Here is a 72089-nt window from a genome sequence, read left to right as displayed (position 1 = left end):
CAACAGGCTCCTGCAAGGGTCTATTTGAGCACATTCTACCAGAGCAGTGGGTTTGTCGGCGGCGTTGTGGCCAGGGATTCCCCTGTCAGACATTTGCTTTGCAGCAAACTGGGCAGTACCACACACCTTGGTGAAGCACTACTGTTTCGAGGGGCAGAGGCAAGGGTCAGAAGAGCCGTCCTACGATACCTGTTTCAGTAAGGTATGCCTTTCTCCCTTACCACCGCCAATACATGAAAGCAAACTGCTGTGTACTCTATTCAAAGCATGTGAATCCATCCATGAAAGATACAATTCTGGAGAATGGGTATGTTGCTTACCTGTAATTCCTGTTCTTTAGAATGGGCATCTTTCATGGAGTCACATGCCCCCACCATCCACCCCGTAGGGAGTAAGGCTATAATACACTAACTCTCATCTCTCCGGAGTTAGAATCTGAAGATGGCCTCCTGGGTGGGGCTAGATACTGAATGTCCCATTGGCTGGGGCAGAATACACCCAAAAGGACAATGATGGGCTACTAAAGTGAGCCTAAACAGCTTTACTATAAGCTATAATACTAAGGTTACAGAGAATTCCCAGCCTGTCGACAGGGAACATTCAAAGCATGTGAATCCATGAAAGATACAAATGCCGGAGAATGGATCTATGTGATCACTGCACCGCCCGTAATGTCGACTACGAAAATGCCAACTTCTTTTACGGCGTGGTGCAGTGATCACATCAATCACTTGTTCCCCACCTTACCCTACACGCTCACCCCCCAACGTACTTATGTTCTCAGAGGTACACATATGTGTGTGTGCCACCGACTCCCCTCTATCCCTGCAGCATCAGTTCCCACCCACTTACATGGGTCAGAGCTGGTGCCACAGGGTCCTTTAAAAAAAAAGAAATTATAATTCTTAAACTATCTTGTCCCCCGCTCTCCATCTAATGGGAGCGGGGGACACCCCTGACCCCCATGCCCTGAACAAGGGGAGCAGGGCCACCCCTACCACTCTGCTCCCCTTAGTCGGTGTAATGGGGCTCAGGATTTGTGTACTGCTCAAAGGCGCAGTATTGGTAATGTCACCATGATCATGCAACATTTTGGTACAATACCCTGGAGAACAGGAGGTACACATAAGCAACCTACTCCTTCTGTGCCTAACACTACCAACTATACAGGGATGATCTCTTTCTAGAGTAAAAAGTTCTTTATAGCGCCAACCAACAGAAGAGTTCCCAGTCTCTTGGATAATCAAAACTAGTAACAATGAAAGAAATATTCAAAAGTGTAGGACTCCAAGGATAGGCTTGTAATCCTTTCCCCTCGATTCCTGTTTGTAGTGTTCCCTGTAGATCGAACCGACAGAAAAGTTCCCAATCTTTCTGGTAATCAGAAGTGGCAAAAATAAAGAAATGTTCAATACTGTAGAACTCCAAGGTTAGGGTCGTACCCCTTTCCCTAGATTCCTTCTTAAAATGTTTCTCTCCTTTTGGGGCATCTCAGGCCTGTACTTGCTTATATAAATGTCAATGGGCAGTTCACAAGAATGTACATTTTATGCTTCTCCTATTTATCCCACAAACGTGGCACCCTCTTTTTGCCAAGTGTAGGATTAGGTTCAGTAGGTTATCTTTGCTTATTTTGGGTGCGAGTCCGCATTTTACACAGCATGCAGCTTATGGACCCTGCCCATTTCCAAACATCCACCATCCTCATCCTCTTTCTCTTAAGGGACAATAATAATAATAATAATTTTTTATTTTTTATTTTGTTAGTTGAAAATCAACTTTTCAAATATCAAACAAGAATTTAACAGCAAATATAAAATCATCAATTATCATAGGCACTCCATACATTTCATTTCAGGATCCCATAATACACATAACTAACAATACAATACAAAATACCCAATCAAAATAAAATAAAACATATAAAATTCCATATGTATACAAACAACCCTACAGAATTAAAAGATATACCAAAAGAAAATAAAAATGCAACATCCACAGCGGCCCTTAAATGGTGAATAAGATACCTCCAATTTCACATTAGGAATAGATTCACAATCAATGAATGAATAATTGAATGATCAAACAGAAATCTACAGTTGATGAAATACAGAATTTCTGGTATCAATGTTTATGACATATCAGGGACAATAATCACATACTTGGTGCAGTGTCTGCAACCATCATGTATTAATGGCACGTTAACAGCTTAAATGTAAAACAAAGAAACTCGAGCAAAGCTCGGAAATTCCTCCCTAGGCACTGGGAACATCTGATCTGGTGAAGTGTGGCTGGGGCATGAGTATTTTGTTTCCCGGTATATGGAATACGAGGAGATCACATGTACTGGTTTCCGGATCTACGGAATACGGCCCAATTCTAGGACGTATCTAACATGATCAAAATCAGGTTTGACTTTCTTTGGACCCGTTTATCAAAGGAGGAATTTCAGCCAATCACGTCATAGACATTTGTAAAGGAAACAAATACATGCGTAACAGACTCAGCTAGGCCGTATATACATGGATCTAACGAGTTGTGCACATTTTCCCATCTTACATGACCATGCCAAGTCTGGCATATGTCCACATCAATTTATTTTCCTTGTAATCTAGGTAGCACATTTTGCCTGATTGCCTTTTGACTTTTAAGTATTGCAGCAATTATATGTTCATCCACCGACGCTCAATAGTTATGGAGTAGGGCCTAACTTAAGTCATGTAGATGTCAAGGCATTCTGCAGTTTAATTTTTATGGTCAACCCTTCTTCCAGGACCCTCACTTGGCATACACATTTATTCCCATAATACTTCAATCCAGCACTGTCCCATCCACTGCATGAACCATCAGTGAATGTGTTGGCACTCCTGTGCTTTTCTTCATACCTGATGTCCTGCAAGCCATAAAATAAGGATGTCCGAATTATGTTTTTCGTTCAATTTTGCAACCTTATTGGAATTCACATATCCATTCAGTCCCCAGTTCTTTGTCAGCCATGTTTCCTCTAGGCGCAGGACTTCTTGTTCCATCAGGAAGCTCCCAATGTCTACTGCAGACCTTCCATGTTCCAGGAGATAGTCCTAGGTCGATTTGAAAAGATGCAGAACCTGCTGGAACTACAAGGGTATGGTAGGAGTGTGTGGAAGTGCTCTTTGCAAAAATAAACAAATTTGCGAAGAAACAAATTGGAAAATAGCACGCTAGTGCCCTCTTGGTGGCAGATGACTTAATTTTGAAGGGCGGGTACTGTTGCCGTTCTTTGGAAGCCTTACAAGGTATGAAATTAGATTTGTAGTTCCCAGTTTTCCTACAAATTCGCACAGTGCAACAGGAGAGGCATGCTGATAGAAGACTTCTGTGTGGTTGTCCACCTCGCACAAGCATATAGCATACCACTCAGCACAGAGGACCACATTCCCACTTACTTTGGCAGGGAGGTAAAATATGTGATAGACTAACATATGGTTGAAATAAATGAATCAAGGAATGTTTAGATGTCAAGACTGTGCAACGATTAGCTAGTGACCACACTTGCCTGAGGATGGATTGTAGAGAAACACTGAGGTGAGCTCATGAAGAGTGTGACTGTGTGGGTAGACAAGGGTGCTCATAGAACGTCGAGATTAGGACTTAGGTAGCCTAAGATGGGGGTTGGGCAGTATGGAAAAATCAGCTGCATCAGGCACTGTCTGTATTATAAGGTCGAGAGCGGGGGTGGGCCAACTAGACCAGAGATGAGAGCTGACTATTATTTAAATCATAGTCGCATATTTATTTTACAAATTCTATTTTTATACATAAAAAACAATTGGCAGTTGCATTTTCGCAAAGTTCAGCTCAATAAACCTAACAACACATCCCTCCATACAATCTTCATTCTTCACTTCCACATGCAATCATCATACTCTCATACATTAAGACAAACAAGTGATATGATACTGATACCACAATTGCAAATCCAACAAATGTCAATTTAGCACTCTATTATTTTACACTGTGACCCTCTGTCTGTATTCAGGGGTTTGGAAACATGTTTCGGTTGAGTTCTTTCTGCAAGGGTTAGCATTCCCTTGTTAGATAGTTCGTGGTCAACCTTCTTCAGGACGGAGTGAAATCGCCAGTTCTGCGTTGCCTCTGCATAACACAAAAGTTGGGTTGGTGTGGCTAAAGAGCTGTACTTCTAGGGATAAAAAATATAGAAAACTGTAATTACCCAGTTTGTCAAAAGTAAAACTCTTTACTTGGTAAAGGATACAGCTGTATTAATCAGCTATATAATGTCGGCTCACCTCCTCTGGAGTTCCAGCGGCTGGGGGACCGGTGTGTTGGGTGAATCCTGGTGTGTGTGCTCCAGCTTGTGGTGCCTCACGTTGTGTTGGATGTCCTGTGATTGAGAAAAGACGGCCACGACAACGAGCGTCCCAACAACAAGGGGTCTGAACCAGGCAGTGGTATTCAAACCAATGAACCTGGATACCCTCCCCATTTTTAATCTATCCTCGCACAATCTAAGCTTCACAGAGAATAATCTCCTTGCAAAAGGACTTTCTTACGTTCCCGTTACCAAGGCAGATCCATTTAATGTAGAATTAGAACTACAAAGGTTCTTTAGAAACATCAGACTGAAACACTTTTACGAAGTATACCTACCGAATCAAAATCAGAAGAGCTCGGAAGATCAAGTCTCTGACCCTGGAGAAATTAACATCACAGGACTAAAAATGAAATCTAACTTTACTCCACCTCCACATACTTGTCCCCCGGAAATTATCACATTTTTGAACCGGGTGACTAAACAAGTCCTCACCAGTCTCAAAAAGAAGAACTATCATGTAGATAATTTGACCAGAGACGAGAGAATCAGCCTCCAAAATCTGAGTAACCAAGAGAACCTCACTATAAAATCAGCCGATAAGGGCGGCGGGATCGTCCTGATGGATACCGTGAACTATGAAAAAGAATGCATCAGACTATTGAACGACACAAGATCCTACAAAAACTAGACCAAGACCCCACCGAAAGATTATAAGACGATTTCAAAAGCCTCATGGCCCATGCCTTATCAGAAGAATGGATTTGCCCAGAGGAAGCCATATTTCTAAATAAAAAACATCCCATGAAAGCAGCCTTTTACATACTGCCCAAGGTACATAAAAGCCTTGACAATCCACCAGGCAGACCTATTGTATTGGCAATAGACTCTCTACTCGAACCCCTGTCCATCTACAGCGAGTTTTCCTAAAACCATTTGTCCTCGCTATACCTTCCTATATCAAAGACACAACAGATATGATTAAAATCCTCCAGGACACAACTATAGAAACAGGAGACCTCCTAGTCACCATGGATGTCGAGGCGTTATATACATCTATCCCACAAATTGAATGTTTGGATGCTATAGCAGAAGTACTCGACACACGTAACAGACCACACAAACCACCGACCAGATTCATACTAGAATGTTCAAGGCTAGCTATGACAGAAAATGTCTTCCTCTTTAAAAACCAAATCTATTAACAACAGAAAGGGGTGAGCATGGGGGCAACATTTGCTCCCCATGTAGCCAACCTATACATGGCACAGTTTGAGCTAAGACACATCGCGGAAGTCCTGAAAGATCAGACACATGGACAACTCAAGATGTAGCGTCGCTACATTGATGACGTGTTTATTATCAGGCGAGGTGACAACACATCCCTACTCACCTTCCACAAGTGGCTCAACACGTGTGACACTAACATCAAGTTCACGATTGAATGGAGTCGAGACCAGGTACGTTTCCTGGACTTGCTGATTAAAAAACAAGGCAACAATTTAGCCACTTCACTCTATCGGAAAACCACAGATAAAACAACACTACTTCATTACTCCAGTTTCCACACTGAGAGCCTCAAATACAATCTACCATATGGGCAATTTTTAAGCATCAGAGAGGATTACAACACACATGCCACACAACTAAAAGAACGACTTGACACACAGGGTTAACCTAAACAATTGATCAAAAACAACTTAAAGAGAGCTGCCAATACCAACAGAGAACTGACCCTACTAAGCAAGGAAAAGAAATCGAATGAGAGACTAGTTTGTGTCACCACATACAACCCCATCAGTAATGAGATCAAAAAGATCATCAATCAGAACTGGGACCTGGCGAAAAGCCCAGGCACTCTGTCCAAAAAACCTATGTTTGCTTTCAAACGCAACTGCAATCTTAAACAAAAGTTAGTCCATACATACCAAGAAAAATCAAAAGAAACTACAATCATGAATCTTTGGGGACTTCCCCCGGTCATCAGACATTACAAATGCGGCAACTGCAGTGAATGCCCCATGACTGAGACTAAACACACCTTTCAATATGGGGCGAAGACATAGGGCCTCATTACACGGTAGGAGGTAACCATGCCGCTATTAGCGGCATGGCTACTCCCTTACCACATATCGGGTCCAGGTAGGTGGTATGGGGACTTACCGGGTCATTCCGACCCTGGAGGACCCGGTAAGTCCCCATTCCAAATACCATTCCCCATTCCCATTTGAGCCCCCGTAGGGCTCAATGGGAATGGGGAAGGAGCTAATAACGGTACCGCAATTTGCGGTACCGTTATTAGCTCTGAAGTCCCTCAGCGGGTCCCGTCCTTAACGCCTGGTCAGACCAGGCGTTAAGGACGGGACCCTCTGAGGGACCTCGATAGCACCAGTGACCTTACCGGTGCCGGTAATCCCTTAGCGCCTACCGTGTAATGAGGCCCATGGACAATGAAAAGTCACACCAATTGTCGGACAAAGAATGATGTCCATGTCACCTACTATATGTAGGCAAAACTACAAGAGAAGTCAGAGTGAGAATTGGTCAGCATTGCTCATGCATCAGGAATCACACACCAGATAAACCATTGGTGGAGCATTTCAACAAAAACAACCATAGAGACACCGAAATAAAATTGTTTGTATTACAAACCATAAATACAAAAATGAGAGGCGGAGACATGTGAGTTGCCTTACACCGCCTTGAACAAAAATGGATTTATTCTCTAGACACAGTATTACATCTCCTGAACATCTCAATAGAATGGAATGCACTAAATAGTAACCAACTTCATCCATGGAAGTCGTGTCTCACGACATGCCCCAAAAGCCAGAATCCATCGACCTATATTTGATGTAATTTTAACTTGGACTACGTCGCCCACAACCCTTTGCGGTTCAAGCTATACAGAATTATGCACAATTCTTCTTTGTAATCAAATCCCCGAGATCTGATTCTTTCACTCACACCCATGCGACCCGCTGGCACGCAATCACAGGTGAGTAAAACACGAACTGTCCTGATCCAACGGATCAAGACTCCCAAACGCATAAGAACTGGATGATATGACTGCAATGCCCACAATCCTGAGCGGCACGGTCACACGTACCAGCTTCTCATTAGGTGCCTGCTCTGATGTTGCCTTAGCAACTCCTACAGCAATGGCGTAGCGAGGAGACGCGGAAGACATGCCCGGACTCGGCTCCTGACCAGGAAATCATTGATTGTCTAACAGGTAACTCACGCTGCCGCCGAGCGAACACAGATGTGTTTGTAAGATCTCAATCTGGTAGAATAGTGTTATGACATACATCTATGTTATATTTACATTTTGCTAGACCGCGATGAGAAGAGAGGCTTTTCCATTACGTGCAGTGCACAAACCCAACACACGGCTACCGGATAGAAGCTACTCTATCTAATCTGCACTTAGCAACCTGCAGCGACCATCAATAGAAGACGGCCATTATATGTAAGCTATCCTTTGCCCTTGAACATACTCCATTATTGATTTATATACGCCCCTATGGGGGTTTTACGACATAAAGGTGACGCTTTGCTCCGTTATGTTTGTTTCCTCTTCTGCAGTTAAATGGGCAGCTATTCCTGTTTTTTGTTTGGCGACTTGGCCAATTAAGAATATGAAACAAGAGTGAGTGCCTTTCTTTATTTTACATAGCCATTCAACACACACTAGACAGTCTTCTGAGGCTCATGTCCTTTCTCAATCACAGGACATCCAACACGACGTGAGGCACCACAAGCTGGAGCACACACACCAGGATTCACCCCACCACACCGGTCCCCCAGCCCATGGAAGTCCAGAGGAGGTGAGCCGGCATTATATAGCTGATTAATACAGCTGTATCCTTTACCAAGTAAAGGGTTTTAAAATAAACAGAGATGACAAACTGGGTAATTACAGTTTTCTATATTTTTATCCCCAGAAGTATGGCTCTTTAGTCACACACCCCCTACTTTTGTGTTATGCAGAGGCAACGCAGAACTGGCGCTTGCACTCCGTCCTGAAGAAGGTTGACCACAAACTATCTAACAAGGGAATGCTAACCCTTGCAGAGAGAACTCAACCGAAACATGTTGACAACAGTTTTCCAAACTCCGGAAAACAGACAGAGGGTCACATTGTAAAATAATAGAGTGCTAAATTGACATTTGTTGGATTTGCAATTGTGCTATCAGTATCATATCACTTGTTTGTCTTAATGTATGAGAGTATGATGATTGCATGTGGAAGTTAAGAATGAAGTTTGTATGGAGAGATGTGTTGTTAGGTTTATTGAGCTGAACTTTTCGAAATGCAACTGCCAATTGTTTTTTATGTATACAAATTGAATTTGTAAAATAAATATGCGACTATGATTTAAATAATAGTCAGCTGTCATCTTTGGTATAGTTAGCCCACCCCCCCTCTCGACCTTACTGTTGAATTACCTGGAGGGCCATAGATGTTAATCAGGCTTCCCTTAAATCTTTTCTACTGTCTGTATTATGGGTGAAGAAGCAAGGGAGTTGAGGCGCATCAAAAACCAGTATCCTAGCAAATAAATTAATGATGGACTCATTGCTTCCACAAATGACAAAGCAAAATTATGGGGAGAAGAAAAAGAAAAGCTCATATGGCACACTACTTATTGGTTTGGTAAAGAACATGTAGAAGAAAAGCAATACACCAGATGGCTTTATCTCAAGCATTAACATGACCTTAGGAATAGTGAGTGCACAGCAGAATGCAGCTACAGGTGTCATGAAACATGCTTTCCGCCCATTTTGGGCTGCCTGGAAAGCCTGACGCTGCTTGGCGACAGCCATTTTTACTCCCAATATGGCCACCACCACTGCTGGCTTACGCTACTGTAGCGGTCTAGCCTTTCGGGTGCTCCCAGCGTGTCACCATTTGAGCACCGATTAGCAGAGCTACTGCGCGTCTCAACACTCGGTTGTTAAGCCTTTGCTTCTCCTGTGCTCAGCGCTTACCTTCTGCCCGGTTCTTCCGGAACTGCCACTTCCTTGTTCCTTGTCTTCTGCTCTTCCCTGGCTGTGCTGCTCCTTTCTGGCCTCGCTGCTCCTTCCTGGCCGCGCTGCTCCTCTGTGCCACACTCTTCTCTCTAATTTTCCCTGCGTACCGCTCTGCCTGCATTTTTGCCTTGGAATACTTCCTCTTGCAGTTCTGTCCTGCTACGCTCTTACCTGGTCTTCGGCTGATACCCTGGAGTGAACTACTTCCTGGATCTACAACACTTGACTGAGCACTCTGGACTCCATACAGGTTTTTTCCCTTGGCAGGTATTGTTTGCCTGTTACTAGGTAGTTTCCCCGGTGCTAGCCTATCTGATCATTCAGAACCAGCAGGGTGGCGTCAGGGGCGGCTCGCCCCTTTCTGCATGAGACCCAAACCTCTAAAAAAAAGGACATGCTTCCATTAAAGAAGAAGACATCCATGAAACCTCAGGTGAGCCGAGATCTTACACTTGCACAACCTGACAGTGATCCATCACTTGCACATCCTGACAACAGGACACAGAAAGAAGTTTGCAAGTAGAGCATAGGAAGAAATGAAAAAAGCAGCAAGGGCCAAAGATCCAAAATGATTCTGGCAGTGTATCTCTAGAGGATGGAGCAATGATCATGAAGCAATGAAAGCTAAAATGTTCGAGGACGATTGAGTCACCAGAACCAACTGTGGAAACAGGTGAAACAGAAGGGAATGTATCTCAGTGAGATTTGATAACGAGTCATTGATGCAACCAATCTTTGGGTCATGTGATGAAGTCAAGACTCAGATTCCGTCCCAAGACCTGGAGGGCATTCTTCGGCCAGCAAAGCCAGCATGCCTGTGCATTGCCAAAGCCATGAGCTACCTTAGAGTTAACAAAGTGAAAGCTCTAAAGCCATCCGCCCAACCGTCAGTTGTATCCTCACCTTAGTGATGTGACCTGTGAACTAGGAGACTCAGAATACAGGATTAAATGTTTGCTCCACTGTGAATACAATAACGGTATAATACAACAGTGCTTAATTGACATGACTGCCTCACCTGACCTAGAGAGCTATCCCAACACCAGTGGGAACTAGGGAATAGACACTACAAAATTCCTCCCACTGGGAATTATTGCAAACAAGGCACTACCTTCAACACTTCTGCCCCAATCCTTTGGAATTCTATTCCGCTGGAATTGAGAATTATTGCATGCCTTTATAGCTTTAAAAAAGCTATTAAGACCTTAACTCCAAAGATTAGACTCCTTTTCTTGGATCTTCTGAATGACCCGGATTATCTGATGCTTACAGATCGGTGACTCTGACTCCGCGCTTTTATGTTTGTGCGTTCGGTCTCCTGTTATTCATGGGCACTGAGGCTTCTGTGTGTGCTCCACTAATAATAATAGTCACCGACAGAGTAAATATGGACAGTAATTCTCAAATGAAGTGTGCCTCTGAAAGGTTACACTGTTGCAATCCTGGATCGAAAAAAACAAATCACTAAATATATTGGTATCAGGTAATATTATCCCCACCAATAATATCGCCATATAGATGGTCGTGGGGTAAGGCCATAGGCGATATAATCGGTGGGGATAATTTATGGGGTAAATGCGTCTGGGGTTGCGGGGGTGTCCCCCGCTCCCTTTAAAGAAATATGAGGGTTGCTGGGGTGTCCACCACAGGTTCCATGGCTTAATATCTCTGCAGAAATATGGCAATATTTTTGTATGCCAATATTTTTGTACGGCGATATTTTTGCTGAGATATTAACACATGGAACCAATAAATCACAATATTGAACAATTAAATTGTTCCACTTTAATTTGATAGGTGTGTAAAGAGGTAAATCAAATACACAATACACATAGTAACTGAAAATGCAATATCAAGGAACTGCATTTTTTTTAAGTAAACCAAGACAATATTGTAATTGAAATCACATGCAAGAAATAAACTACACATTTAAATACAGAAATTACTAACATCAAACAGCTTCTCTAAAACAGTCCAGAAACTCCAAAACATTGCACAGAAGAACTCAATGTGCATGGAGTGAGAGAGCGGCCCCTAGCATTGCCCTACCAATAATTGACAGAGACAAGCTACCCCTATTGGCATAACTAAACAGAATAAGTATTGCCAAAGTGGAGATGAAACATTTGTATTGCATATTTGGTGAAGTATTATTCATATGTGGAGGTGTAGTGTACACTTTGGTGGCATACTACCCGGTTACTACTTCCTATATGCAGGTACAAGAGGAAACAATTAAATGTAGGGACAATATGGATTTTGGCAATACTTTTGTCAAGATGACTCCAGTGACCCTACGAAATGGAGAACGAATTTGCCTAATGGCATTCTGGACTGTTATAGGATATGCGGATGCAGTGTACAGTGGGTTCCTTCAGAGAAGTGCAAAGCATACATAGACTATGGTTAGTGGAAAGCAAAGAGAACAGAACTGTAGCTCCAGCTCGCTGGTCCCCACCCAAGGGCCAGGATCCCCGCAAACCATCATCCAACACCTATGAGCAGTGAGGTGGTCGGAAAAGCTGGAAACCCACAGAAGACAGCTGTCAGAAACTGTTGTCGATAGGATGGCATCCATGGCCGATTCCCGTCCACTTCCCAAATAGGGCCCAACCGGTCAAACAGACCGGTAATAACCTACCTGAAGAGCAGAGAGATAGTATGGACACTTGCAGGATCTAACAGGCAATAGGACAGAGTCAGGAAAGGAACAATCTACCTCCCATCAGCTCACAGCCCTCAAGTAATATAAATACCTTGTATGTTCCAGGAGAAGATGAAGCCAGGAATCCAAGAAAGGCATGGTGGAAACACCAATCCATCAGAGGCATAGCAGTACAAGTCAAGAACAGTATCCTAGTAAAGTTAGTGTAGAAGACGAGGACTTTAACGCGAAGGAGCGCAGGAGGTCACACAATCTGAAGGGCAAGATGTAGTAAGAACAGCACAAACTTGAATAACACAGAAGGAAACGTAGTCCAAAGTGGGTCTAGGCAGGTAAGGGGGTCGGTACACGCAGGTCGCAGTGACAGAACATGTTCCAAAGGCAGTCCCCAAGCAAGCAAGTTTCGGTACACACAGATTTCAGTGGCAGAACATAATCCAAGGCATTCCACAAACAGGCACAGGATTGGGACACAGGAAGTCAAGTTAGAGAGTTTCCCCATGGGAACAGGACAGGGAAGCTGACAAGGAAAACCACACTCTGCACTGAGAGGTGACTCAGAAGGGTGATACTAGCACAGGCAAGAAGAGAACTCAATCTGATACAGAACACAGAAGTAACGGAAAATGGCAGACACAGGGAAACAAGCTCAAATGCAGAGACATAGGTTGTTGAGCCCTGTGTTCCCCGCTACAGATCCCTAAATGGTTTTGGGTTGGTAGCTCCACCCCTTTGGGCAATGACGTGTTATGTGGCATGGTGGACATGTAATGCAGCCGCTCCTGGTCCTGGGAAATGTAGTTCCATTTCCCAGGTGCTACAAAAGCCGCCAACGTCCCCAGATCGGTCTCTGGGTCCTGTGAGGAAACTGAAGGCACCCTCCCGTCTACTCCCCTTGGATCTTCCTCTCAGGTGGCCAGGGAAAGGCCATCGCCCTTGGATCCGGACCCTGGGGGGTGGATATGCAAAGGAGGACCACCTGGGTAGAGGGACCTTGGGGAGTGGGCAGGGGATGTATTTGTCAGACCGAATCCCACCCTCCCCCTGTCTTCATAGGTTATTGTCAGTCTTTACCTATTTCACACACACCAACCCTCCCACAATCATTTCCCTTTAAGACTCGGACTTGGAGGAGGAAACTGGGAGTCAGGCACACTTCCATTCATTCACACCACTTTGGTACTGGGACAGGGAAGAGGACTGTGGAGGAATACCATTGGACTTGTCAGGTATGTCCCGCTAATAAATTCAAGTATAGTCAGGCAAAGGACTTACACCTGCAACCTGTTATGAAACGAGATACCAGCATGAGAGGAAAAAAACCCACCTGGAGAGACGGACGCAGCAGGCAGATATGGAGCAGGCTGCAGAGGGGCCGGTGAAAAGGACGCTGTATGTTGCACAAGGTCTAGAGAGATGCCGGGTCCTTCGCGGGCAACGAGAGGGTCGAGACACCTGAAATCCCCTGTGCTGCATGCCCACAACCAATGCTGTGGGGCACCGAGAGTTCCAGACTGCCGTGAGCTACTGCAGAAAGGTTCGAAGGCAGCAAGCGCTGTTCACCAAAACTCCTGAAGAGCTCAAGCAGAGCGATGAGAAGCCGAACAGAAGAAAGAAGAGGGCCCGGGATGAGCAGCCCTACACCGGTGAGTGTGAGAAAGGGAACACTCATACTGGGTGCAAACTGGTGGCTGGAAGGGGCATATGAAAGTGCCGAACAAACTGAAACTTATGATAAGTGTCTTTAGAGACCGAATTGAGGAATTGTGAATACCGAACAAAGCTGCAAAGTACTTTTAAGAATGCAACAAGAATTATTGAATACCGAACTGAAGAAAAGATATGAAAATTATACGAAATTACAGCACGAATGAAAGCAAAGTGTTGAACATTTATAAATGGAATGAAAGCAAAGTTATAGGCAGGGAAAAGCTGTGTTGGCAAGAGAGTCCAAAGAGAAGACATACATATAACAAAGTGCCAAGGATTATCGGTTGCGTGACCTGTAAGTGGTGGACCGTGTGGTCCGACAACTGCGCCTAGACCGAGTGACCCCTACTTGGAAAGAGCCAAGCAAAAGCCAAGATACAGAAGTTGTATTGTATAATAAGTGCTGAAGTGATTGAAGAAAAGACCAATCTTATTTAGAACATATGCTTGCCGACAACAAAGGCTTTACATATATTTGATAACAAAAGGAAAATCTCCATTACCATCACATACACATTTTAAAAGAAGATGCCATCACATTCCAGGTTCATCAACATAAAAATACTTACTTTAGAAACAGTGTGCCAACAGACAAATGTTTAAGTACACATATGATGAGATCATAAAACTTTATCTTGTGGAAGCTAAGATTCATAAAATATACATGAAAAAGAGATTCCCATGTTTCATTCCTATTTTCAAGGTTACTCGCATTAGCATATGCTTTCAAATATTTAACTCTTAGGGCATTAAGACTTTCACATCGACAAATGTTGTGTTCAGCAGATTCAATAGAAGGTGTACCACGTAGTCTACATAGCCTATTTTCTCTGACAATACCACATTTAGCACCTATTATTTCTAATGTGTCGCACATGTTAAATTTAAATAATAGGTACCGCCTAATTGCATTGCTGTCTGGAAAAACAGCTTGATATTTAGGTTTTCCAGTGGTATTACTCCAGTACTGCAGAAACATGCCACTATTAACTTTAGTAGAAAGGCTTATCATATCTCTTTCAAGACCTAAGTCATGAATGGCCATTTTCAATAGGTGTTTAATCTTAACATGGGAGGATTCTAACCACACATAGGCAGTTTCTTTTGCCCATTTAAAATACACAGCTTGCATAGCATCTAATACACCTAAATCATGATCATTTTCTATGGTGTTAAAACATTTCATCAACTCTACAATAAAAGTGTAGTTATTGAAAGTGCTCAGTTTTACAAATAGCATTGCTTTTTTATATTCTAAAATGTCGCTAATATGCATCAAGTGGCAATCAAATAAAAAATATTCATATGGAAGGGATTTAGGCATTCGAAATAAAATTCTTAATATTTTAGCTTCCAATTTGTTCATCTTCATTTTAAAGAGACCGTTTTGGAATTCTTTTGAACTTGGGGAAGAGGAAGCTGGAAAGCAAGCCAGGAGCTGGAAGAAGCTCAGAACTTTATTTTGAACACTGTTTCTTTTGATTGCTGACATTCCTACATATTGTATATCTTTAGTTGTGAGGGCAAGTACTGGTTTTGGACACAGACTGACTTTTAAGTTGAACCTAATGACCACTTTATTTAGAAAAGTGAATCTGTTGTCTGTGTCTTACTTCATAATGCCTCGAAGTGGGATGCGGCTCAAATTTGAAAAGTTAAGTGCCAGAGCATCAAACCCCTCAGTAGCCACCAAGGGGTCTTTTGGGTTTCACATTTCCAACAATAGGGGCAAGACTATTCCCCCAGGCGAAAGAGGACTGATGCCCACTGATTTGTTTCTAATTCCACCCCCAGATACTTATTTTAGATTGGCTCCTAAATCAGACAGGCATTGAGGTTCAGATTGATGTGCTAGCTGGGGTTATAGACCCAGACTTTCAGAGTGATGTTAAAGTGCTGTTAAAAAATCATGGAAAAGATCCCTTCCAAATCCACCGAGGGAATGACATTGTTCATGGGGTGCTTGAGTGGGCAATGCACCCTAGGATCAAAGAAGAGGCCAGGAAGCAGAGAACAGATAGGGGTACTCAGGGTTTCGGGGAGGTCGTATGATACACCCGACACCCCTCCAGAACCTGAGCCTAGAAAGAAACTGAAACCCTTCCCGACCAAGCCTTTGCCCAAAGGAATGACCCATTTTTGGCTGAAGCTTTTTTACAAGTAACATCAGAACAAGAGTGCTGTGAGAATACAATTTACATCAGAACAAGAGGGCCGTGAGAAAGGAGCGCCTTTATTATTTTTAAGACATGGGCTTAAATGTATCGGGGAGACACCACTTCAGAAGGCTTAGTAAAGACTCAGCTGATTGTCCCTAAGAGTCATAAGCAAGTGGTCCAAGAGATAGCTCACTCACAACTGACAGGAGGACATTTAGGACAAAGACGCAGGCCCAAATCACTTATAAGTTCTACTGCCCAAGAATAGATGCCGACATTAAAAACTTTGTCCAGGCCATTGAGACATGTCAAAAGAGTAGTACTCACACGCCACCAGCAGTCTCTTTAAATCTGTTGTCAATCATTGAAACCCATTCTCGATAATTGGCATGTCCATTGTGGGACCCCTAGAAACACTGAAATTAGGGAATAAGTACATTTTGGTAATTGTGGATTAGGCAACACGATACCCAGAGGCCTTTCCCCTGAGAGTAAATACCACCCATTAAATATTGAAACACCTGCTCCCTTTCTTTTCATGAGTTGGGTTTCCAAAGGAAATACTAACAGATCAAGGCTCTACATTTATTAGCAAACTCATGGGGGTTGTAAAACAACTATGGCATATTACCACTTTGAGTACTTCAGTGTATCACCCACAGACCGTTGGCCTTGTAGAAAGATTTAATAAGATATTGCTGATCATACTGCAGAAGTTAGTAGAACAAGGTGGCAGAAATTGGTATCAGATTATTGCATGGGCTTTACTTGCAGTCAGGAAGACACCTCAGGCTCCCACAGGATTTTCCCTATTCAAATAACTCTGTGGCCGGGAATCCCGGGATGTTCTAGATATGTTGGGGGAAACCTAGGAAGAAAGAGACAAAGCCCCAATACCACTATGCCAAACTGCCAATAGGCTTCAAGAGCGCATGACAGCAGTTAGATCTTTGGTACAAACCCATATGACCAAGGCACAAGAACAACAGAAAAACTCCTATAACAAAAACGTTTGTGTAAGGTCTTTTTCCGTAGGCCAAAAGGTATTAGTATTATTTCCCACTTCTGAGAACAAACTAATCTCTAAGTGGCATCGACCATATGAGGTGTTAGAACAAATAGGACCTTGTTTCCCAACCTGACTGCCGCCTAAAAACACAAGTCTACCACATTAATCTTTTAAAGGAGTGGAAGGAAAATCCTAATGCCACCTTTTTGTCCTGTTTATTACCGGAGGATTCAGATTACGCCTCCCTAATGCCACCTGAACTTAATAACAACCAAAAGTAAGATCTAGATGATCTTATAAGACAATTTCCTGATGTATTTAGAGAAGAGCCAGGAAGAGTGGAGCATATTTATCATCATATCCGCACTCCAGAACGTAAAGTGGTACATTTAAAACCTTACAGACTACATGAGTCCCATAAAGAAACCATTATTCAGGAAGTAAAGGAGATGCTTGAGGAAAATATTATTGAACCATCTACTAGCCCCTGGTCCTCCCCTATCGTGTTGGTGGCAAAGCCTGATGAGAGTTGGAGGTTTTGTATCACCTTTAGAAAGGTAAATATCTGCCTTTGTCGCTTACCCAATGCCACGTATTGACAATCTTATTGACCAGCTGGGTAATGCTGTCTATCTCTCTACTATAGATCTTACGAAAGGCTATTGGAAGGTTCCATTATACGGACCTGACAAAGAGAAAACTGTCTTTGCTACTCTTGTAGGTCTGTTTCAATTTAAAGTATTACCATTCAGTCTACATGGAGCTCCTGCAACATTTCAGAGATTAATGCACAAGATTCTACAACCTTACTCGAACGTTTGAAGAACCTATATAGATGATATTGTGTTACACAGTAAAACCTATGAAGATCATTTGTACCACCTCTACACAGTTATGCGAGTTCTAAGAAAAGCAACCGTAACTATGAATCACAGAAAATGCAAACGGGCTCATTCTGCAGTCAAATACCTAGGGTTTTTTATGGGTAATGGTACGGTTCAACCACAGCAAGAAAATGTTACAGCGGTTCTTGATACCCCAACACCGAAAACAAAAAAAGATCTGAAAAACGTTTTGGGGTTAATCGACTACTACCGCCGGTTTATCCCAAACTTGTCATACAAGAATTCACGACTCACTGACAAACTGAAGAATGCAGAGTCCCAAAAGGTCAGGTGGGATGAGCAGGATGAGATGTGTTATACCATTCTAAAACAGACCCTGTGTCAGAGCCCAGTTTTAAAAGTATCATATTTCTCCCAGGAATTTATTTTGCCGACTGTTGCTTCTTTTATGGGTTTAGGGGCTGTCCTTTCTTAAAACGATGATGGACTGGAACGCCATATATTATATATCAATAGGAAGCTATTTCCTAGGGAAAATAACTACTCAGTTATTGAGCTTCAGGCACTGGCAATCAAATGGGCTGTACTTCACTTTAAATGCTACCTGTTAGGCCTCAAATTTAGACTGATCACGGACCACTCTCCTTTAGTGTGGATTAGTCCAATACCAGAGTTATGCAGTGGTTCCTGGACCTTCAGCCATATTGTTTCACAGTGGAACACCAAAAGGGTGGAGATCAGGGTAATGTCGACTTTCTCTGCCTGTTTCCCTGTGAAACATCCATGTGCGACCCGCATAGTGGAAGGGTATGTGAGGAACTTGAAGGCATCGTTCCCTCGACTCCCCCTGGATCTTCCTCTCGGGTGGCCAGCGAAAGGCCATCACTCTTGGATCCCAACCCTGGGGGTGGATATGCGAGGGAGGATCACCTGGGTCGAGGTAGTGGGGAGAGGATGTCTTTGGGTGAGACATGGTATCCCCCTTTCCCTTGTCAGAATGAACCCTACCTGAGAGAGACTCCGTGGCCTGAGTGGGCCATGAGAGGGTCGAGACACCTGCAGTCCTCTGTGCCGTGCAGCCACAGTCTGAGCTGTGGGACACTGAGGGCACCAGACTGCCACGGGCCGCTGCCGCAAGATACGAAGGCAGCAAGTGTTGCTCACCGGAGCTACTGAAGAGTTCAAGCAGAGCAAGTAGAAGCTGAACAGAGAAAGAAGCCACTCAGGGCATGGCTGTACACCGATGAGTGTGAGAAAGGGAACACTTATACCGAAGCGTTCTAGGGGCTGGAAAGGGCATATGAAAGTGCTGAACAAACTGAAAATGAATTATGATAAGTGTGTTTGGAGAACGAATTGAGGAATTTTGAATACCGCACAAAGCTGAAAAGTACTTTTAAAAATGGAACAAGAATTATTGAAAAACGAATTGAAGGAAAGATATGAAAAGTATATGAAATTACAGCACGAATGACAGCAAATTACTGAGCACTTATGAACAGAATGGAAAAGCCAATGATAAGCATTAATGAATAAAGTGAAAGCAACGTGGTGGAAAAGGATGAACACCACAAAGTGGGTTGTGTGAAATACACATTGTGGCAAAGCCAAGAGACTACCAAGGAGAAACAGAATAAGTTTGCTCATGAAAATAGAGTCCTGGTCAGGTAATATCTCCTTTGGGAATCCTACCCGGGAAAATAAAGTGAGCAGGTGTTTCAGGATTTGTTGTGTGTGTTGGCTCTCAGAGGGAAGGCCTCAGGATATTGGGTAGCGTAGTCTACAATGACTAGAATGTCTTTATTACCCTATTTGGAAGTTTCCAGAGGTTCTACAATGTCCATACCAATCTGGGGACAACGGAACCTCAATTATTGGTAGCCGATTTAAGGGAACTGGTGGTGGTATGCGAGTGCTAGTTTTCTGCCAGATTTCACAAGCCTGAATGACATTTTTAATGTCAGCATGTATTCCGAGCCAGTAAAATATTATTTGGAGATTTGGACTGTCCCAGATGGCGCCCCATGAGATGTGAATGGGCTATCTGTAGGACCACCTGCTTGTCACTTTTAGGGACCACCAACTGTGTTTTACCAAGCCCTCTGAAGTGGTGTCTCCTCTATACATAAGTCCATGTTTCAAAAAGAAAAAAGGTCTCCCTTTCCCAAGACTGACTCCGATAGGACTTGTAAAAATGCTTCAGCTAACAAGGGGTAGTTTCTTTGGACAAGGGCTAAGTCTGGAACTGCCTTAGGTTCTTCCTCTTTCGCTTTTCAGGGTTCAGGGAAGGGAGGGCCATCAGATGTTTCATCTGCCCCTCCAAAGCCTTGAGTTCCTCCATCTGTTCTCTCCTTCCCAGATTCTTCCTTAACCCTTGAGCGATGTTATCCCCTTGATGAATGTGGAATGAGTCCTTCCAGGGTTTCTGTAACAACTCCTTAACATCACCTCTAAAGTCTGGCACCCTCATTACACGTTGTGCGGTAAAATCCGCAAATTACCGGCATGGCGCCCTTAACGTGTCTGCCCTCGTAGGAGTGCGCTAATAGCGTACCATTACGAGTACGCGGACACGAGCTTTGCGCCATGCCGGTAATGCCCCTCCAGCCTTGCCGCTAATCTCCCCCAAAAGTCACTTACCGCCTTCCACGACAGTGCAGATAGCAACTCCGCCTTGACGCATCGTGCAAATAGCGGCCACCGCTAATAGCGGTGACCGTTAAATACAGGAACCGGAAATAGTATCATCGCACAGGAACGGGAAAGAGCACGGCGGCCATCTTTAAAAACACAATCCATTGCCATCCTCTGCCCCCTGGACCTGTTCGTGTTACCTTGCTGCCTGAGACCCATTGCTACACTGTTACCATGCCCAAGGCATTAAAAAAAACAACAGACCGCCAGCGAAAGGAGAAGTTCTCCACCGAGGAGTTAGTGATGCTGACTCAAACCTTAGCGGACAATGCAGAAGTGGTCTTCGCAAATGACATGCGGCGGGAGACCCTCCTAAAGAAGAAAGCAATCTGGGCCGAAGTGGCAACAAAAGTGAGTGCTGTAGGCACCAGCACGCGCACTGTACGCGAGTGCAGAAAACGATGGGACGACCTGAGACTCCGGGTCAGGAGGATCCTGGCCGAGAACCACAAGACTGCCACCGCTGGAGGATCATGGTCACCGATCAAGCTGAAGGAGTGGGAGGAAACATGTGCAAACCTCATCGGGGTAGAATGTTATGAGGGAGTCGGGAGGATGGAGCACGGCGTGCCAGACACTTCTGATGGAGGTAAGTGCACTGATGCAAGCATGCAATGTGAATGTACAAGTCCCCACAAATGGCAGCCCTGGATCACTGCATGGATGGCCCGGCATCCACACATGCATCCCACCCTGCGCATGTCAGCGCCAGACCCCAACACACATACATGCATACATCAACAGAGCCAAGTGCCACACACAACACTGCATGGATGAGGCACTGAAATGACACCTCACCTGCTTCCTCCACAATGAAGTTCAAACGGCCCCAAATGAATTCATGATGTAGCCTGCATTGAGTACATGCGACCATAACCAATGACATCCCCCTTCTTGTCCCCGACAGGGTCGCATACAGACAGCGAGGGAGCATCCCAGGCACCCCCTGTGCAAAAGAAGAAAAGGCCACAGCCCAGCGAGGACGCACCAACAACATCAGGTGGAAAAAGGCCAAGGCCCCTATTGCAGCGTCCAAAACAACTCCTGCGCGCCACTGTCAGTGCCACGCAAAACCCTACTGCCCCGCCTCTGGAGGTCCACTCCCCCCCCAAATCACCGCCACCGAGGGTCCACCCTCAGCTGCTGCCAGTTCGGCAGGGGAGGCAGCATCCATTGCCCCATTGTCCGCCGTGGATGAGCCCACGGAACTCGATCTGCCTATGCACACCCCAGGCCCTGCTGTAACCCCCGAGCAATCACCCCTACACACACCTTGCTCGCACGTCACCATTCACGAGTCCATGGAGGCCTTCAGTTGCCCCCCAGAGGCGGCATCTGCACACCAGCCAGCATCAGGATGCGCAGCAGACACACCACCACAGGCTGCCACTTCCCCTGACCTGGCCAGTGTCATCCAGCGCCAGCAGGCTCTCACAGACCTCGTAGGTCAACATGTGGAGGAGGTTGCCCGTCTCAGGGCTGACCTCAGGGAGACATCCAGGCACTCCAGGGAGGGAATGGAGTTGTGCACAGACAGGCTGTGTGGGGAGCTGATATGCGTCCGGGAGGTGCTAACACGCATCGCAGATGCTATGGAGCGCCAATTTCCACCAGGACAGTCTGCCACCTCTTCAACCACCAGTTCGCGGCAGACAAGCCCAATCAGACGCTCTACACGCACCACCAGGCGCACCTCCAGCCAGCCCCCAAATGCTGGCCCTGGCAATGAACAATAGGGCGTGAATGTCCATTGACCTCTGTGCATGCCTGGACACATACATTGTTTGAGACTCATGAGGGACAGTTGTGGGGGGTGGGGGGAAGGGTGTGAAGGGACAGTTGTGGGGGGTGGGGGGAAGGGTGTGATGGGACAGTTGTGGGGGTGGTGGGGGGAAGGGTGTGATGGGACAGTTGTGGGGGGGAGGGTGTGATGGGACAGTTGTGGGGGGGAGGGTGTGATGGGACAGTTGTGGAGGGTGGGGGGAAGGGTGTGATGGGACAGTTGTGGGGGGTGGGGGGAAGGGTGTGATGGGACAGTTGTGGGGGGTGGGGGGAAGGGTGGCGGGATGGTTGGGGCCTTGCACATTTTCCTGTTTCTGTTCATTAATACACTGTTGTTTGAGCAAAACACAGGCCTTGACTCCTTCATTGTGTATGATCAATTTATTGACGGCAAGGTCCATTGTGAGCTAACAAACAGACACCAGTGCATCACCAGCCATATACAGGTGACAGTATGACTACATGTTACTCAGAATATTTGGTTGATCAAATGCTGTCTCACAGCACGTCCCTCCTGGCCATCCCCTCTTGCATGACCTGCATCCCCTTCACCTCCATCCTCATCCCCGTCATCATCCTCATCAGGTGTCTCCATTTCAACGTCAGGGAGCAGTGGCACATTCCGTCTCATACACATATTGTGCAGCATGACACATGCCGTGGTGATCTTTGCAACCTTCTCATGGCCATACAGGAGGGCGCCACCAGACCTGCTAATGCACCTAAACCGTGACTTCAGCAGTCCAAAAGTCTGCTCGATGACGAGGCGGGTACGGGTATGTGCATGATTGTATTCTTCTTCGTGCCTGTTCTGTGGGTTCCGTACAGGTGTGAGGAGCCACCTCTTCAGGGGATAGCCGGCATCACCTACATGGGAGGAGGAATGGGTTCCTGTTACTTTTTGACACATGTGTGGCCTGTTCATGTCACATACTTTGGCCTATCATTTTGATTCATGTACACATTCAACTGCATCAATGAATATGGTCTGTGTGACTGCTTTGTGCAAAGGTGAGCACAAGCATGCAAGTAGACATGCCCCATGGATGCCTCCAACAGTGACTGCCATGTCCTGGGTGAAGCCAGGTCATTGGTGTCCCTGTGGGCAGGCACATTTGGTACCACACTGGTGGTGTACTGTCCTTCCGACATTGCTGTTGCCATGCTGAGAGGCAACGCTTCAGTGGTGCCATGGGTTTGTGGTGCATTGCCATAGCTAGGGGGTATACCTTTGCATGCATCCAAGGGCACAATGCATTGTTGATGTTGTGCTGCAGGAATGCTGCATGACTATGTTGGCGGCATGGATGACATTTGTGTATTTCGTGGCGTGGAGTGTCGTACAATTTGGATGAGGATTGATGTTTGATGTCACCAGATTTGGGTTGTCAGCTGTGTCGTGTGGCATATACTTGCATGTCCGTTCATCCCAAGTACGTTGCTGCCCTCACAGATGCCCATTAGCGTACATCTGTACGTGCATTTGGGCGACGGACTACAGGCTACACCCAGTTGAGTATCTATCTACCCCCCACAATGCACACCCAGTTGGAGTATCTATCTACGCCCCCCCCGCAATGCACACCCAGTTGGAGTATCTATCTACCCCCCCCCAATGCACACCCAGTTGGAGTATCTATCTATCCCCCCCAATCACACTGCCATGTGCTTAGCATGGAACTCACCAAGTAGCCACGAATGTTGTCCCATTTGTCGCTCCATGTAGCGGGGGATAGTTGAGTTCCGCAGGACCATGGAATCATGGGTAGATCCTGGAAATCGGGCACAGCAATGTGTGATTATCTTGTTTGCGTCACATACCATTTGGACATTGATGGAGTGGAATTGCTTCCTATTTTGGTAGACTACTTCATTGTGATGTGGGACGACCAATTCCACATGTGTACAGTCGATGGCCCCAATGCAACTTGGGATGCCTGCCAGTGAATAGAAGCCAACTTTGGTGTTTGCAATCTCCTGGGCAGTCCGTGGCATGGATATGTGTTCGGGTGCATGCTTCAGGAGGGCATCGAGTACCTGGTTCAGTATGCGTGAGAATACTGGTTGGGAGATGCCATGCATCTGCCCCACTGTATGCTGGTAGGTTTCTGTGGCCAGGAAGTGGAGCACTGCCACCACCTTGAGTAGAGGGGGGATGGCAGTTCGGATATCTATGAGGCTCACAATGTCGTTGTGTATCATGTCCATGATGCTGGTGATGGTGTCCCGGTCCAGACGGTACAGGGTGTGTATCTGCTCAGGTGTTAGGTTAAATGGACTGGCTCTGATCCGGGGAATTGGTGGGTGCCTCTGTGGTATGATTAGGTGGCGTGGTGGTGCTTGCTGTGCCTGTCTGGCTCTCCTCCTGCCTCTCCTCTGTGCAGCCTGTTGTTGTAGCAGCAGCGCTGCAATCAGGTCCTCCAGGCCATGTAATGCTGCCAGTATTGGAACCATCTTGGTGTGGGAAGGGGTGTGGGAAGGGGTGTGGTGTGCTTCTTTTGAGCAGCCACAGTCTCCATTGCCTCCACCTGTGCTGATTTTGGCCACCTGTGGCAGGTGTTGACACTGCTTAGTTCTTTTAACGGGTGGTTCGCGATGGCGGTATTGCCGTCATGCTGGTAAGGGGTTTTGGGGTATTTACCATGGCGCTATTGCCGTGTGCACTGGCCTTGTGATGGTGTGCTATTAGCGGCATGTCGTTATTTACGGGTTGGCGGGTCGCGCGCACGCGGACTGACCGCTATTAGTGGCACCGTAATTAGCGGTGCTGCTAATGGCGGTGAGCCGGGTCGTAATCCGCATGGGCATTTAACGTTACCGGTATTCCATTACCGGTAACGTTAAATACCTACCGCCATCCGTATAATGAGGCCCTGGGACTATAACTCCCACTAATACATACATTCCAAACTTCCATGCAGACGGATTTGGGTGCTAGTCTGGTGTATGTATCAGGGGGTGGAATTAGTATCAAACCAGTGGGTATAAGTATTCTTTCGCCTGGAGGAATAGTCTTGTCCCTACTGCTACAGATATCAAACCCAGTAGAGCCCTTTGTGACTACTGAGGGATCTGATACTCTGGCATTTAGCTTTTCAAATGTTAGGGTCCCCCAACTTGTATCAGTAGAGTCGTATCCCACCTCTGCCACCATTTGTGAAGGCATCATTAAGCAAGACACAGACAACAGATTTAAAGTTCAAACATAACTGCTTTATTAACGCAAATGTCAGGATGGATGAAGGCTTAACTTGCCCTATACTAAGGTGGGGTTTCCCTACCGGAACGAAAAAGAGGAAAGTATGGGTCAGAAAGTTCAACTTAAAAGTCTGTCTGTGTGCAAAGCCTATCCTTGCCCTCACAACTAAAGCCAAATAATGGGTAGGTATGTCAGCAATAAAAGAAATGGTGATTGAAATAAAGTTCTGAGCTTCTTCCAGTGCCTAGCTTGCTTTTCTGCTCCACTTCCCCAAGTTCAAGAAGGTACCACAAAAAAGTCTTGGAATTATCTTTCCCAAGTTCACAACAGTTCCACACATCTTCAGGATTCCCTTCCCCACATTCAAGACAGTTCCACAAATCCTCTGGGCTCCTTTCCCCAAGTTCAAGACAGTTCCACAAATCCTGGGGTTTCTCTTCCCAAAGTTCAATATAGTTCCACAAATCCTCAGGGTTCCCTTCCCCAAGTTTAAGACAGTTCCACAAATCCCAGGGGTTCCCTTCCCCAAGTTCCAGACAACACAGTTCCAAAGAAAAGGGTATTGAGGTTCCCATACTCAAGACAACACTAAAGTTCATTGAATTCTCTGGTATCCCTTCCCCAAGGCTTCAACTTGCCAACTTATACTTAGTCCCTGTCTCTTAATGTTCAAAACAACTCCAGATCAACTTGACACTCCTTCGGGATTGGATTATCAGTTCAATCAGATTAATTATTCTTGGTTTACTTCAACAATGTCTTTTGCTTTCACAATTGAGGGTTCCCTGGTCTAGGCACAGTTGTCAGACCACACGGTCCACCCATCACAGGCGGCGCAACCAGGAACCCTAAGCTCTTTACCCCACACAGGTTCTCCTGTATTTGCTCCTGTGTGAAGGTTTCACCCTCACTTGGCTTCTCCTTGTCAGCCTCTTGGCTTTGCTACAATTTCTCACATATTCTTTGTCTGTTGCCACACTGTATTCATGCATACAGTTCACTTTGTGGTGGTTTTATTTCTTCCCCACCTTTCTGTCATGCTCTTTTGCAATCTTTGACACTTGCTCTCTTATCTTGTACGTTGCTTTCAAATGGGCAATTTCACATTCATCTGTCATCAGGTCGTAGCTTTGTCCATTAAGCTTTAATTCAGTTCAGTGTTTTAAGGAAGGCGTAGTATCAAAAGTAAGACAGACACAAGTGACCACAGTTTAAGGGTGTTTATTGAACTTCAATTGGGTATGAAAAACACATATCTAATCCTAAATCTAAAGATGTGAGCAAGCTACGACCATCAAATAATAATACACTGTCCTAGTGGTGTCTTGACAAAATAAAAGTACCTATACTAATAAACCTATTGCCAATCCTTACCTCTAAATACAAATAGTGTGGGAAATAATGTTATGTAAAACAAAAAGTGTTCATGAAATTATATGTCAGGATATTCAAGCCATTTGCTTCCCTTCCCCACGTTTTCAGCACGGGACAAGGGGGCCCACACTGGAGCTTAACACAGTCTCTGGCTACTCTAGCACAGCGGTGCAGTTCAAAACATCAACATCATGGCCGTCTGTACCAAAGTCTCCTTGCCATTCAAAGTCTCTTCTTCCTGAGGGCCTGATGCAACAACCAAACAATAAAGTTCCTTTCCTTTTCGTATTTCACATGTCCACAATTTTCTTAGGTGATTTACTATTCATCTCGGATCCACCTGTGCCAGGCTCAGATCCACTTTAACACAATATTCTTAGGATTTTCACGTGTCAAATTTCTCTGGTGATTAACGGTTCACCCCGGACCACCTCCGCCGAGCTCAGATCTACTTCGTCACAAAACCTTTAACCAGTCTCCCTATGACCGGACCAACTTTATCAACTTTTCCACAAATGTTCTTTACTGTATCAACATCGAAGACTTTCGATTATGCGCAGGGTTTTGCTTGACCCGTCGCAGGACCACTTTGATTCACAATCCTTTGCCACTCTTTCACTCTTGTCAACTCTCAGCTAGATACCTTAACGAGACACACACGCAGTGCCGGACCACTCTGTCAAAGGTATCGTATCTTGGTTTCACATGTGTTTCATACAATGTTCTTTCCAGTCCTCGCCATACAATGTTGCCATTTGCAACCTTGGCTTCCACACAGAGCGGTCTTGTATCGTCTCCCCAACACAACGGCTGTGTTGATTTCACTGGCACTGCTTTGTTGTTGAAGCCAAGTACAGTACCACGGCAGCTGGTGATTCTCCCCGCCTTGATTATTTGTTTTTATTTTTTTATTGTGAATTGGTTTAAATTAAACCTTACCCAAGAAGATAAAACATATTGCAAAAAATATACAAATAGATATTATACAAATATACAGATATCATAATAAATGAAGAAACTATTTAAAAATTACTCAATATTAAAGGTTAAATCATGCAATGTACCGACAGTCCAAATGATCCAGAACATCTGTTAGGAAGTTACATAGAGATAGCATCAGAGATGCATTTTCCCCCCACATCACCCTGGACCATAATAAGTCCCTTGAGACTAAAGAGTTGAAGCATTCCGGGTTTTTAAAGTACTTAGCTCTCTTTAAAACAAGAGCCGGGCATGCCAATAGCCAATGCTTCAGGGGTTCAATGGGATCACAACCAAAACAAAAGCGACATTTTACAGATTTATTTGGAGATTCGGATTGCCCTCCACAATGTTTGGTCCGTTCCTTATTGGGTAATTGATAGGTTTGAAGCGCATATAGAGAGAGAGTGCATTTTGGCAGAGGGAAAACAAATTAGGTACATTGAGAAATATTCCCCTTTACTCAAAAATGTTGCATACTCCGTAAATGAGGAATATAATTGAATGGAACCAAGCGTACATAACCAGTCATGACTAAAAGGTTTTAATTTTGCTCCCCCTGGACGATTTAATAGTTTTTCCTCAGTTGCCCAAATCATAGCAAGCAGATCTGTCATCCTTCCCACATAGTTATTGATGGAGGTGATATGTTTTCCCTTCATAAGACTATTCAACTCTGTGTAGAGTGAATTCTCTACTGGTCTAAGGAACTTTGATTAATCACGCAATTGTTTCCATTAATGTCTTGCTTGGAGTGAGGTTAGGGCCAACTCATGCTGAATAACCGAGTTAGGTATAGACGTAGCCAATGACAACACCTCTTTCCAGTGGTAGGCCTGTAGCTTATTCAAATAGTCACCCAGTTCCAGAAGTGAAAGATCCAAACCATACAAAAGCACAGGTTCGATTTTCAAAAGATAGTAACGAAGGACAGGTGGAATCGAATAAAATGCAAACTTTGTGTAGTAACCGTTTCATATGTGAGACAAATGGCTTGATTTTAACACTCAATGACTGTTGCCACATAGAAATGGAGGCTGAATTGGAAAGGTTGTACCCTAGATATCTGACAGACGGTACCTGTTCTATTTGTTCCCCTCCCGGAACCCACCTCATAGTTTTAGCCTGCCTTTGGGTAGTAAAGATGGCAATCTTCGATTTTTGAGCCGTTGGCCTTAAGATTATGCTCAAGCGCATATTGAAAAAAGATATCCAATTTGCAGTGCAGGCCAATCGGCATACAGTCAAAAAAATAAGATCATCAGCAAATGCAAGCCAATGAAGTCTAAGATTGCCCAACCTGGCCAGATATATGTCATTCTTACACCACAGGCTCTCAATATCACTCAAGTAAAGATTGAAAAAATTAGGAGCAAGGGTACGGCCTTGTTTCAGACCCACTTGGGTAGGAATTAGTCTAGAGAGGGCACCTTCCCTAGTTAGACAGATTCTGATGGAGGTGTTTCTGTCTAGAAGCGCAATGAGCTGAACTAGTTTAAGAGGAACTCCAAATTTAATCAGCTAGGCCCATAGTTTTTCTCGCAGTACACAATCGAAGGCAGCTGACATGCCATAACTGTTGCATTTAATGCAGTACTCATATTTTGTCTAAAACCTTCTTGGAACTTTCACAGAATAGGGGTCTAAGCGATAACCAAATTCAGATCTCTAAGATGAAGAATAGAGAAAACCTTACTAGCAGAGTCAGTGAGTGCAATTGGTCTAAAATTCTCCAGTAGGGTTGGACCACCCTTCTTACACACCGGAATAACTATGGATTGAGTCCAGGAAAGAGGAATACTATGGGTTGCAAATATGTGATCAGAAAGGGCCTTAAGATACGGTACCCAGAGATGTGTAGCCTCTTTTAGAATAAAAGGTGGAATACCGTCAGGGCCAAGGGCTCTAGAAGGTTTGAATCTGGTAAGTACCCATTCGATGTCTTCCACGTTCCACGTGCATAGACCAGCTATAATTGGTCTCATAGTAGGGTCTTGGATATCTGACAGAGGTCCTGGAAGGGTAAACTTGGCTGTACAAAAATCGACCCATCTATCCTCTGCAATTGAACATTCTTTCCCGTACGTATTTACTCCTACAGTAACATGTTTTAATTATCTTTGGTATGTAATACAATTAAACATGATTTGATCAAATTTCTATGATGTTGACAATATCATTTTGTAGCTTTCTGAAATTCGGTCAGACTCCGTCGTTTAGTAAATTCAATACACTTGAAGTTACAAGGGTTACCAGATTCCGTCTTCTCCCTTACATTCGTTAACACATCATGAGCAGAATCAATTTTATTTTGTTTAGAATATTTAGACCTACAGCTTCAATCCCTACAATTACTTACATGTCCCTATAAAGAGAATCTCTTGATCCCTTAGAAATGATATCCCTGGTTGGGCGCTGGTGCGTCGCCTATCAAGGTGAGGGGATAGTAGTGAGAGCTCGCCCGATCCTGGCTCACTACTTTCCTGATAATCTAAAAAATGAGATGTGGACTGTTTGGCAGTCAACAATCATATTTAATAGTGTTGCTGCCTCTTAGTGTGACTTATCATAAAAATTCCATAGACGGTCCACCATCTAGAGAGGTGTTTTTATTTCTGCTATGTATATAAAAGCAAGGATGTCCTACAACCAAGCTCACTTTTTTTGTTTTTGTGAGTCAAGTGGGTCAGGTCATCACCCTGAGCCAACCTATGTCAACCGGTTATAGCGGGGAAACTTGTTTGCCGCTTTCTTCAGGACTATAAAGAGTGCCCACTCCGGACACTCCACATGAATATAAAAAGACAGATCTTTCGGCTATCTTCCAATTTCTTTGTCTGGAGAGGGCATCTTCCACATTGTTGGGACGTCTCGTCAGTACACCCACTCCCTATAAGGGAAAACATACATATGTCAGGAACCTAAAGAGATAATGACTGCTTTTTTGTGTATGGCTATCACTCCATATATCTCTTACCGGAATTGGTCGCCTGTTAGAGTCAGGCGTTGGTCCGGTATCTTTACACGTGTTGGTAGAAGTCTTGAGTACCTATTGGATGAATGTCCAAAGGTCAGTCTCTACCTTAATCGTTGGTCATTCTATTAATCTAAGTATGATAGCACATTTGCGATTTTGCAACCACTTACCCTTCTTCCACGGCTTGTGTTGCCTCAGTATTAGGTGTGGTCTAATTTGGTTTGTTTCTCAAAATGCCACTCCTTCTGTCGCGGTCACTGGCTGCTGTCTGCCTTGTCTGCAACAATCAAGTGGTAAAGTTGGAGTAGGTTTCCAAGTTTGTAGTGAGACAATTTTGGATTTAAAATTTTTAAATTTGGAATCCAAAAGAGGGACTGTAGCCCCTCCTTTTTATCAGTTTCTCCACCTCTGGCAGCGCTAAATAAATGCAGTTCTATGGGCACAGGTGATATTACTGTGCTGTTTTACAGGCAAGTTAATTCTCACATCCTCAATTGAGGCACGCTAACATTATTTGTTTACATCACTGCGCGTGTTGTTACCGCTCGCAAGTGAATTTTGCGATTGTGTTACTTATATTCCACGATGTGGGTAATAAAGTGCAGGGGATAGGTTTTGCTCAATTACCTTTGATGCCTGGGATGCCGTATGGCAGCGCTAAATAAATGCAGTTCTATGAGCCCAGGTGGTATTACTGTGCTGTTTTATTGGCAAGTTAGTTCTCACATCCTCAATTGAGGCACGCTAGCATTGTTTGTTTACATAACCACATGTGTTGTTTCCACTCGTGAGTGGGTTTCGCGATTGTATAATTTATATCCCGCGATGTGGATAACAAAGTACAGGGGATGAGTTTTGCTCAATTACCTTGGATGCCCGGCGTGCCGTATGATCCGTCTCATTACTTCTCCGGAATAGTTCTCAGCCGCCATGTGGGAAGAACATCCTTTTTATGCATCCCTGCTTGGTCTAGGAGGTCCCTAGTCCCTTTCTAGTGTCGCTGCCCTTACAGCTCTTGATTCCACAGTTGTTTTACATAATGAGCCGTACCTCCTATTCCAAGCATATGTAGTTTCTACCCCAACTCATTTGTGCGGTAACTTGGGCCAGTGATTTTTCACCATTATTGTGAAAGCTGTTAGTACATAATGAATCATAAACCGCCATAATCTAAATATAATTATAATTATAATAGAGTTGTTGGATTATTTGTCGCTGTATTCTGATTTCTATGTGACATGTGTCATTTCAGTATGCCATATCTTTCTTCTTTCTTTTCTTTCTTCTTCTTGTCTTAGCCCAGTGCTCACACGCATATATATATCCTGCCGCACAGGCAACAAACGGCGTCAGCTAGTAGAAGCGGGGCGTCCGGTCGATATGCCAAAACCACTGTCATCCTGTTCATGTTTCCCATGAGTAAATTAACTCCTGCTGGTCACCGCTGCTTACAACACTGCTAGGGTTTGCCAACATATTCCTTCATTCAGGCCAATCCTATGGGTCTTGAGTCTAAATATCCACAGTTATTCCCATTTCTGCATCATTGCCCCTAAGTTCCCGCCTCTTTTTGGGGCCAATACTTTTTCCAATATTGTCCAGCTTGCGTCATTTTCCGAGTGTGATACGCTTCATCCTGATATTGGATCTGTGTTCCCCAATTCGTATCTTTATTGGTCTTGTTGTCCTCCCAATATAGATCTTATTGCAGGGGCATTTAATCATGTACACTACATTCAAGGTGTTGCAATTGGTCAGCACCCTCTGTTCCCATGGTGTATTTCACCCAATATCAATTGATGTTGTACGTTTCATAAATGGGCACGCTGTACATGAGCCGCATGGCATGTGGCCCATGGCGTTTGGCCTGTTCCACACTGTTGGTTGGTTTTCACTTGTTTCTTTTCCTTGTTTGTAGGTGTGTACAAGACTATCTCCAATGTTCCGTCTTCTCTTTATCACGAACATTGGGACAGTCAGTGTGCTCTCACCTACATTCAGGATATGCCATAGTTTCCTCACCGCCTTTTTAATGCGGTTCACTATGGGCGAGTGGCTAAATACCGCTGTAATCTGATTCTCATCTCTTTTCTTCTTGGGATGTTGTTCCAAAGTCACCTCTCGTGGGATATTTCGTGCCCTTTTTCTTGCATGTTTTATAATCCTTTCGGGATAGTTTCTTTCACACAGTTTTCTCACTAATCTGTCCGCTTGTGTATCCTATTCATTTCTAGTGGAACAGTTCCGCCGGAAGCGCAGGAACTGTCCAAAAGGTAAGTTCTCTTTTAGAGCGCATTGATGGAAGCTGTTATATTCCAGTAGTGAGTTGCGGTCGGTGGCTTTTTCATGGACTGTTTCAATTTTTGATCCATTCCTCAAGAGTTTTAAATCGAGAAAGGTTGCTGTTTCTTTACTGCTTTCAACTGATAATTTCAGAAAGGGATTTTGTATATTCAACCATTCTGTAAATTCCTGCAGATGTATTCGTTTCCCTCAAATAGCATCAAAACATCATCGATATAACGTCGCCAACTCAAGATGTTGCTTGAAAAGGGATTGGACTGATGATAAATAATCCGCTCTTCGAAGTCGGCTACGTAGAGATTTGCTATGGAGGGGCAAAAATTGCCCCATTGCTGTTCCCGAGACTTGTTCGAAAAATCTATCGTCAACCATGAAGTAGTTCTTGGTTAGAGCTAGTTCCGCCAACTGCATGATAAAGCAGATTGGTATCTCTATTTGAGGTCTTTTGGCCCATAGAATGTTCTCTATGATCTTCAGGGTTTCCCCTTGAGGTATTTTTGAATATAATGACTCTATGTCCATGGTCACAATATATACATTTTCATTAGGTAGTGTCAGGTTTCCCAAGTATGTTAGGACCACAGTAGTGTCTTTTGTATATGATCTCATTTTGGTCACTTCGTGCTTCAGAAAAAAATCCACAAACTGGGACAGTGGTTCTAATATAGAGCCAATTCCTGATACTATCGGGTGTCCTTGAGTTGACCAGTTGTTTCAAGGTGTTGCTTTTGGTCCTTTTAGAGTTGGCAATTTTGGAATCAAATTGATAAGTGACATTTTTTTTTGTATACACTTTCTGAGTGTCAAACAAACGTTTCATACAAATATCAGCAATTTTGGTGAATCTAGAAATCAAGTCGGCACTGGTAGGGACAAAATCCTTACACACTCCCACATCCTCCATCAATTCAGAGATTGAACGAATAAACCTATGGCAAAGTTTATTATGCCACTTAAATCTCCGGCCTCCTCCCCCCAAGGAGATACAAGATGCAGATAGAAAGGAATCGCGGGCCATGTGGTAAATCAAAGGAGAACATTTATGCCAAATGATCCCCAGCCTCTAAGTCAATTAGTTGACATGGTCCAGAGGTTGCTTTAATCATGGAAGACATATAGATATAGTCAATCTGTGAACGATGGAAACTCTATGTCATGTGTATGTGGGTAACTCATCCAAGGGTAAGTACTGTAACAAAAACAGTTTCCATTCTGGCAGAAAAGAATCCCAATCCTTTCCTGTTAAAGCTAATATTGGGAGAGTAAGTAACCCTTTTGGCCAGATTCGACCTTCTCCCATCTTCACAATTAGAATTAAAATCCCCACCCAGAATAATCGAATGGGAAAACCTGTCTATAAGCCAACCTTCAATCAAAGAAGTTAGAACCATATGTATAGACTTCATGGACTGTCTAACAGTCTTCCAGTTGTTAATCAAAATTAACTTAACATTAGTACAACTGGTTGAGATGGCAATTGCCAAAAGGGAATCACCTGAATGAATCAACTCTGATTTAAGTTGGAGAGAATTGTCAATTGTGATAGCCAATCCTCCACTTGGCTTGCCCCTGTCCGCACGGACAGCCTACCTAGTATATGTATGACAACCCTGAAGATCGAAGTGCGTAGTCATCATAGTCTCTTGCAACATAAGCACATTACATTCCCTCAAATATCCTATAAAAGTTTGCCCATCCACAAACAAGCCAAGATAGACCCTTAATCAGGCGAGGGTTAGGGTTGAGTCGATGCTTGCCGAAACCCCATCAAGGACTTTAGTGCCATCTCCACCCAGGACCAGTACTGTTGGATTCCATTGGGGATCATGAACAGAGTTCCCAATCACAGTATCTACTGGTTTTGGGTTCCCACCCTGGGGAGGTATGGACAAAAAAGACTTGGCATAATCTTTAGTTCTGATATAAAAATATTTGTTACCTAGGGATAGCAAATTGTTTCTCTGTTCCCATACCATTTTGGATGTAATTCCAGAATGGTAAAGACAAATCATGCAATTATTATTTACCAATGGTAAAGAGATCAAGTCAGTGTCGTCCAAATGTAAAGATCTCAAAAATGGAATCTGCTGAAAAATTCCCAAAATCTTAGCACAATTTATACATGTCTGGCTGTTACAATCAATGTTGCTCTCCCATCGTTTTTGATGTGAAGCTTTCTGAATCTGAGAGTTGTATAACCCGATTTGAGTTAAGTTCTTCAGTATCAATCTCATTGTTCAGGTGGGAGGATTGAGGGAGAATTTGATAATCCCCACTCTGGGCATTAGGTGGCCGCAAGGCGACAGGTTGAACCACGGCTTGAGGCCCACTGGCTTGAGCAATAGTAGTCAGCACCGTATTTGAGTCTTTTGGAAGTTGCAAAAATGTAGTGTTTTGTGGCCCCTTGAGTGTTTCAGAAGTCTCTGTATCCATATTGGGAAGACTATTGGGCATGATCAATTCCCTATGTGACCCCACTGCAGTTGGAAAACATGGGTCAGTACCAATCTCCACAGTGTTTATTACACTGTGATGGTCACCTTGAATTAGAGGGCAAATAGGTTAATTAATCCTGCCTCTTCCCTCCTCAGATTTCTCAGAGCAAACCACTGCAGCTTACAACCCCCCATCTGGGTTGTTGTGTGATCCCAAGTCAATGATGCTGTCGGTCACAGGCAGTTGACGAAAACATTTTAAGGAGGATCTCCTGTTTTTAGCAGCCGGCATATTTCTTTTTTTTGTTGTTGTTTGTTTTTGTATCCCTCTAGTGGTAAGCAGTCCTGAGCCTCGTTCGTCAAAAGGCTCTCGAGCTCCACTGGAGCATTTATTGGCACAGGCCTTAAATGGTTTCTGAGAATACGTTCCTCATTGAGGAGGTTAGAAATCTCCATATCGTGACAGAGCCGTAGAAAAGATTCATAGGGGAAATCTCTTTGTTACCAAGAAAGTTAGGCTCAAAACCCATGCCTGTACCAGATCAGGATTAGATTTTGCTGTGATCAGAGGACGTACGGTCACATTGACCAATGACTCATTAGTTATTGATAGGGACTCTGATGCCAGAACTTGAGCATAGGTAATTACTTCAGAATTATTCATTGTAGAGGTTCCCCCAGGTTGTCTTTGTATGCCATAGACCCTGGCATCTGAGGCAGCTGTGCAACGTTGTCAGCAATACAGTTTGTGAACACAGCGGGAGGAATACAAATCGTGTCCCCCACACGAGACTTACTGTGTAATGCTCTGTCCATGGTCTCAATGGTCTCCGTCAAGCTGTCAGGCGCTAGAGCCGCGGGAGTCCAGGGAACACGGAACACTCTCCTCACTCCGCTATGCAAGCGGTAGAAGTAGGAAAGTTCTCAGGAGTGGAGCACCTCCCCTTGCAATAGAGCAGGAAAAAAGACTTCTGGGAGAGTGGGTCCACAACACGGAACACTCTCGTCACTACACTATGCAAGCGGTAGAAGTAGGAAAGTTCTCAGGAGTGCAGCACCTCCCCTTGCAATACAGCAGGAAAAAAGACTTCTGGCAGAGTGGGCCCACAACACGGAACACTCTCCTCACGCCATGATTATCGACGCTGGAGGGCCCCGGGTAACTTCCGACACATAATGCAGAATTCCTCTGCCTGGTTTCCTGGTTTTACGCTTTTTATTCTCAAGGCTTTCTGAAAGTAACAGTTCCTTGCCGAAAAGGTCAAGGGAACGGAACTCCTTGCGATTCCCTTCTGTTTAGCCATCTTCCTCCACTTTTTAAACTGCCATCTTGGAACTGCTGTTTCCTCATGTGCTTTTCCTTGCTCTCCGTGTGCTCTGCCTTTTATCCATGTGGGGAAGTGTAATGGAAGTCAGGTATGAGTGATTGTCGATAATTGCCTGACCTGGCCTGACCATAGTATTGGGACATGTCAGGTACATGGCTCGGGTGTTAGTCTGTTTTCGCTTAGAGCGGCCTGTCAGTGAGAAATTATTTGTGTTGAAAAGGGGTGGGGGGTAGAGTTCCAAAATATCCTACCTGGTAGGATTGGGTAAAGGTTTTACAGGGAAGGGGATACCACGTCTCACCATCCAGTGTCCCACTCACACTCCCCGAAGACCCCTCGTCCAGGTGATCCTCCTGCACTGGTCCACCCCCAGAAACTGAATCCAAAAGCGATGGCTGTGTCCTGGCCACCTGGATGACAGATCCCCGGGGACTAGTGGGTGAGACACCTTCTGGTTTCTCACAGTGTTCAATATTAGTGCTTGTTTAATTTGCCGCTTAGTTTTCTTTCAACCCGTGGATTCTGGTTTATTTCAGTGGGCGCATGCAGTTCTGTTCATTCAGCATTCATCTCGTTTCCATACAGCTCCCCAGGAGCGTACTGGTTTTGAGTGGCTTTCTCATTCACTCACCAGTCCCTGTCATTTCCTCCAGGCAGCTGCGCTGTCCAGAACACAGATGCTCCCATGTTTGTGGATTTCATACGGCCCAACTTGCCTTGGGCTTCACAGTTCCCCTGGATCGTCTGCCGGCATCCTGGCTCTCCTGCAGGAAGTGCAATGGCTGCCTCCTCACTAACAGGATTCCCTACTGGTCCCTTTGCTGCTGGTCTCCTCCCTTCTGGTCTCCTCCCGTTTTATACACCTGCAAACACTTAACAGGTTGCAGGTGTGAGTTCCCAATTGAAATTGCCTGACTGCAATTAGAGAACGTGGGACATACCTGACCTTTACAATACTCTGCAGGCCTTTTCCTTCTCTCAGTACTGGAGTGGTGAAATGACTTACTAGTGTTCACTACTCCTAGTCGCCTCTTTCTCATCCCAGCACTGTAATAGGTTGAATGAAGGAAAATGAGGGGAGATGTTTTACGATAGCCCATACGACAGGGTTAGGTTGGCTCTCATAAGGGAAAGGGGGATACCATGTCTCACCTGTGGATACCCCCTTCCCAATCCCAAAGGACCTTCCACCCATGTGATCATCCCTCATTTCTCCACCCCGAGGGTCAGGATCCAAAAGTGATTTCCTTTCCCTGGCCACCTGAGAAGAGGATTCAGGGTAGTAGGTGTGAGGATACCCTCAGGTTTCTCAAAATGGTTACAAAGTCGAACTGGAATTGTTATTGAAAGCCAGGAGATGTTGAACTGATTGTAGTTTTGAAGCTGGAATAGCTGAACTCTTGGGGAAGGGAACCCCAAAGATTTTTTGTGAACTGTTTTTAACCTGGGGAAGGGGAAGCTGGAAAGCAAGTCAGGAGCTGGAAGAAGCTCAGAACTTTATTTTGAACATGGTTTCTTTTGGTTGCTGACATCCCTACACATTATATATGTTTAATTGTGAGGGCAAGTATAGGTTTTAGACACAGGCTGACTTTTGAGTTGAACCTAATGATACAGACTATCCTTAGTTTCTTTAGGTATGGAAATCCCACCGTAGCATAGGGAAAGTTAGGCCTTATTCCATCCTGACATAAAGAAAAATAAACCACATTATTTAGAAAAGTGCATCTGTTGTCTGTGTCTTACTTCATGATGCCATCGCAGACAGCACAGTGTTGTGGCCCTGAATCATGATACTATCAGGGAGAAGCAACAGGGATTAGAGGCTGAACAACAAAGCGGTAAGCAAAGCCAACATCAAGGCAGGATTTTGGCCGGATGTCAAAAAATGGCCACTAGCGTACTTGAAAGTTTAGAGCACTAGAGACCTGCAGAGGGAGGAGCAAAACAAAGGTTGAGTTGATTTAAAAAATGCGAACGATCCATATAGGATGTGATGAAAACAATCCCTAGAAAGGAATGAAGATCAAAGTAGATGGTAGGCCTATAAAATACTAGTAAGGAAAGCCATGAATTGAGAAGCAGGCCAGCAAGTGGGAGAAGCAGGTCGGGGCGTTTCAGAAGCAGGTTGGGGAATAAGAGAAGCAGGCTGGAAGAACCACAAGCAGCAAGAAATGCAGGAAAGGCAGTATCATTGGAGCCTTCAGCAACAGAAAGTGGCCAAAGATAGAGGCCCTGCCAAAGAGCCTTCGACTGTACCTAATAACCGTGGGAAGAAATATCTTTGAGGTTATAAGTCACCTTTGGTAAAGACTGATGCAGGGTCATTGGAACTGGACCTATCTAGTCATCAGAAGAAAATAATGCTGAGAGGGGGCGCTGTTGCACAACAAGATGACCGCTTAGGTGAGGAGCTCCTCTCCGGCATGAATCCTGTGTGAAATTTTCCCCGGTTCCAGGGTGCATCGAGCCTCATAAATAGCTGGGCTGCTTTCCGTTACAATCCGGTTCCTGCAGGAGAAATTCTGACCGAAATCGGACACCCTAAGCCCGCGGACGGGGGAAGGCCCTGAGCCTATGTGCCCGGGCCGCCACACGGCTCCACGGAATCCTACGAGGGAGCCGCTGCTCCCAGACCCCCACGGGCCTCGCGGTGGGCGGAGCAGGACTGGAAGACTGCAGGCGTGGAGCGCCGTGGAGCGTGTGCCCCGTAGTATCCTGCCTTGGACCTGTATCGCGTGCAGGACGCTGCGCTGTATGTGCTTCCCCACTGTCTCCCAGACCCAGACCCTCGTGCCCTGCGGCGGGGGCTGCCGGTGCCGACGCGGAGCCCGGGAAAGTCGGGAGGATCGGGAGGCACTACGCCGTGCCTGCGCGCCCCCAGCGGACCACAGTTCATCAGTACTGGTGCCTCGGCGAACCGAGCGGGACGGCCCCGTAGCCGTGCAGAGGAGGACGGAGGGAGGAGTACGCCACAGAGTGCGGCAGACCGCTGGATGCGTGGCGGGGCACGGGCACTGCTTGCACTACGCCTATACACTGGGGTCCTGAGAAAACAACCGATCCTGTTCCTCGTTAGCAGGTACACGCAGCGGCTCCGGGTGAGGCCCTTGGGCGCAAGGGGGGCCACCACAAGACCCTGGCAGTCCCCTCAGTGAGGAGGTCGCTACCCCGCCCGTGGCTTTGGGGGGGTTGCCGCGGGCTCAGAACCAGCCTTATTTGGGACACTGATGTACTATGCTTGGGCAACACGCACAGAGAGCAGACTCCTTTGTGAAACAAAGCACAACCTCCGCCAGTATCAACGCGGGAAGACACAACCCAGTCGTCCCAACACTATCGGCACAACCCTGGTGTATCATGACACGGGCCACTAATCTACTCTGGGCCCTCGCCCGATAAGTCCCGAACTTTCTGCTACCCCACTGCACTGTGTGTGTCTGCGCACCCCAGCTCTGAGGAGTATCACTCTGTTTGGCCCACGTAACACAGCACTGTGGCACGGGTGGTGGGGCAGACACGCCGAGATCCTCACGCAAACCCTGCACTACTCGAGTCTCCTGCTGTGGTGCATTGGGGCACGACCTCACCATCCTAACTGGCACAGGCTACTGTACGGTCTCCATAATGCCTAGCAAGAACGTGGGCAAGAACAAAAGAACTGGCCCCATGGATTCATTTACCAGCTCACAGTCGCCTCCCGAAAGCTCGGCCATACAACCTCCTTCCTCTCCCTTGCCATCGGAAGATTCGAAATTCGACCTCCTGCTCACCACGGTACAGAGCGGGTTCTTGGCTATAAATGTCAAACTCGATGACATTGTCTCCACAATTGGTTCACTAAAGACCCCACTGGACAAAGAAAGTGCCAGAATCACAGAGGCTGAAGGCAGGATTGATGCGAATGAGGATTCGACCCGGCAAAACACCCAGGACATATCTCTCCTGAGAGGGGAAATGGATAAACTCCGCGGCAAATGCGATGATTTGGAATCTCGCTCCAGGCGAAACAACATCCGCATAGTCGGCCTTTCGGAGTCTTTCTGCAAGGGTCCAATGGAGCTCCGAATCGAAGATCTTCTGAAATCCCTCCTCGGGGAAGAGGCCTTTTCACCTCAGTTCCTAGTTGAGAGGGCTCATCGTTCCCTCGCTCCACCGCCCAGGCCCGGGGCTCCTCCCCGTAGGTTATAGCCAAACTACTGAACTACAGGGACAGGGACGCCGTCCTCAAGCTGGCAAGGGAGAAAGGACCCCTGAGAATCGGCAATAATCACATCTATATCTACCCGGATTTCTCCGCAGGGGTCCAAACTCAAAGACGATCCTCCGAAACCATTAAACGCCAGCTGCGACTGCGACAGTTCCCCTACGCCCTTTTGTATCCGGCTAAACTTCATATACAGCACGGCGGTAGAGCGCATTTCTTTGAATCCCCTGCAGCAGCCTTGACTTACATGGAAGCCTCGATACCCATCCCACCAGGGAGACAGGAACTCGATCAGAATGACCTGCAGCAGCCAGTGTAGCCTGAACCATCACTCTTAGGAATTAGTCTTAGCTGTAGGTGGTCTCTTTGGGCCACCGGAAAAGTTTGAAGCAAGGACAGGCAGATATGCACCTCTGCTCCCTATCCTTGAATGTCGCCGGATGAGTTGCTGCACTCGACCCCTTGTCTGGGTTCATCCACAAGTTAGTAAAAAGGGGGATCATCATCAAGTTGGGCACGATGGTGTGGGAGGGGGTGGGTTCAGGTAATTCGGGACGTTTCTCTATTTTGGAGAACACTGTTAAGACCTCAGGATGCCCCGGTTGGTCACAAGGCACAAAGTTTCTCTTTTTTGTTGCTGGTTGTTCACTGTTAAAATTACACTCACTGGTTCACTCGCAGGTCTTCTTTGCAAGAATACCCACTTTCTCGAATGTCATCACAATGCATGAAAATGGCGCAAAACACTAGAGCACCCAGGGGACTACAACTGAAACTAATCACTTGGAATGTTCGGGGGTTAAATAATAGAGCGAAAGCCAGCAAGGTGGGGGCATACATCAATAGGCACCACCCACACATTGCGATGCTCCAAGAGACCCATGCATTGAAGTCCACACACAAGAGTATCCTTCGGCAATGGGGTAACAACAGACATTACACGGAATATTCCTCTCAGAACAGGGGGGGTCATCACACTGATACACCCTTCATTGGAGTTCTCCACTGAAAAATGCAAGATAGACCCGCAGGGCAGATATGTTGTGGTCTGGGGCACGTTGGCTGGCGTAAAACTCATATTGGTCAATACATATGGTCCGAACCTGGACGACCCAGAGTTCTATATACAGCTTCTCGCAGTGATAGGTTTGACGACAAATGTCTGGGTCCTTTGGGGGAGGAGACCTCAACACTATTCTTGACACCACACTGGATAGGTCTTCCAGCAGGCCTAGGCATCTCACCAAAGCGGCGAACATTATTCGGCATGCCCAAGAGGAACTTACCCTTTCTGATGCTTGGAGGGGGACCCACCCTACTGACAGAAAATACACGTTTTTCTCCTCAGTGCATGACACCGAATCCAGAATAGATTACTGGCTCATCTCGTCCCCCCTGGTTAACTGTATCGAACGTTGCGAGATCCTCCCTCACACGCTCTCGGACCATTCCCCAGTCACCCTGGACATACTGCTCCTGACATAAATCGCCCAGTACAATGATGGAAGATGTCCCCCAACATATTAAAAGACCCGAGTGTCGTTGAAGCTCTTCACACCGACATGGAAGAATTCTTCCAGCGAAACAAAGGCTCCGTAGATAGTTGGGCGACTATATGGGAGACGTTTAAGGTATGGGTACGGGGAAATCTGATCTCCAAAACGACCGGCCTCCTTAAAGCCGTCAGAACCGAGTTGGGTAATACAGACTCACACCTGCAAACACTCGAAACTGAGTACAGCATGACCCATGATAAGCGCATCCTGGCCGATATTAGTGCGCAACTCCAAACTTTCAATGATCTGGCAACCAAAGAACAACAATACATGGCCATCCCCATCAGAGCACGCAGATACGGGGAGGGCAACAGAGCAGGTCACCATCTTGCCCGCATGCTCCGTTACGAACGCAACCATACTCCTATCATGAGCATCCTAACGGAGGGTGGAACTGTCGTTAATGGAGAAAACGAAATAAACCTCGAATTTTCACATTACTATACCGATCTATATGCCAATCATGACAGTTGTACACAAAATAATATACGGACATACCTGAGTAAGATTGACCTCCCTAAATTGACCTTGGAGGACAACTGGACCCTCGAGCAACCCATAAAAAGCGATGAAATAGCTGAGGCAATCAAATCTCTGTCGTCAGGTAAAACCCCAGGACCCGACGGTCTGAATGCTGAACTATACAAATCTTTCTCCACGATCCTCGCCCCGATACTAACTCTTGTATGGGAGGAGGCCATTAATGCAGGTTCACTCCCAGAATCAATGACAGACGCGGTTATTACAGTGCTTCTGAAACCTAGACGCCCAGCACACGAACGCTCTTCATATCGCCCCCTGTCCTTGATTAATAACGATGCCAAAATGTATGCAAAAGTACTATCCACCAGATTGCTCCCTAAAATGACCACCCTGATTCACCCTGACCAGTGTGGATTTATACCCACTAGATCCACGGCCCTAAACTTGCGCAGATTATTCTGCATATTGGCACAGATCAAACCAGGGGCGCAAGCCGTAGCCATATCATTAGATGCAGAAAAAGCGTTCGACTCAGTTTCATGGCTATACATGTTTGAGGTCCTCCACAAATTCGGATTCGGCCCCTATTTGACGGGATGCGTCAAGCTGTTGTACTCGTCACACAAAGACAGGGTACTAACCAATCGAACTCTGTCTGACCAATTCACTTTACACAGAGGGACCAGACAGGGGTGCCCGTTTTCTCCCATACTTTTCGCTCTAACAATTGAACCGGTGGCGGCCACAGTCAGGGCCGAGTAAGAGCTGAGAGGCATATATATGTCAGGGGAATACCAAGCCATCTCATTATACGCTGACGATGCACTATTATATGTTCGTGAACCAGAGAAGAACCTTCCCCCCATACTGGCAGTGATAAGCGACTTCACTTTACACTCAGGCTACAAGATCAACACGGCCAAGTCCGAAATCTTCCCATTGACTAGTGCCACCACTTGCCCCACAAACACGCATGGTCTTGCATGGGCTCCTGATTACATCAGATATTTAGGAATCCTAGTCTGTCGTGATAGCACCTCCCTGTATATAGACAACTACGAGGCCACTCTACAATCCATATACTCGTAACTTCAAATCTGGGCCAAACTCCCCATATCTCTTGCTGGCCGTATAGCGGTACTCAAGATGACAGTACTCCCTAAACTCCTTTATATCTTTTGTTACGTCCCCATATGGCCGGGCAGACCCTTCTTCGATAATCTTCGATCCATGGCTACTACTTTCGTTTGGAACGGGGGGCAAGCAGAATTAGTTGGGCCAAGCTGGTCGAACCCTATGAAAAGGGAGGGTTTGCGGCCCCTGACTTCAAACTATACTATTATGTAGCACAGGCACACTATGCAAAATTTTGGCAAAACCCTTCGGATAAGGCACCACACATACCTATCGAGCGACATTCAGTCCGCCCAACAGACCTGCGATCCATTATTTTTACGAAAACGTATAGAGACGATTGCAAGTTTGACCCCACCTCCTGTACAATCGCAGCATGGGCCGCAATCAGCAAACGACTCCAGATAGATAACCCCTATGACTCTCAGGCCCCCCTCTGGAACTTCCCAGGCATTACACCCAGGTACGACATTGCTATCCAGAAAAGTTGGCTCCCAGATTATGAGCTTACAATGAAAACCATGTTCCCAAATGGTAAATTCGTGACCCCTGTGGACTTTGCAGAATCGGTTGGTGGAAACTAACTGATCACTCTTCAGTTCCACCGCATGAAAGCGGCGTTCAAGAAACGCTGGCCTACATTTCCAGATGAACCCCCCGAACATGCATGTTATCAGTCACTGTATTCTCAGACGGGCACAGGGGTGTCCAAACTATATAACATAGTCCAGACACATACGGAAACTCTAAACACCATTAAGACATCGTGGGAAAAGGACAGGGGTACTATTATTGAAATAGGGAAATGGACCAGATACTGTCTCCTATCTAAAAAGATCTCATTGAATGCAGGCCTGAGACTAATACAGTTCAAGATCCTGAATAAGCTACACTTCACCCCGGTAAAAATGGCGAAATTCTATGACACCTTACCTGACAATTGTCCAAAATGCCACACCCCTGGCGCGAACTCCTTTCATATGTACTGGGCTTGCCCCCAAGTAGTGGAATTCTGGCGCGTGGTGGCTAATATCCTAGAGGAGATCACACAAATCCCTGCAAACCTCAACCCCCCGAAATACCTGTTCGGGGACATTGGAAAGGTCCCGGAAAAAATCAGGAGACTGTTCAATATCGCATGCGCAGTCGCAAAGAAATGTATCCTCCAGAAATGGAAGAGCACACAGGCACCGACTGTGGATCAGTTCCTTTCAGCATTGGTATATGTGAATGAATGCGAAGAAAACTATGTGGGAATGGTACCCTCTCCATGCAAACCGAAGGACATTTGGGCTCCATTTAGGACATATTTAACTGAAACCTCTTCCGACACAGAAAACTCTGACAATGACAGTGTGAATGAAGTGTAACACTACACTGTTATCCAGATGGACTTTTGCCGCCTTTTATCTGCACTGTGTCTACATTTTACATAACTGCATGCGCCTGATGTATAGCATTAGTCCGAAAAGGATTGTGTGATTATGAAGTGCATAATATATTTGTATCATGTTTATGAGAATTACAGCGAGTGTACTGTGACATGCAACCAAAAATAAAGTTTTTTTTTTTTAAAAAAAAGAAGAAAATAATGCTGTTTTCCACTGAGAATATCACATATTTTGCAAAAGACATGTACACAGAACAGTGAGTTAATGGCTCACATGCTATGGTAATACTATGTTAAATGTATTTGTGAAATTCATGAAATTCTATGTCCTAGTGAGGCTTATTTGATTTTTTAAATGACATCCAGGAAAATTATATTGGTTGTCAATGGATGCTTAAAAGTTGTTTATATATTGATGAGAAGAGAGTGGCTTTGATTCAGGAACATGCCAGGACAAGAGACAGAAACTTAATTAATTATCATTGCTATCTCTCATAGAAGCAATAACAGTACTGCAGCATTCTAAGCAACATTATAATGATGTTGCTTATTTACTTTTTTCCATGAATGTACTGCTTCCATTGGAACGTATTAAGAGTAATTCATTTGTGTTACTATTTTGTATTAAAGCTAATGCTCTTATTGTGAACAGGAGAAAACAATGTCTGTTGCTATATATCTTTGAATGTTATGCTACCATGAAAAACAATTAGTTGACATTTCTTTCTTGTGAGTTTTGATTCAAGAGAGCTATGCCACTCGTGTAAGTCATGTGATGCTTTGAGGCCTGATGAAAACCTATACATTAGACAGGAGTTGGAGAGGATTGAAGGAGATGATCTGGAACACTTAGAGAGCAGGACTATGTGCAGGGGCAGTGCTGGGCATAATGTAAGAAGGTGTCAGGTTTCTTGGTAAGAAATTTGTAGATTTTGGTATGGATGTGCCAGAAGAACGAATGACCAGCTGCTGGCCAAATACCAAAAGCTGACAAGATTAGCCAGGATGCTGCATTTCTTCCCCAAACCTGGTTGGTATTTTTGGTATTTTCCTATTTTAATTTAAATGTTTCCTTTTCATTTTTAAATTGTCCATGGCCTTCAATATGGTTTTAAAGTGCCCATGTTTTTTTCAGACTCGTCTTAACTAGTCAGTGATGTTTGAGATGCACTGAGCCAAGTTGTGCTACAAGTTTGGGACTAGTGCCTTGCTCTAACCCCTGTACTTCTTGTAGCAAGGATGGATGTTTCATGTATACATCTGATGTATGGGAGGGACAAGCAAATTGATTCGTATTATTTTTAGCATGTGATTTTTTCTTTGGCGTTAGATTGCATTTTTTATTTTACTTTTAAGTAGCAACAACATTTAGACCTTTATGGTAGGTTTGTAGTTGCATTCCTTTCAAAACAGCACTAAATTGTGTACATTTCTAGTTTTACAGTATCATATTTTAGATGGTTGTTAAGACGGATTTCTGAACTCTGTCCTGGTGGCGCAGAAGTTCAGAAGGCCAACCTAATTACTTGGAACAGGGTAACCTCTGGACAAGCCAGACCAATCAAGGTAGCGATCGCGGCGGTCAAGACTAGGTCTCAAGAGGGGTGAGGGTGACTGAAAGCCCGCAATGAGCACACAAAGCAAGAGCGCTTACAAACTACTCCAAACAGTTGTTATATCAAAAATAGATACACATTTATTTTAAGGCCTTTAAAACAATGACCGTAGCAAGAAAATCACAATATCACAATATTAAACCAACACATACCATATCAACACAATATATATACAAATACAACAGTCGCTAGCGTTATAAGCACGAAATATGTAGTCCACCTGCAAGGGAAGGAAAACAGGCAGTGCGATAACGTTTTAGACTCAGTTCGCCTTCAGAGGCACCTAACTAGATGGAAGTCCGAGCCCTGCGAAGAGTGGAGCCTTGTGCTCAAAGTACCTGCCACGCCGATGCCAACGGGCACAAGGGGAAGCTCTTCGGAGGAAGTCAGGCAGTTCGGGTTAGTGCCCAGCAGAAGGAGAACAGGTGCCGCAACTCAAGCGCAGCCTCCACAGCGGGCAGAAGCAGAGCGCGAGTACGGCCAAAAGGGTGCTGTTTTTACACAGCAGGGAAAAGCAATGGGCTACTGCAGGAGGGCGACCAGATCCTAGCTAAACTACTCACCGGTCCCCGAAGCAAGCAGACCCAGGCTTCTCCACGTTAGTTTCAGCAGCTGGCAGGTTCAGAAGAGCAGGGAACGCCTCGTAGTCGTGTAGAGCAAAAATACGTCCCAATCGACGAAACCAGCACAGTTTGTTGCCGCAGCAGGACAACGGAGCGGCCGTGTGTATTCGAGCCAAATGTACACTCCTCCCTTCAGACTTGGGAACGCCAAGTGTACGAAGCGTGGGAGAGTGACAAGGACTCGAAATACACCACAACCTGGCGGCGGTTACAGAGCAGGACTCCCTTGTAAGCTGGTCAGTCAACTGGATGGCCCAGAGACACTTCCGAAGGCTTACTTGGCAGGAGATGATGAAGTCGCCGGGAATAGCTGTTCCTGCTATTCCAAAGGTCGAAGCACCAGTACAGGCCTTCTGGTTCGATCAAAGGAGGAAAGGGTTTCACAGGACGACAGCAGTGCAAAGGAGGATTCCTTCAGCGGGTCACCAGCGATTCCTCGGTCCAGCCTCGTGGTTGCAGGATACTTGGCTCCTGTATTCCTTCGTTCGTGAGAACTCAGGAGATCGACATGGTAGTGGTGTTTCCAGCCCCCTCTTATCCACGGTTCCCTTCGCGCCAAAACGGAGGGGAGCCAATGGGAGATCCGCTCATCAACACACATACCATACGTGGACCAATCACGGACCACGGTGGTCCCAGGCATTCACACTACCCTAGACTCTCTGGCACCCAGGATGTGTATTGGGACCAGACATCCCAGCCCACACCCTGGAGGCACACAAACGACATGTAGAAGCCTGCGAAAGCAACCACGTTTCGCGGGAAAGTACATGCCCAAATAAGGAAGGCCCCGGGTCGCTCGACCTGGGGAAGGTGAAGGGCGCAAGACGGTCAGTGGACAAGACAAAGGAGCCTCGTGGTCTGGCCATTTTGGGAGCCAGGCCACCATTTTGGGTTCAGTGCGAAAAACGTGCTCAGAACGCCAAAAGGAGCTCAAAATAAACAAAACGATTGCTGCCACCATTCGAGTCCCTGAATGACTTGCACCGATCAAATACCATCCTAAAAGAGTATCTAGGGCCTGTAGAAGGCTAGAGACCCAAGAGAGCTGTAACTTAGCTTACAGTGCCCTCTTGTGTCATGTTGCACGAAAGCCGCAACACGATAAAAGAAACTACGGGAAACAGCGTTCCCCAGTACTGACTGTCTTAAGGGCATGTCAGTTTCCCCGTAAGAAGGAGCGAAAGCCCAGAGGAGTGCAGCAGAAGGCTGCACTTCTCTGGCAAAGTCAAGAACAAGGTGCAAAACAACAGCAAAAAGTTTAGGGGTTGCCACATGGAAGGAAAATTACCTACAATTACGAAATCTTTCCTAACACTCGCCCCTCCCAGACTATGGACAGGGGGAACTAATCCACCCCTGGATGAGTCTCTTGTTCAGGTCGGTTAAACATTCTGGACAACCCATCAGCATTGCTATGTTGGACACCTGGCCTATGCTCAATAGTGAAGTCGAAGCCTTGTAGACTTATGGACCACCTAAGCAACTTTGGATTCTCCCCCTTCATGTTCATTAGCCACTTTAACGGCTTATGGTCAGTCTGCACAGTGAAGTGGGTCCCATAGAGGTAGGGCCTCAGCTTCCTTAGGGCCCACACAACAGAGAAACATTCTTTCTCTACCGTGGACCATCTGAGCTCTCTGTCCTTAAGCTGGCGACTAATAAAACCGATAGGGTGTTCCTTACCCTTCTCATCTACTTGTGATAGTACAGCTCCTATCCCAGTGTCAGAGGCATCCGTCTGCACGATAAAAGGTCTTTGATAATCAGGGGCCCTGAGGACAGGGGCCTGACACAAGGAGTCTTTCAAGCCATTGAAGGCCTTCTCACACTCGTCGGTCCAAGTTACCTTCTTGGGTTTCTTCGGAGTTGTGAGGGCAGTCAGAGGAGCAGCTATGGTGCCATAGTCTGCCATAAAATTGCGATAATACCCCGTGAGTCCTAAGAAGGCTCTCACTTGGGTTTGCGTAGTGGGGGTAGGCCAGTCTTGTACTGCTTGTACTTTACTGGGTAGAGGCTGTATCCTCCCTCCACCTACTTCATGTCCAAGGTAAACCACTGAGCCTTGTCCAATCTGGCATTTGCTAGCCTTTATGGTCAAGTGGGCTTTCCGAAGAGCCGGAGCACAATCCCGAGGTGTTTCACATGGTCTTCCCAGGTGGCACTGAAAACTGCTATATCGTCCAGATATGCAAGACAGAATTCGTCCAACCCATTCAACACATGATTCACAAGCCTCTGGAAAGTGGCAGGTGCATTCTTCAACCCGAACGGCATTACCCGGAATTGGTAAAGGCCGTCTGGAGTAGAAAATGCTGTCTTCTCCTTGGCATGCTCTGCTAAAGCTATTTGCCAATAGCCAGCAGTGAGGTCAAACGTGCTGAGGTACTTGGAGGCACCCAAAGTATCCACCAGCTCATCTGTTCGAGGCAAGGGGTGTGCGTCTGTCTTGGTGACAGCATTCAGAGCCCTGTAATCCACGCAAAACCTCAATTCAGAATTGCCTGCCTTTGGAACCAACACCACAGGGCTGGACCAAGGACTACTAGAGGGTTCAATCACCCCAAGATCTAACATCTTGTTGACCTCGGTCTTAATATAAGACCGTACTTTGTCTGACATCCTGTATCCCCTACTTTTGGTAGGTACACTGTCTCCTGTGTCAATGTTATGTTTGCACCAAGGTGTCAAACCAGGCGACTGTGAAAACAGGGGGGAAAACTGCCTAAGCAAACTTTTCACCTCAGCCTGCTGATCAGAAGTCAGGTGAGGGGCCACTCGGACACCCTCAAAGGAGCTATCTGAAGGACCGCCTTGGAACAGGTCGGGAAGAGGTTCAGACTCCTCTTCCTCAACGTCTGAAGCCAGTAGCAGTGCTGAGATTTCGACTCTTGGGACGAAAGCCTTCAGCCTATTCACGTGAAACACTTTTGGAGCCTGTCCAGGCCTTCCAAGGTCCACTAAATAGTTAACCTCACCCAGGGGCTCCACCACTGTGTAAGGGCCTGACCATTTGTCCTGTAAAGCGCGAGGCCTTATTGGATTCATGATCAGGACTTGCTGACCAGGTGTAAAGTTGATGAGGAAAGCTTTCTGGTCGTACCAATGTTTCACCAGCGCTTGCCCTGCCTTCAATTTATCACTAGCCAAGCCCATCAGAAGTACCATCCGTTTTCTGAGCCCTAGCACATAATCAACTACGTTGGTAGTAACAGGGGGAGTGGGCATCTCCCATCCCTCTTTGACGATGGCTAAGGGTCCCCGTACGGGATGACCGAACAGAAGTTCGAAGGGGCTGAAGCCAACACCCTCCTGTGGTACCTCTCGGTAGGCAAACAGTAAGCATGGTAAAAGAAGATCCCATTTTCTTCTCTGAGGCTCCTCCAGAGCCCCAATCATGCTCTTTAACGTTCTGTTGAAACGTTCCACCAGACCATTGGTCTGGGGGTGGTATGCAGAAGAGAACTTGTAGGTGACCCCACATTCTTTCCACATAGCCTGCATATACTTCGACATAAAGTTGCTGCCACGATCTGACACAACTTCTTTAGGGAAGCCAACCCTAGTAAATATGCCGAGTAAAGCTTTTGCAACTGACTTGGCAGTTACAGTTTTCAATGGGATGGCCTCAGGATACCTGGTCGCATGGTCGACCAGCACCAGGATAAACCTATTGCCCGAGGATGTTTGCGGGTCAAGGGGACCCGATCCCTACCCTTTCAAATGGTACCCCCACAACTGGGAGCGGTACCAACGGAGCTTGGATTGTCGCGCCAACCTTACCAGACAACTGGCAGGAGGCACAACTCCTGCAGTGACTTTCTACTTGCACCCCCATCTTGGGCCAGTAGAAGTGCATGGATAACCTTTGCTTGGTCCTCTTCATACCAAGGTGACCAGCAAGGGGAACTTCATGCGCCAACTGCAGGAGGAAGGGCCTAACAGCAAGGGGAACCACCAACCTCCTATGGTCTCCTTCTGTAGACTCTGTGGGCTCACTATACAGGAGTCCACCTTCCCAATAAATCCTATGCTTCCCAGGAGGTTCACCCTCAAGCTGGGAGCAGGCCTGTCTCCTTAGGCCTTCCAGAGATGGGCACTCACGTTGGCCTTTACTGAATTCGTCCCTATCAGGACCTCCTTCAACTAACAAGTCTTTTAGTTCAGGATGATCGTTGGGGTCGAATACTTCAGGCATCGCCACCTCCTCGTCAGGCCCGGGCGATTGACCAACTTCCTCCACCGCAGTGGTAGGCGAGCTCGGGGGAATATTCTCTTTCCCTCGTCGTGACTTGTTGACTCCTTTCGCCTTGGGTTTCCCCTTCGGCTGGGGCGGCGTATTGGACTTGGCCAATGCTGCCCGTGCTTGAGACCGTGTGTAGGGTCTTTCGGCAGTGTCTCCTACGAGCCCTAAAGCTCTGAGATCATTACCCAACAAGACCTTTCCCGGGACGTTTCTCTGAATGCTCACTGGAATCCTGACTGCCGTACCATTTAAAGTAAGATTTACAGGTATTACTGGAAACATACGGAGGGGGCCGTCAGCCAATTTAGTGGGCATCAGAGTAGCTCTGGCAACTTCCTCTGAGTCTACCAAGGAAGAATCCACTACAGTGCGACTGCACCCACTATCCCTAAGAGCTGGAGTATCCACTCCATTGATCAGCACACTGTCTTTAAAGTAGTGCTTGGTATTATCCGGAATCCTAGCATAAGCCTCTGCGACTTTAGGCTCCCAGGAACCCAGGGACACTAAAACTACCTCAGCCTCTATTCCGCTGGGAAATGAGTCTGAGGAGAAGGATGCTCCTGTAATCTCTTCTTCCTCGTAGGAGGAGAAGGCCAGATTAGCGGAGTGGACCCCCAAAGGTCTAACCTTACAACGGGGATCCCCCTTCACGTGGTCAGTTGCTCCACAAGAAAAACAAGCCCCAGTGGGTCTGTTTACGTAGGGAGGCTTATTGTAACCAGAGTTCTGTTTCGGAGGCGGACCTCCACTGCCCTGTGAGTTCTCTTGTGTCTTACCCTTGTTTTTCTTTTTGTGGCCCTTATGGGAAGAAGATTTAGCAGATTCCCCACCCTCCATATCTTTGGACTTTTTCCCTTCCTCCTGCTTACCAGGATGAGTTTTGTCCTTATGGGACACTCGATGTGACACCCATAAGTCTGCTGCAATGGCCAGTTTCTTAGGATCTATCTCCTTCGAATCGGCCAAATGCTGCTTAAGCTCCGGGGAAGAAGAAGCAAAAATATGTTCCAGCATGACAAGATTTATCATGCCTTCGAAGGTAGAAACCTTATAACCTTCGACCCAGCCAGTTAAGTTTTTCAAAGATTCAGCGACATAAGATACCCAAGTACCACCTTCCTTTTTCTTATACTCTTGAAAACGCTTTAAATATTGGGCCGGAGTCTTCCCAAACTTTAAAATGAGAGTTTGCTTTAACATTGCGAAATCAGCTCGCTCAGCCTTCGACATTTCCATGATGGCACTACAGCCAGAATGGGGCAGTCTACTGAGCAACCACGCAATCTTATCAGCATTGTCAACTTCTTGAACTTCGCATGCATACTCAAACGCATTCAGCCAGTCCATAATGTCATTCCTTTCTTCATACACACTGAGCAGATCTTTCGGAAACCGTGGATGAGAGGAAGCCCCAGACCCATGTCCAAGACCCTTGGACCCATTTGCAACCTGAAGCTTGGCCAGTTCCAACTGGTGATCCCTGTCTTTCTGTTTTTCTGCCTGTTCGATTTTTAGTTTGGCTATGCTGAATTCAAGCTCCTGCTGCCTAAACCGCAGCTCTTGCTTCTTGAATTCAAGCATAGCCTCCCCATCAGCACTGGCAGAGGAAACATTAGACATCTCGTCCTCCCTGTCCTCGTGGTCGCGATGGATCAGTGCGGCGGCAGAACCGTCGGTTCTACCAGTGAGAGCAGCCCCACCACCTTCCGCACTGTCCTCAGAAGTTATAGCGTCAAGCTGCGCTTCTTGCCACGCCACGATTCTTTGGATCATTTCCAATTTAGTGCCTTGAGAGGAAACACCTCTCTCCGCACACATCTTCTTCAATGTTTCTGATTTGGAAGCATTTAAAGTTAACAAGGTATTTGTTTCCATACTGTTTGATAGGACTATGGCCTTTTTAAAGTTATACTACAACAATTCACTACGTGTACTGGTTGGAATAACCTGAAATGCCTTAGTTCGAGCGCAACACTGGATACCTTCAGTCGTATCCCACCGCTGTACACCAATTTGTTAGGACGGATTTCTGAACTCTGTCCTGGTGGCGCAGAAGTTCAGAAGGCCAACCTAATTACTTGGAACAGGGTAACCTCTGGACAAGCCAGACCAATCAAGGTAGCGATCGCGGCGACTAGGTTTCAAGAGGGGTGAGGGTGACTGAAAGCCCGCAATGAGCACACAAAGCAAGAGCGCTTACAAACTACTCCAAACAGTTGTTATATCAAAAATAGATACACATTTATTTTAAGGCCTTTAAAACAATGACCGTAGCGAGAAAATCACAATATTAAACCAACACATACCATATCAACACAATATATATACAAATACAACAGTCGCTAGCGTTATAAGCACGAAATATGTAGTCCACCTGCAAGGGAAGGAAAACAGGCAGTGCGATAACGTTTTAGACTCAGTTCGCCTTCAGAGGCACCTAACTAGATGGAAGTCCGAGCCCTGCGAAGAGTGGAGCCTTGTGCTCAAAGTACCTGCCACGCCGGTGCCAACGGGCACAAGGGGAAGCTCTTCGGAGGAAGTCAGGCAGTTCGGGTTAGTGCCCAGCAGAAGGAGAACAGGTGCCGCAACTCAAGCGCAGCCTCCACAGCGGGCAGAAGCAGAGCGCGAGTACGGCCAAAAGGGTGCTGTTTTTACACAGCAGGGAAAAGCAATGGGCTACTGCAGGAGGGCGACCAGATCCTAGCTAAACTACTCACCGGTCCCCGAAGCAAGCAGACTCAGGCTTCTCCACGTTAGTTTCAGCAGCTGGCAGGTTCAGAAGAGCAGGGAACGCCTTGTAGTCGTGTAGAGCAAAAAGACGTCCCAATCGACGAAACCAGCACAGTTTGTTGCCGCAGCAGGACAACGGAGCGGCCGTGTGTATTCGAGCTAAATGTACACTCCTCCCTTCAGACTTGGGAACGCCAAGTGTACGAAGCGTGGGAGAGTGACAAGGACTCGAAATACACCACAACCTGGCGGCGGTTACAGAGCAGGACTCCCTTGTAAGCTGGTCAGTCAACTGGATGGCCCAGAGACACTTCCGAAGGCTTACTTGGCAGGAGATGATGAAGTCGCCGGGAATAGCTGTTCCTGCTATTCCAAAGGTCGAAGCACCAGTACAGGCCTTCTGGTTCGATCAAAGGAGGAAAGGGTTTCACAGGACGACACCAGTGCAAAGGAGGATTCCTTCAGCGGGTCACCAGCGATTCCTCGGTCCAGCCTCGTGGTTGCAGGATACTTGGCTCCTGTATTCCTTCGTTCGTGAGAACTCAGGAGATCGACATGGTAGTGGTGTTTCCAGCCCCCTCTTATCCACGGTTCCCTTCGCGCCAAAACGGAGGGGAGCCAATGGGAGATCCGCTCATCAACACACATACCATACGTGGACCAATCACGGACCACGGTGGTCCCAGGCATTCACACTACCCTAGACTCTCTGGCACCCAGGATGTGTATTGGGACCAGACATCCCAGCCCACACCCTGGAGGCACACAAACGACATGTAGAAGCCCGCGAAAGCAACCACGTTTCGCGGGAAAGTACATGCCCAAATAAGGAAGGCCCCGGGTCGCTCGACCTGGGGAAGGTGAAGGGCGCAAGACGGTCAGTGGACAAGACAAAGGAGCCTCGTGGTCTGGCCATTTTGGGAGCCAGGCCACCATTTTGGGTTCAGTGCGAAAAACGTGCTCAGAACGCCAAAAGGAGCTCAAAATAAACAAAACGATCGCTGCCACCATTCAAGTCCCTGAATGACTTGCACCGATCAAATACCATCCTAAAAGAGTATCTAGGGCCTGTAGAAGGCTAGAGACCCAAGAGAGCTGTAACTTAGCTTACAGTGCCCTCTTGTGTCATGTTGCACGAAAGCCGCAACACGATAAAAGAAACTACGGGAAACAGCGTTCCCCGGTACTGACTGTCTTAAGGGCATGTCAGTTTCCCCGTAAGAAGGAGCGAAAGCCCAGAGGAGTGCAGCAGAAGGCTGCACTTCTCTGGCAAAGTCAAGAACAAGGTGCAAAACAACAGCAAAAAGTTTAGGGGTTGCCACATGGAAGGAAAATTATCTACAATTACGAAATCTTTCCTAACACTGGTTATGCATATTGATGATCAACTATGGTGCTTTATCATTTTACAACTGAATAGGAGAGCGAAGAGTAGGCGGTTTGGTATGTATTAAAGTATATTTTTGCTTACATTGGGAATTCATTATTTGTTTATCTTAAAAGTGGTAATGCTCAAATATTACGTATACATGAGAATATATATGCATGAATGCTAAGTGTGAGAGCAAGAATACGAAAATTAGAGGCACTGTATTGCAAGTGTAAATTCTTGTTTTAGTGAGCAAACTGTAAGGACATTTGATAACATTTAATGTTGATCTTACACAGTAGTAATAATAGCATGTTCTTAAGATTTCTGCAGGTTGGCCTTTGGCAATATTGAAGACTAGTAGTAAGTAATAATAATAATAATAATAATTTGGCACTTATATAGCGCTAGCGCTGCTTATTATTACCCACGGTGTGTGGTGCTCATTTATCGACCTCTGAAGGATGAAAGGCTGAGTTTGGCCCCGCTCTGCATGGATGTCAAAGCAAGCGCTCTACTTGCAGTGCCACTTGACCACTTTAAGTAAGTGATGGGAAGCCTGTCAGGTTCTCAAGATTAGAGTGTTTGCTTCTCAAATGTGCAGTGACCAGGTTTCTGAAAGCCTGTACCAAATACAGCATCATTCTCTGTCACAAAGCCTACTACAGCCCCCTAGTGGATATTTCAAAACTGTTTCTGAGGTGGAGAGTGGACTCTGGCAAAATAGGTATGATTAAAATTGGGAAGGGCCCCATATTCCTTAATCTCTTATTCGGAGTGAGAAAGGCACCATATCCCTAATTAAGAGGGGGGGAAGTACATGATAAAACTTATTGAGAAAGAGAATGACACCTTCGCCTTCATTATGAGTTGTGGTAAGTCAAAATCAGGAGACAGACAACTCATGGGGCCTCATTACGACCCTGGCGCTCATGTAATGAAGGGTGCCGGTACGGGACCGGCACCCTTCATTACGTGAGCGCCGATTACGAGGTTCCCTTTGCGGGACCCGGATTAGACGTCTGGTAAAACCAGATGTCTTTTCCGGGTCCCGCGAGGGGAAGAGGGAGGTAATAACGGGCCATTTGTAATGTGCTATGGGGGCTCAAATGGGAATGGGGAATGGTTCCTTCAAGGAGGAATTACCGGGTCCTCCAATGTTGGAATGACCCGGTTATTCCTCATTGAAGGAACCCGGTAATGGAGCCCGGTTTGGAGGCAGCCATGGTGCTGATAGCACCATGGCTATCTCCAAACTCGTAATGAGGCCCATTGTGTTTTGTAACACTGACTCTACTAAAGTACCAAAACCCTACCTTGTCCCTACAGCTAAAGTCTCTATGCTAAAGAAAAAGAAAGTTCAAAAGAGTGCTCATCAGGATGTCTCACAAAATAAAGTATGTTCGCTGTCTAGAAACCTACCCTGGCCTGACTTCTGGAACTACCACACTAAAGGAAAATCAAGAACCTAACTCAAACAGATAGATGGTATAAGAGCCTTCTATCCAAATGATAGAATTGTGGCTGGTTTCTGCCCCCCACTGGAATGTCTCTTTAGTAGGAGGAGGTTCTGGCCTGAGTATCAGTTCAGGTCAGAGCACCAGCAAATTTCTCTGGGCTTTTCGTCTGGTTCACAGTCCAAAATGAAATATCAACAACATGTCTTTAGGGCTTCCTGCCCGGTATACTGTTCGAATCAAGTCTCATCAAAAGTTCTATCTTTATATGTAAGTGTTTCTAGGGCTCCTAGCCCGAAGCACAGTTTGAATCAAGTGATCCACAAAAGTTCTCTTTTTGGCCCTGGGTAGCCGAGGTCTCTCTACCCTCCCCCCGCCCCCCAAACCCTGTACGGAACAACTTTGTTTCCTCTCTCACTCTGGGTTATCAGGTTTCAGACCCTGTTTTTGGGTTGGACAGTTTTCATACCACTTTGTGCTGCTCTGATTCTCACCCGATTCTAGGGTCTCAGTTGCCCATCACTTCTTGGGCTCGATTCTCTCTTGGCCCACTCTGTGCCCTTCAGGCTCTCACCCTACTCCGGGTTCTAAATTGGCCTCTCCGCCATCCTCCCAATTCAGAGGAGCAACCGCTTACCTCTTCTTCTGATGTGTGGAAGAGTAGAGGAGACTGAGAAGAACATTGGGAGAAGGGCGAGAAAGAGGCAGAAAACACAAACATCTTTTGAGAGGAGTACAAGAGCATAAAGAGCAACATGAGGAGGGATGGGGCAGTGAAGAGGTTTCCTCCCTACCTTCTTAGACTCGCGTCACACCCTGAAACTCTAAAGGGGTTACAAATAACGTGTTACTCTTTCCCTAAGGTCAATGTAAAATTACGAGATTAAAGTAGCTTTCCCAAATTTCTCGTTCAATGGGAGGGACGCAACTTCAGCAAAAGGGGCTAAGTTACAAGGCAAATTTAAATAAAGGTAGGAGCAGGTAGATACTTTTATCAATGCTTTCGGCCATAGGTGTTTTGCATTAAGTATTGTAAGGGTGTCAAAGAAGGAGACTAGCACAAGGATGGCATATGTCATGATTCCTGCCCCCAGGGACCCAGACCAAGTCCAGCAACCCCGGGAGCAGGCATCAAGTCATCCCAAGCAAGCCCAACAACCCCTGCTAGGGGCTATTTGGGTGCAGTCCTGGCACCTATGGCGCCAGGCACATATGGAGAGTCAGTCCTGGCGCCATAGGCGCCAGGCTCATAGATTAAAACGTACCTGATGCAGACCATGCTGCAAACTTACCTGATGCAGACCATGCTGCAAGAGCTCCAAGCCAAAAGGGGCTTGGAAGGGACTACTTTACCTAGGGACTATTTTTTACTCGGGTGGGGCTGGGGAGGAATACTTACCTGGGACTACTTTGGAGGCTATTTAAACCACGCCCGAAGAGCAGCACACGCTTCGCGTTATTCTGCATCCAGCAGCGTAACGCTCACCGTGCCTGCAAGTCTGCATCCAGTCTTCTGCCACGCCCACCTCGAGTTTGGAGCTCCTAGAAAAAGGGAGAAAGAAGGAGAAAAGGTTAGAACAAGAGCAATACCTTTGATCCTTACCTGAATTCCCGATCCATCGCGTCTTCGAGCTGGAAGAAAGAAGTTATTTTTATGCGTGTCGCCTCTCCTGCTGCAGCGCCACGCTGAACTCACCGGCCTTCGCAGCATCTTCACATTCCACCGCATCCTCCTGCATGTTCCCACCGCACTCCAGCACCTAAGGAGAAGACAAGAACAGCAAGGTGAGCAAAGGGAACACACAGAGGAATATTAGTTACCCCCCCTTAAACTTACCTGATTTTACCACCGGGGGTACTATTCCTCTTCACGGGTCGGCACAGCTTCCACTGCATCTTCGCCGAACCCCGGCCCCTAAGGGGAAACAAAAGGACAGCAAGGTGAAACAAAGGGACTAACAAGGGGAACCCTCCTCACCAAAATAGACTTACCTGATTTTACCACCGGAGGCATTATTCTCCGAGACTTCATACTTTCTCTCAGCCCCTAAATAAGGGAGAAAGCAACAGTTTACATATTGACATTATTTTATCGAACTGTGTTGGATAATACAAATCCTTACCAGAATATTACCGGTTGCCACGAGGAACTCTTCACTAGGGTCACGCTGCAACCTGCAAGGAATCGGACAAGAGTGAAAGTCAGGCATTTTAACTCTTACGAACTACATACTTACGGCGTCTTGCTGGGAATCTCTGAGTCAATATTGTTCTGGAACTCACCAATTCCTTCGAGCCAGTGAAGCAACTGGTTAATCTACGCGCCCTTGCGCTCAATGCAGGATGGAGAGCTCATCTTTTCAAACCATCAGAAGAATATTCCTACAGGCCAAGCAAACGAAGTTAGGTGGGCCAGTCCAGTCCGTCATCTCGGCCCTATGCGTCACATTGGTGGAGACTGCAGCTGTCCAGTTCAGATCGACGCCTCTGTGGGAGCCAGGTGAGCGTAACAGAAAACGAAGCCTACCTACAAATTCCCACCCGGGCGTTATGGATACCTCAGAAACTGACCAATTGGGCCAATTAGTAGGGGAACTGAGGGCAGAAGTGCATTTCCGCCCGCCAAGAAACCAATGCTCTTAGGAGAGAACTGATTTTGTCAAAGGAGCGAACTGATGACCTTGCTAGACATTTATTGCAAAGACAGGCTGGACAAGCACCCCTACCTGGTTCCGGGGGAAATCCAGCTCCTGTGTTATCAAGTAGCCCTGTGCAAATAAACCTACCAGGAAATATTCCATTAGCTCCACCCGAACGCTTTGCCGGAGATCCCAAAAGGTTCGCCGTGTTTATGAACCAATGCTGCTTGCACTTTTTATGCAGACCTGGAGCCTTCCCAAACGATCAAGCGAAGGTAGCCTTTGTATTGTCATATCTCAGCGGTAGTGCAGCTGATTGGTCAATTCCACTTGTTACTCAGGATGACCCAATTCTTCAGGATTTTCAGAGCTTTCAAACGAGCATGGAAAGACTATTTGCCCGGCACTCCCAAGGACAGGCCCTGGATAACGAACTTTTGTCCCTACGACAGGGTAACCAGGACCTTCTATCCTACATTGCGACCTTCAATAGGTTGATAGTGGAAACTGGATGGCCTGAGGTAAAACGAATCACGTTATTTCATCGAGGGCTTCGAGGAGAACTCAAGGATGTCTTGGCTCAAGTCGTGAACCCACCTCAAGACTGCGCCGAATATATAGACTTAGTGGTCCAGTTAGATCACAGACTTCAGAACAGAAAGGCTGATCGAGCCAAGTTTGAGAATCGGGTGTTGGTCAAAACCAATGCTAACCCCAAAGGAGCAGATGCTTCAGAACCCATGCAAATTGGAGGGGTTAAAGGACCTTTATCCCAGAAGGAAAGAGAAAGGAGACGGCAAATGCAATTGTGCCTATATTGTGGAACTTCTGGGCATTTTCTACGGGATTGCCCGGTAAAACCACCCAAGAAGGTTGTAGGAGCTGCTGATAAAAGCCATATGGAGTCAGACACGGGAAACGACCACGCCTGACAAGCGTAGAGGTCCGCTTGCCGAGCTTGAAGAAGGATACTCAGACCTCACATTTCATCATACCAATGGTCCTCGTAGATCCAGGGCAGCGATCACGTATGCACGCAGTAAGGGCATACATTGATAGCGGGGCCATAGGAAACTATGTGGACTACGAATTGGCTTCCAGGATGAATCTACCTCTCTGCCGAAAAACCACCTCGGATGTCATCACCACAGTCGATGGAACTGAAATTGTTTCTGGGCCTGTAACTCATTCCACCGCAGAGATGACACTATTGGGTCAGGATGGGCATAGAGAGACTATTGTGTTTGATCTAATCAAAGCCCCACAGTTCCAAATAATACTGGGGATTCCTTGGTTGGAAACACATAATCCTTGTATTGATTGGCGAGAGAAGAGAATAACCTTCCCCGATTGTGCACAAAACCTTTAACCCAAAGAAAAATCTGAACGCGTGCCTGGCCACAGTAACCACAGCAGTCATGCAACTACCTCCTGAATACCAAGAATTCCAGGATGTCTTCCAAAAAGAACAGGCAAACACCTTACCTCCTCACAGATCGTACGATTGTCAAATCGATCTCATACCCGGTGCACAACCCCCTTGTAGCAGGATCTATGCCCTTACGGAACCAGAGAACCTTCACCTACGACAATACTTAGACCAGTACCTTGCCAATGGCTTTATTCGCCCATCCAAGTCCCCTGCATCTTCAGCTTTGTTCTTCGTGCCCAAAAAGGAAGGTGACCTCAGAACGTGCATAGACTACCGCGCATTGAACCAGATAACTGTTAAGAACCGATACCCATTGCCTCTGATCCCTGAACTACTAGACCAAGTGAAGGACGCTTGCATATACACTAAATTAGATCTCCGGGGGGCATACCATCTGGTACGTGTAAAAGAGGGCGACAAATGGAAGACTGCTTTCCGCACTAAGTATGGGTTATTCGAATACCAGGTGATGCCTTTCGGGTTGTGCAATGCACCAGCAGCCTTCCAATACTTCATGAACGATGTCGTTCGTGAACTCATTGACGTTTGTGTTGTATATATCGATGATATTCTAGTATACTCCTCTTCAGAATCTGACCATGTGAAGCACGTCCGAGCAGTACTTGAGAAATTGCGCCAGCACAAACTATATGCAAAGCTGTAAAAATGTGTTTTTCATGCCACAGAAGTTGAATTCCTTGGGTTTATCCTGTCCCCAAAGGGAGTCCGAATGGACTCACGAAAGGTGGATGCAATCCTTAAGTGGACTTCACCAAGTTCAGTTAAAGGAGTACAAAGCATGCTCGGCTTTGCCAATTTCTACCGCAGATTCATCCCGGATTTTTCACATGTTGTACATCCCATCACAGCACTCTTGCGAAAAAATAAACGCTTTATGTGGACTGAAGAAGCTGAAAATGCCTTTCAAGAGCTGAAAGCGAAATTCACGTCTGCACCTGTATTAAAGCACCCGCGCCCTGAACTTCCATACATGGTGGAAACTGATGCATCCAGTCTAGCCATGGGAGCTGTCCTGTCTCAAAATGACCCTGAAACTGGCCAGCTTCACCCAGTAGCATTTTGGTCCAGAAAGTTCTCGGCACCCGAGTTAAACTATGAGGTTACCGACCAGGAGTTATTAGCCATTAAATCCGCCTTCAAGGCTTGGCGGCACTATCTTCTCGGTGCCAGGCATACCATTACTGTGATCACCGAAACGTACAGTATTTAAAGACAGCCAAGGCCCAATCGTCACGTCAACTCCAATGGGCATTGTTCTTTGCCGAGTTCGATTTCGTGATAACCTATCGACCAGGTTGTAAGAATGGTAAGGCAGACGCCTTATCCCGAATAGGGAGGGGAGAGGCAGAAGTGAACCCAGAACCAGTACCTATAATTTCCGAACAAAGGATTCTTGGCATGACTACTCTACAGACACTAGAGGACATTCAGGTAAAGATCCAACAACTCTTTGATCCTACATCCTTGCAGGACTGGGTAAAGAAAGGCCCGGACTACTCTGTCACCAATGATCTGCCTTATTACCAAGGGCGGCTATTTCTGCCACACAAGGAACTACAAGAGCTAGTCATTTCCCGTTATCATGATACCCTAATGGAGGGGCACCCAGGTATTGCAAAAACCGAAGCTAAAATTAAAAGACTATTTTGGTGGCCCACCTGGCGAAAGGATATTAAATCATTTGTGATGTCTTGTGGCATCTGCGCCCAAAACAAAAGTCAAAAGAAAAAAACAGCTGGACTCTTACAACCTTTAGACATTCCGCCTACACCACGGCACACCTTATCGTAAGATTATATTACTGATCTACCCCCATGCAATGAATTTAACACCATTCTAGTTATTGTGGATCTTTTTTCCAAGATGGCCCACTTTATTCCTTTAAAGGGATTACCTTCAGCTCCAATCCTGGCCAAGGAGTTCCTTGAAAACATTGTTCACATACACAGATTTCCGTCCGTATTGGTCTCTGACCAGGGCAGTCAATTCATTTCACATTTTTGGAAAGTATGCTGTCAATTGGCGCAAATCGATGTGAGGTTATCGACCAGTCACCACCCCCAGACCGATGGTCAAACGGAGAGGACCAACCAGACTCTCGAACAATACCTGCGTTGTATGTTACATCAGACTGAGAGTAATTGGAAAGACATTCTTTGGATCGCCAAATATGCATACAATAATTCAGTACACTCTGGAACTGGACAAAGCCCCTTTTATACCTTATATGGGCACCATCCTCGAACCTCAGACCTTGACTCATCCCAACACTTAGAAATGCCTGCAGTGGACCATCTGCATGCTACGATTACACAAGCCTTTAAGGAAGCAACTACACATTTAAAACAGGCAAAAGAAAAATACAAGAAAGATGCCGATCGGCATAGAAGTGATAATCCACAATACCAGATAGGGGACCAAGTATGGTTAGCCACAAAACATATACCTCTAAAGGGAACACTGACCTTTAACCCCAGATATTTGGGACCTTACTCTATTAAGGCCATTATCAACCTGGTGGCTGTCAAGTTGGACTTACCTGCTAATATGCAAATTCAGCCCGTCTTTCATGTGTCACTTTTGAAGCCAGTGCAACCAGGGACAAGACTAATCAAGCCACCAGACCCCATCCCTGTAGACGGAGAACCCGAATTTGAAGTTAAGAACATCCTGGACTCCAAGCTGGTAAAGTCAAAACTTTTTTATTTAATCGACTGGAAAGGTTACGGACCACAGGAAAGGTCATGGGAACCTAGTGACCATGTTCATGCACCCCGATTGGTGAAGTATTTCCACCGAAATTTCCCAGACAAACCGAAACCACAGGGAAGAACGAAATTTAGGAGTGGCCTTGTGGGGGGTTGCTGTCATGATGCCTACCCCCAGGGACCCAGACCAAGTCCAGCAACCCCGGAAGCAGGCATCAAGTCATCCCAAGCAAGCCCAACAACCCCTGCTAGGGGCTATTAGGATGCAGTCCTGGCACCTATGGCGCCAGGCTCATATGGAGAGTCAGTCCTGGTGCCATAGGCGCCAGGCTCATAGATTAAAACTTACTTGATGCAGACCATGCTGCAAACCTACCTGAAGCAGACCATGCTGCAAGAGCTCCAAGCCAAAAGAGGCTTGGAAGGGACTACTTTACCTAGGGACTATTTTTTTACTCGGGTGGGGCTGGGGATGAATACTTACCTGGGACTACTTTGGAGGCTATTTAAACCACGCCCGAAGAGCAGCACACGCTTCACGTTATTCTGCATCCAGCAGCGTAACGCTCACCGTGCCTGCAAGTCTGCATCTAACGCCTGCCTCGAGTTTGGAGCTCCTAGAAAAAGGGAGAAAGAAGGAGAAAAGTTTAAAACAAGAGCAATACCTTTGATCCTTACCTGAATTCCCGATCCATCGCGCCTTCGAGCTGGAAGAAAGAAGTTATTTTTATGCGCGTCGCCTCACCTGCTGCAGCGCCGCGCTGAACTCACCGGCCTTCGCAGCATCTTCACATTCCACCGCATCCTCCTGCATGTTCCCACCGCACTCCGGCACCTAAGGAGAAGACAAGAACAGCAAGGTGAGCAAAGGGAACACACAGAGGAATATTAGTTACCCCCCATAGACTTACCTGATTTTACCACCGGGGGTACTATTCCTCTTCACGGGTCGGTGCAGCTTCCACTGCATCTTCGTCGAACCCAGGCCCCTAAGGGGAAACAAAAGGACAGCAAGGTGAAACAAAGTGACTAACAAGGGGAACCCTCCTCACCACAATAGACTTACCTGATTTTACCGTCGGAGGCATTATTCCCCGAGACTTCATACTTTCTCTCAGCGCCTGAATAAGAGAGAAAGCAACAGGTTACGTATTGACATTATTTTATCGAACTGTGTTGGATAATACAAATCCTTACCAGAATATTACCGATTGCCATGAGGAACTCTTCACTAGGGTCACGCTGCAACCTGCAAGGAATCGGACAAGAGTGAAAGTCAGGCATTTGAACTCTTACAAACTACATACTTACAGCGTCTTGCCGGGAATCTTGGAGTCAATATTGTTCTGGAACTCACCAATTCCTTCGAGCCAGTGAAGCAACTGGTTAATCTACGCGCCCCTGCGCTCAATGCAGGATGGAGAGCTCATCTTTTCAAACCATCAGAAGAATATTCCCACGGGCCAAGCAAACGAAGTTAGGTGGGCCAGTCCAGTCTGTCATCTCGGCCCTACGCGTCACATTGGTGGAGACCGCAGCTGTCCAGTTCAGATCGATGCCTCTGTGGGAGCCAGGTGAGCGTAACAGCATGATTTTGGTTATAGACTTTTATTTTGTAAATAAAAAAGAGATCCTAACTTCTAAGAGGTGTTTCCCTGTCTCAAAACTAACACTAAAAGGGTCTGTCAGAATGTCTGTCAAAGTAAATTCCACTGTCCTGTGTCAAAACGTACATATATACCTCACATTATAAACTATAGAATAAACTAACGTAAAGTTCCTTCTTTAAGGAGAGTGGCTCCTTTCACTTGCTTCTTGAATGGCATTTAACAAAATATTCCTTAACAACAAAAATATCCAGGGGGAATGACTCCCTTCCCCCGATTTGCAGGTTTCAAAACAGTCTTCACACAAAGTTGTCTCTAAGAGAATGGTACCCTTCTCCTGGTGTGGTTCTGCACAACTTCCAATATAACAAGGGGGAGTAATTCTCTTCCACAGGTATGTCTTGATACAATGCCCAACAGGGTCAGGGGGAATGACTCCCTTCCCCTGGCTGCTTCACATTAACTCTTAGTTTAGGGCCAAGAGAATGCCTCCCTTCTCGTGGTCTGCTTTGGCACAGTTCAATCACAAAGCAAGGGGGAATCACTCCCTTCCCCTGGCGTTTTTACCATAACTTCTGCTTGGCCACCAGGAGAATGATTCCCTCCTCCTAGTATTACTTGATAGCCGCATTCCTCAGTTCTTCCAGGTTGATACACACTTTGCCTTTGTGACTTTCTTTCAACAATGTCCCAGATCCTTCTCTTATGACTAGAGGACTTTTTTCCGCCGCTATAGTGAGGAAGATTTCCTCTGGGTTTTAGTGTCTTTCTGTTGAGGTCCCAGACCCTTCTTATATGACCAGTGTTTTCTTCTTCCCCAGTAGTTGTGAATAGGGTCTCAGACCCTTCCCTGGTGGCCAGTGGGCTTCTCCTCCCCACTGCGGTTGTGGACAGGGCCCCAGACCCTTCTCTGGTGGCTTGTGGGCTTATCTCTGCCACTGTCTTGAGGGGGACTCCCTCTAGACTTGCTTGATGCTGATTCAGGCCCAGACCCTTATCTTGCTTGGGTTCCAAACCCTACCACTCTTGTGCTAGGCTCACTTGGTTCACTCTCCTGCCAAGTACTACCACAAGTGAGATTACTTGTATCGTTATTTTCAATAAACGTACATTCCTTTCCCAACTTTACACCCCTACCGGTTCCTGCATTACACCTGTTAACTTCACTGGTTTTGGGATGGTCTGCTGGTACTTCCTGGTGTCTTGCTTTGTTTGTGAGTGTTGCATGGGCGTTCCGTGTCTCCTCAACTCTTGCTCACCTGTCTCATTACCGTCCTCAAGGTGGGCACTGTAGGCACAGTTGCAGGACCACACAGTCCAGCTTTCCAAGGTCGTGCCACTGCTTCTCAGCTTCCAGTCACGTTCCCGACCAGCTCGATACCACTGGGCAAAGTATTCACAACACCTGCTTCCCGTCTCCAGCGGATGATGGCTTTCGGATTCTTCAGGGCATTCTCCACGTCTTCCTTGCTTTTTGCTGAACTGGACTTTTCTCCAATGCTGCTCGCCTTCTCGGCTGACCTGCATGCAGTACTGTTCTCTCTTTCAGTGAGTCCTTTGTCTATTTTGATGGTGCTTAGGTGAACACTCCCCCTTGGTGCACTAGAACGTTTCCTCCCATTCCATGGGTGACTCTTCGTGGCTCCTTTGGACTACCTCTTCTCAGTACTTGAATTGGGGTTAATCTTTATGTTTTGGATGATCTTCGTCTTATATGGAAACTGACATGTTACAATAGCACATGGATGCATCAGTCGGAGGGAGGCTGTTGTGCCGCTTATCAACCAGGTGGTCGTCCTCATCCCAATTGGTGGAGTTCCTCCCCATGAGGGCCTCCCACATTAAACCACCCCTAGTGGGAATATTGGGTAGTGGCCTTACCTACCTAGCCTCCGGGGAGAAGTGACAACAGCTAGTGAATCGTCACAGTATGGACAATGCAACAAAATATAGCTAAACACAAATGATAAAAACTCATAAAACAGATATAAACCCCATTTACAAGGCATTATCAATCCTTGAGAATCTTACATAATAGGAGCCTCACACCGGCCATTATCATTTTTTGGGGCTTGTTCAACCTAACTCAAGTGGTAGGAGGGGCAGTGAGTGCCTTTGATCTTATTCTTTTATTAGGATGAGGCAGTTTTCCTAAAGCTTCCACACACAATCTGCATAAACTATATACGCTATACCATCTTAGTTTACAGGTCACCCTCAGGTAAGTTCTTGCCTGCTTGTGGTTTGCTACTACCATTGCTCATAAATCCATCCCCCTTCATTATTATTATTATCGTGGTATTTATTGAGCATGAACCTAGCTTCAGAAAGCAACAGAGCTCTTTACAATCAAAGGGGGAAGAACATGCTGAGGGAACTAGATAAACAAGGGAGTGAGGAGCTAACAACAGACGAGTGGGGGGCAGGTTATTTGTCAACAGGAGAAGCCTTTCATTGGTTAGCAGGGTCTAGTGCTCCTTCCTGGAAGGGATTGACAGTTGCAGTGGGCCATTGCTTGCCGATGATCATCTGCATTGTAAATTCCAGCCCTGTTTAGATCACTCATCTTTGCTGTCAGTTAAATATCCTTCCTCAGGGTTTTTTCCTTTTGGCTGTTTTTAATATTGTTTTTCCAAATATTATTATTGAATTCATGGTGTGACGTAAGTCGCAGAAGGCAGGGAGGAAACCCATTAAAATAACAGTAGTTCCTGTTAACGTCAAAAGGATATACAAGTTGATTTTTTTTTTAAATCAGCCCCTAGACAAATCTCAGAGGATGCGCTTTTTCACTTCCATGTTCCTGAAAATGCACAGGTCGCCCCATTGAACTAGGTCACTGGCATATTGCTCGTGGGCTGTGTGCCGCGGTAAGTGATGCGCATGCTGGCCCACTTGCATGCATTCTTGTGTCATAGACTCACTGAAGTCATGTGGATGCTGGGAGTTGATTTCACTACAAGGGGCTCTTCAATAGCTTTTTTAACCATGAAATGTAAAAAGAAAAACATTTATATCCCTGTTTGATGGATAGAAATGCAGCTGGATATCCCCACTCTCTCTACCCCCACCTCCTATCCTATACGCACCCACCCACCCAAGCACCACTCTCTCGCCCACCCACCCTATTCTCGCTCTACCCCCACTGACCCGAACCCCACTCTCTCTACCCTCAACCACCCTAACCCCAGCGCACCCGCACTCTCGTTACCCTCCTCACCCACCCTATCCCCACTCTCTCTATCCCCACTCACCCTATCCCCACTCTCTATCCTCACGCATCCCACCCGCACGCTTGTTACCCTCCTCAGCCACCCAAACAATATTCTCTCTACCCCCACCTGTTAGGGAATGGCTGATTTCCCTTACCCAATGAGTCCCTCAGCAGCTTTGCTGGATTTCTAGGATTTATTTTTTTCACCTGGTAAGAGTGTGAGCCTTTTTCCCACTCTTACATGTGTTCTGCTGTGTGTGTTTTCACTTTTTATGTGATCTTGAGCACTGGAGCCTCATCTACTCCATAGCCTCATATTTTTATGTGTGTTACACAGGGTTGTCTTTGAGACTTCCCACCAACTCTATTTTCTGGGGCTGACTACTGTCCCCCAGAAAAGGGTAAAGTTTCCATTAACTTTACCTTAGACACTTTAAACCAAAGGCCCAGTACACCCCATCTTACATGGAGTATTGGAAAGGGTTAACTCTTATCCCTTTTTGTCTGTGCCTCTTGGAGAATTGTTTCGCTCCCTTTACATTAAGACTAGGCTCGTGGCAGTGGTATCTACCCTAACTTTTCTACCGTGATTATCTTATATAAACATGGTATTGTTTTAGGCTATTATATTAGCCTCAAACATAAACCCGCTTGACCAAATACATTTTATTTTGGCTCCGGCTGGGTTTATTCGCCGTTTCTTTTTGTTAAAGACTTTCTTGTGTTTTTCTCTGCACGCCAAACCGGGGACGACTCCTTTGTTCGCTGTCTTTTCGCGGGCTTCTGCACAGAAGCCCTCTTTAAGGTGCCTGAAAGTCTACGTAGGCAGGATGTGAGGGAGGGATCTTCGGACCCCTGCCAAGGGTTCCCTTTGTAATCCAAGTCGCACTCCTGTTTGATTAGTTGAGAGGACTGTCCTTGCCAGGACAGCCACCTGCTGTGTGATTGACAGCCAGCTGTATGAATGGGGGAAAACTGCATAAAAAGCAGGTCTCTGGGACTGGAAAGGCAGAGTCGCCACTGGAACGAAATAACCAACAAGGAACTGGCAGAAGAGGACCCCTACAACGACTGAACCGCCTGGTGAAGCCCTGCTGCAGGTCCGAATCTTCAGAATCCGACGCGGAGAAGGTCCTCCAGGAAACCTCTTCCCTTGAGCTGGTGGGACCAACCAGTTCGCCCAAACTACAAGCCAGGACCCCTCCTCTGGTCGAATTCGCTGTACAGAGCTACAGTGGGCCGTATAGCCAGGAAGGTCAGATCCTGCTTGGGTTTTAAGGAGCACACCTTTTATTTGTTGCTTTGTTCTGCTGCTGGTTTCTTCCCTGGGTAGTGCAGGACCCTCCAGTCTTCCTACTTCTTGTCAGTCCGACAGTCGCTTCAGGAATGTGAGCCTGCAGGAACCTCCAGGAACGTCCACCTCAGCTCCCTCTCTGTTTTAAGGTACTGTGCAAATCCAGTTGTCCGTTTCGTTCAACCGCGGTGAAAGTGTTTGAAATCTTTCTCCAATCCGAGGGCTTGTCCTTCTCTTCTCTTCTCTTCTCTTCTCTTTGAACTAACTTTTGTGTCAACCAACCTCATCCAGAAACTGTGTCACAAACTTTACCGCAAACTACCCTGAACTGTGTGATCTTCAGCAGAAGACATTTGATCCATTGACTTTGGCCCAAAGCCTTTTTACCTGATTCTATCTCTGTAGTTCCTCTTGTTCAATTGCCCTGAGTACTTACCTGTTTGTTTGACCTAATTTCTAATAACTTTGTTTTTCCCCCCTTTTAAATTGCTGGAGTGCCATTTTGCTCCCACTTCATTTTGTGAGCTTAACTTGCCTGGAATTTAAGGGAAGTGGTATGGTGTATTAAGAGTGTGATTTTTTAGACTGCTTATAATAGTGTACCGTTATACAACTGAAGAGCGAAATAAATGTATATTCTTTTACTTGAAAACCTTGAGTCAATGTTCGCCTGAATCATAGTAATTGCTGTCCTTTGTGTAACTATTTGATACTGCTCACTTACTCTTGAGATAAGTCTGGCTGCTCCGCTACTGCTACCACTATAACTGTGTAATACAGGCTTGTACCAAAGGTGAAATTGTACTGTCACTTGTAGTCTTAATTGTGTGTGGTGTTCCCAAAGGGTACTGAATATAATTCTGCCTAATACCACCCACTCTACCCCACTATCTTCCCTTACTGACCCACCCTACCCCCTCTGTCTATACCCACCCACTCTACCTCAACTCTCTCTACACCCACCCTACCCCCACTCTTCCTACACCCACCTTACCCACACTCTTTCATCACCCCACTCAACCCTGACTCTCTACCCTCATCCACTCTACCCCCTCAACCACTTTACCCTCACCCAACCACCTTACCCAACGTTCTCTACCCCTCACCTTAACCAACTCCCTCTGCCCCAAACCACCCACCCTATCAACTCTCTCTACTCCATCCACACAGCCTACCAACTCTCTATACCCGCACCCACCCTACCAACTCTTTCTACCTGCACCCACCCTAACTCTCTATCCCACCCCTCTACCCTACTACCCCGACAAACCCCCTATCTCTCTATAATCCCTCCTCTCTATCCCCACCCACCAACCCCCTCTCTACCGTCACCCATCCTACCCTCTCTTTCTCTACTCAACCCTAAAACCTCTCTCTTTACTCCTGCACCCTTTATTTCCCAATACACCCTACCCCATTTTACCTCCTCAATTCCCCCACCCACCCATTTTACCCCCTCGCCCTATCCCCTCTCATGCTTTCTCTCACTCTCGCTTTATTTCATACCCTCTTTTTCACACTTTCTCTCCCATATTTCCTCTGCTGATCA

The sequence above is a fragment of the Ambystoma mexicanum genome, chromosome 14 (genome assembly GCF_040938575.1).
Source record: "Ambystoma mexicanum isolate Mex_15411 chromosome 14, UKY_AmexF1_1, whole genome shotgun sequence".
In the NCBI taxonomy this organism is placed as follows: Eukaryota; Metazoa; Chordata; class Amphibia; order Caudata; family Ambystomatidae; genus Ambystoma; species Ambystoma mexicanum.
The sequence above is the reverse complement of the archived record's forward strand: the minus strand, read 5'-3'. Positions refer to the sequence as shown.